The 67,563-nt window shown below is 48.1% G+C and overlaps 1 protein-coding gene across 3 annotated transcripts; it reads right to left on the bottom strand.

Annotated features, from left to right (window-relative positions):
- Positions 1-19,778: 19,778 nt before the first annotated feature.
- On the bottom strand, positions 19,779-60,938 carry LOC101101650 (non-compact myelin associated protein). 3 transcript variants are annotated; one of them, XM_045035308.1, is made up of 4 exons: positions 60,892-60,938; positions 28,628-28,716; positions 25,605-25,689; positions 19,779-22,575 (listed from the first exon to the last, which is right to left on the bottom strand). In XM_045035308.1, the coding sequence occupies exons 2-4, from the start codon at positions 28,707-28,709 to the stop codon at positions 22,434-22,436; spliced, it is 309 nt and encodes a 102-aa protein (XP_044891243.1). In that variant the 5' UTR covers positions 28,710-28,716; positions 60,892-60,938; the 3' UTR covers positions 19,779-22,433. The 3 variants fall into 3 exon arrangements, with proteins under 3 accessions (XP_044891243.1, XP_044891242.1, XP_003989713.1); XM_045035307.1 differs by lacking the exon at positions 60,892-60,938 and adding an exon at positions 37,783-37,880; XM_003989664.6 differs by lacking the exon at positions 60,892-60,938 and adding an exon at positions 31,963-32,174.
- Positions 60,939-67,563: the final 6,625 nt, after the last annotated feature.

The following is a 67,563-nucleotide window of genomic DNA, read 5'->3' as shown; positions in this document are numbered from 1 at the left end:
CTGAAAGTTGTGATTGTGTTGGTTTTACGAGTCCACGGGTGACTAAGATCGGCTCTAACGTGGTGGAGCTGTGTAGTGTGAATGAAGTCCGCCCCGTGGCCCCGGTCTCCTGGGCTTCCTCCCCCGGTCGGCGCACAGCTGCCTCGTTTTGGGAGCTGGCCGAAAATGCAAACGCCCGTCGGAGGAGTTTCGGCTCCGGCCGCCCGGTAACCACGCCGACGGGCAGGAAGCGGACGAGAGCGCCCGGGCCCGGGGCTGCGGGTCGGGCAGGGCTCCGCCGGCTCGCCGCCCAGCGCGGGAAGGCGCGTGTCCCTCTGGCCATATTTTATAACGTTAGCTCTCCCTGCGCGCTCACGCTCTCCTTGCCCGCCCTGCCATGGCCCGCATCACGCCCCGCACCGTGTGGATGTCGTTCCCGCGGCTCTGAATACGAGTTCTGTGCTAACAAGGTCGAGCTCAGGCTCCTCTCCCGGTCTTCCAGCTGGTACAGGCAGCTTCCTGCTTGGCATTTCCACCTGGAGAGACATCCCCAACTTAACGTGTCCCGGAACCGAACCCCTGATGCCCACCCTTCTCTTCCCCCTCACTCCTCACGCACCCCAGAAGACCGACCTGCCCCTCCCAAGATCCCCCGCCTCCGTCGATGGCAACATCTTTCCTGTGTTGAGGCCACGAGCCTTGGTGTTACTCCCGACTTCTCTTTCTCTTTCACCCCACTTCCAGACTGCCGGGAAACCCACTCAGCTGTGATCCTGGCTCGAGGTGCCGTCATCTTTTGCCCGAACCTCCGCACCGGCTTCCTAACTGGTCTCCCTTCTACCCTTGTCACTGAGCATCTTTTCTAAATGCAGCAGTCAGAGTGATCCTATTAGAAACCCTTAGTCATGTCGCTCTTAAGCCCCAAACCTCCCCAAAGTCCCTCATTTTTCTCAGAACATAGGTTAAAATCCTACCTGATGGCTCCCCTATTTCTGTGATCCTCTTCCTGGGGCCCTAACACTGCTCACTGCTTGAACTTTCTAAGCCTGCTATTGCCTCACAACCTTTGCACTGGTTGTAACTTCTGCCTAGAACGCTCTACCATCAGATATCTCCTTGGTAAATTTCAGGGTTTTACTCAAGTATCACCTAGTCAATGAGGTCTACCTTGACTATCCTCCTGGAAATTGCTTACACTCCAGAACCCTGATGCCTCTAATCTACTTTGCTTTTTCCCATAGCTTTTACCACCCTGTAATATTTAGTTACCTATCTCTAATGTTTATTGTGTGTTCCCCACACTAGAACGTAAACTCCTTAAAGTCAGGGCATTTGTCTTTCTTGCTCACTGATGCGTCCCTAGCACCTAGGACAATGTCTGGCAGGTCGTAGAGGCTCAATAAGATTTACTTTTTAAACTTTTTGTTAATGTTTATTTATTTTTGAGAAAAGGAGACAGACCACGAGCAGAATAGGGCAGAGAGAGACAGAGACAGAATCGGATGCAGGCTCTGAGCTCTCAGCACAGAGCCGGATGTGGGGGCTGGAACCCATGAGTCATTAAATCATGACCTGAGCCAAAGTCAGACGTTTAACCCACTGAGCCACCCAGGCACCCCTGCATAAAATTTATTGAATGAATGACAGCATTGTCAAAGCATCAAAGATGGGGAGCTAACTGGCTTCCACAGAACAAGCCAGTTGACCAGCTGGAACTATGAAATCTCACTGTGATCTGTGGTTCTGATCAGTCATTGTGTTTTATCTTTACTATCTCTGCTCTTGTGCTGCCAATCCCATAAATGTTGCTTTCTTACAGTCCTGCCATTGACCCTTTTTACTTTTTACTCAGCAAAGATGACCTATCTGTCTTCTCTTGGTTCCATGACCATTTCATCTTCCAAGCCTATATATTTGAGACAAATTTCTGCCCCAGACCCATATGTGCAACTTCTTGTTGACATTCACTTGGGACGTCCTATAGGTACCTCACACTCAACATGTCCCAAAATGTCTTCATCTTCTTTCACTTGCCTCAACCCTTTTTTTTCCCATTTTTCAATGAATGAGCCTACCTTTCTATCTGTCATCATTCATACTCTTCAGACTCCTGCCTTTTCATTTCTGTTGCTTTCCTTCTTGCCCCATTGCCTCTTTAATTTGGTTTACTGTCTGGGCCATTGCAGCCACAACCTATTAAGATTTCCCCTCCCTTCAGAGTTGATGTCTCCACCCTATATTGAGAGTGATTTTCTAAGGTAATAGTCTTAATCCTTTCACCCTTCAATTTGAAAACCTTTCTGTGGCTCCCTATTGTCCTCTAGATAAAGCCCAGCTAGTTATTGTGGCCTACAAAACCCTTTATGATTTGTTTATTGCTCCCTTCTTCAGACTCATCACATGGACCAATCCTCTTCCTGGCCACATCCTTCACTTCTAAGCTGCAGCCACACCGAACTACAGATGTGGTCTAATTACGAACAGGTTAGGTTTCAAAAGTCAGTTTCTTGTCTGTATGTTGCTAAATCTAAAGTTACTAGGAGGTGACTCATATCACTTCCTCAAACGAGCCTTTTCTCACCAGCCTTCTGAAAATAGCTGAACCCTCTCCCCGCTCACTCTATCATATCTGGCTTTATTTTTTCTTCATAGCAATTAATAGTATCTGACATTGTTATCTATTTTGTTCACATGCTTACCGTTTTGCCCCCATTAAAAAAAAAAAGAAGAAGAAGAAACTATGAGTTTCTTGTTCACCATCAAAGCCTTAGTGTCTAGAAGAGTATCTGCTACATTCTTAGAGCTCAGTAAATATTTGGTGAATAAATGCGTGAGTAAGAGTCAGGACCAGTAACGACAGGCATTTCTACCAATGAGTGAGTCTCTTCTTTGAAATAGTAACCTTTGATTCTATAAGGGGAGTCCACATTGAAAACTCTGCTGAGGCAAATAAGCCTTCTCCCAGCAGGTGCAGTGTAGAAGTACTTGGCAGTGAAGGTATTTGCAGATGCTATCTCCTGCTCACTTTGATGCTGTGCAGATCAAAATGGGTCTTAAAGCCAAGAAGCCATCCCCAGTGAGCCTCTGGTGGTTCTTTGCTAGGTCTGGTCTTTAAGTCCTCAAATATGTTCTGAGCCTCTAAAAGCTAATGGGCAGCCAACCTGAGTGTTGATCCTCTAGGCCCAGAGTCCAAGACTTCTTCATTTCATCAACCACTTTTCCTCATTGTTCATTGATTGCTATTCCTGATAGAAGTGTTTCACCTGGTCCCTATTCCCTCTGTCCTTTAAAGCCACTGGTCCTGAAGATAACCATCCCTCCAGGAGGTGCATCTTGTGTGATTTTCTCACCCCTTTCAGCTTTTGTTCTCGTCTCTACATCTGTCTCTATCATTTGCTTCTTTCTTTCAGCTCTGCATTTGTGTTTCCTAGATAAAACAGATGAACAGTCTTCACAAAATATCTCAAAAACCAAGTGCAAATTTAGCAAACAAGCCACGGACTAAAATAATCCCATAACTGAAATGAAAATGCCTGATGGATAAAAGCTGATGCATTTTGCTCTGGAAGGTGTCTTTGAGCACATCAGTGAGTGTATTAGTTATCTATTGCCGAATAACCCCCCACATTTAGCAACTTGAAACATTAAATATTTGTTATCTATCATGCACTATTTCTGTGAATCAGGAATCCGGAGTGGCTTCTTTGGATGGTTCTGGCTCAAGGCCTTTTAAGAGAATGTAGTCAAGATATTGGCCTAGGTTACAGTCAACTGGGCCTGGAAAATGTGTTTCCAAGAAGGTTCACTCATATGGCTATTGGCATGAGGCCCCGGTTCCTTGCCACAATGACTTCTCCATAGGCTGTCATTGGGTGTCTTCATGACCTGGTAGCATCCCCCAGAGCAAATGATCCAAAAGAGAGCAAGACAGAAGCCATGGTGTCTTTTAATGCCTAACTTCAGAAGACACACACCATAGTTTCCACACTATCCTATTGGTGACACAGGTTACTCGTAATCAGTTTTGGAGGGGACAGCACAAGAGTGTGGATACTAGCAGCTGTGGATCATTGGGGGCCATCTTGGAGGCTGGCTACTGGGATAAGTATTTGTAAGTTGCAAATGTAGGGGCACCTGGGTGGCTCAGTCAGAAGAGCATGCGACTCTTGATCTCAGGGTTATGAGTTTGAGCCCCACGATGGGTGTAAAGATTACTTAAATAAATAAAATAAAAATAAAAAAGAATATGTAAGTACAAGAGTTTGTATACTTCTAGATTTAGAAAGGATTGCATTCTTTCTCTCTCCTCAGAAACCTTTGCACGTATTCTGTTCCCTTGATCCAGAACCACTGTTCCCTCCCTTCCAGGCTTTGCCTTGCCCTCCCCACCTTGTCCCTCTACCTTTAATCCTTTTTAACTAGCCAGCTCTAATTCTTCCTCTAGGGTTTAATTAATTAATTAATTAATTTTAATGTTTATTTTTGAGAGAGAGAGAGAGACAGCATGAGTGGGGGAGGGGCAGAGAGAGAGAGGGAGACCCAGAATCTGAAGCAGGCTCCAGGCTCTGAGCTGTCAGCACAGAGCCTGGCAGGGAGCTTGAACCCACAAACCACGAGATCATGACCTGAGCCAAAGTCAGATGCTTAACTGTCTGAGTCACCCAGGCGCCCTTCTAATTTAGATGTAATCTCTTCCAGGAAGCATTTCTGGTAGTGGGACTTAGTACTTGCCATCTGAGTTGTTTTGTTTTGTTTTTTTCCATCTGAGTATCTTTTAGGGGGTTGCTGAGCCCCCAAAACCCCAATGGTAGACCTTCCCAAACAGATTCCTCATATTCTACCTATTAGCATATTTTCCAGTATATTCTAATCATGTATGTGTTCATCTCTACTCCTACCCCATCGACCCCCTACCAATACACAAAACTCTTTGAAGGTAGGAACTATGTCTCCTCTCTTTATCATCAGTGCCCAAAACAGAGTTTGACAAATAATAGGTTCTAAGTATATGTGCATCAAATACACACTTTGGCCATATGCACAATAGTTGAGTATTAAAAACAATATTCTGCTAAAGCTGAAGATTGCCATCATAGAGCAAACTTTTGGATACAGAATAAACTTGTATCAAGAAAGTATAAAATTTTAACAACAGCTGTAATTACAACTTTATTGTTAAAGTCTTTAGTAGTCAAATTAAGTCTGGCATTATAGTACAGGCAGGAATAATAGCTTCTTGGCACTATAGTGTTCCCGCACTCACTATAATGCACATTAAAAAAAAAAACAAAAAACAACTCTACACCCAATGTGGGACTCAAACTCATGAACCTGAGAACAAGAGTTGAATGCTCCACTGACTGAGCCAGTCGGGTGCCCCTATGCTGCACATTTTTAATACTAAATGGACACTTTATGATTGCTGAATTTCTCATGGCCGTCTCCATGTTTATTTTATTGTCATTCATAGTTGCATGACACTTTTATTTATGGCATTTCCATTCTATAAATAATCAGATTCACTATGAGGTTAACTCTACGAAAGCCAGAAATCTCGGGCAATAAAGGAAAATAAAAGCTTACTTGAATTTGTCATTAATATATCAAGCTGTCAATAATAATATGAAAACAGGGAGGGGGACAAACCATAACAGACTCTTAAATACAGAGAACAAACTGAGGGTTGCTGGAGGGGTTGTGGGGGGGGGGGATGGGCTAAATGGCCACGGGGCATTCCAACACTTATTGGGATGAGCACTCGGTGTTAACGTGTGAGTGATGAATCACTAAATTCTATTCCTGAAATCATTATTGCACTATATGTTAACTAATTTGGATGTAAATTTTAGGAAACTAATAAATGAAAAAATATCAAGCTCAAACTATAAGAGATTTCTAGTTGCTTTTGCATATATAAATATCAGCTATGTAAGACATGGAACAACAGTCTGGGATTTTCTGAATCTCACTTTCTGAGTCTAATACAAGATTCACTAGATGGCGTTCTATCCTCTCAGAAGGAAGTAAACTATCATAAAGACAACTGTGGTTTGGTTGGTTTTTACTGAGCCCTGACTATGTGCTCACCATGTAGTTCGTGGGTATAACAAGGGAAGTTTTAAGATAGTCCTCGGGGAGCTTATAGTATAGCCAGAAAGATAACAGCAACAGGCACATGTAATAACAACAGTGTAACTGCCTGCTTTGCTTTCCATCCCGTAGAAAGTTCCCCCACAGATGTTATATTCAGGCGCTGTGTTGGCATATTAAAAAAAAAAAAAAATTGTTTAATGTTTATATATTTTTTGAGAGAGAGAGAGAGAGATAGAAGGAGAGAATGAGCGGGGGAGGTGCAGAAAGAGAGAGAGAGACACAGAATCCGAAGCAGGCTCCAGGCTCGGAGCTGTCTGCACAGAGCCCCAGGTGGGGCTCGAACTCACGAACTGTGAGATCATGACCTGCGCCGAAGCCGGACACTTAACCGACTGAGCCACCCAGGTGCCCCTGTGTTGGCATATTTTTTTAATTTTAATTTTAATTTTTACTTTTATTTTTTTATTTAAAAAATTTTTTTAATGTTTATTTTTGAGAGAGACAGAGACAGACATGAGTGGGCGAGGGTCAAAGAGGAAGACACAGAATCTGAAGCAGGCTCCAAGCTCCGAGCTGTCAGCACAGAGCCCGACTCGGGGCCTGAACTCATGAACCGTGAGGTCACGACCTGAGCCGAAGTCGGACTGAGCCACCCAGTGCCCCTGTGTTGGCATGTTTTTAAAAGAGTCAGTCAACCATTTACTTTCTTTCCTTTCCCCTGTCCTTGGGCAGCCAGGAGTGTCTGAGGAATATCACATGTATCCCACCTGGTGTTGGCGGGGAGGTGCTCTTAGCCTGTACTTTGCCCTCAGCTGGCCCCACGATCCCGCGTCAGAGATCACAGTCACGCAGGACGGAAGTCTCCTTCAGTTTACGGATAACTCAGTAAACGGCAAGAAAGGGACAATCTTATCCATAGCCTATTCTCCAGAAACCTGTAGACTCCGTTTCCTGGAGGCCTCATATCACCCTCATCAAGATGGAAGGGGGTTTAGGTGCTCGCCACGGTGATGGGAGAAACAAAGGCAAATGAAAAATTAAGTTCCCTTACTGCCTACAGCCCATCGAGGAGTCCTTGAAACAGGCAGAGTGGCCTCCCTCTAGGAGCTCAGCTGCCTGGATGATGACACCTTGCTAGGGGCAAAAGGGAATCTTGGCTTAACATTATCCTGACGCCCCCAGGATCCCGTGAGTGTCCCTAAATACATAAAAATTCCTTTGCAAGCTTCCTTTATCGTTAGCCCCCAAGTATATATTGGCAATTATACTCCAGGCATATGGCCCCTGATGTACATCTGAAGGGTCTCATGACTGAGGTTTCACTAAACAGTAATAAATGACATTTTCCTAACAACACCTACCCCCTCAAGGTCCTGGAAACCTTGTTTCCAAAATTCCTTTGAGACTTAGGCTATCCGTAACCGCCTCGCAACCTGAAGGTGTGTAATCAGTCACCCTTCACAGCCTCGGTGCAGCTCCTACTGTCCTGTCCCCCATGCTTTTTTTTAAAAACAATTTTTTTAATGTTTATTTTTGACAGAGAGAGAGAGAGAGAGAGAGAGACAGAGCATGAGCAGGGGAGGGGCAGAGAGAGAGGGAGACATAGAATCCAAAGCAGGCTCCGGGCTCTGAGCTGTCAGCACAAGGCCCGACGCGGGGCTCGAACTCAAAGACTGCGAAATCATGATCTGAGCCGAAGTCGGACGCTCAACGGACTGAGCCACCCAGGCGCCCCAATCCCCCGTGCTTTAATAAAATCACCCTTTTGCACCAAAGACGTCTTCAAGAATTCTTTCTTGGCCGTCAGCTCTGAACCCCCACCATCACCTCAAAAGTCCCATCATTAGCGCTTTAAATGCATTAGCTAATTCAGTCCTAACAATAATACCTCGTAGGCTGTTGCGGGCTGAATTGTGTCCCCCTACCCCACATTCACATGTTGAAGTCCTCACCCCTTGGTACATCATAATGTGACTGTATTTGGAGATAGAATCTTTAGAGAGGTAATTAAGTTAAAGTGAGGTCACTAGGTGGGGCTTCATCCAATACGACTGGGTCCTTACATGAGGAAATCAGGACACAGACACACGACAGGAACACCATGCAAAGGTGCGGGGAGAAGGCGGCCATCTACAAGCCAAGGAGACAGGCTTCGGAATAAACCAACCCTGCTAACACCTTGACCTTGTACTTCTAGCCTCCAGAATTGTGAGAAAATAAATTTCTGTGGTTCAAATCGCCCAGTCGGTGGTCATCTGTTACAGCAGCTCTTGAAAATTAATACATCGCTATCCCAATTGTCGAAATGAGCAGAAGGAGGCCCAGGAAGGAGAAGTGCGTTACCTAAAGTCACACAGTCCGCATACGACAGAACTCACATTTAGGGTTTGTTCTGTCTGCTGAGAGTTGGGACCACGACATCACTGATGGCTTCTCTGTAGGCGTTTAAGCAAATAGCTGGAGGAGGGAATGTAGCCGGTCATCAAATGCCTCCCAGTCTGCGCCCAAACCGGGTGAAAGAAAGGGAAAGCCAGAGGGGCTTGGGTGAATTTTCTTTGTGTCGGGCCCTGGACCATCAGGGCAGTAGTGGCCCTAAGCGATCAGTGATTCAACTCATTCTTGACGTCATTTAAAATGAGCAACAACTTGGGGTGCCTGGGTGGCTGACTCAGTTAAGTGTCCGACTTCGGCTCAGGTCATGATCTCATGGCCCGTGAGTTCAAGCCCCGCATCGGGCTCTGCGCTGACAGCCCAGACCCTGGAGCCCGCTTTGGATTCGGTGTCTCCCTCTCTCTCTCTGCTCCTCTCCCTCTCACGCTCTGTCTCTCTCTCTCTCTCTCTCTGAAAAATAAACAAGCATTTACAAAAAAATTAAAAGCCAACTTTTTGTTCTTAAATTCTTAAAATGCCCATTGACTTTAAAGCATGTTTGCTTGTCCAAAGATACCACAGAGTAAAAAAGACAAGTTGCAAACCGGGAGAAGACATTTGTGACAATGTCACTGTAACTGAAAAAAGGTTCGGAGGTAGAATACACTCTTTCAAAACGGTCACATGCCAGTAAGAAAAAAAGCCGACAACCCAATGGAAAGATGGGCAAAGTCTTGAACCGGCCAGCGTTCCACAGAAGAGTCTTTCAACCTCTTTAGCGATCTGGGAAAAGCAAATCAAGATCACACGATGCCAATTGATATGGACTGGACTACTTCCACGTTAAGAAGTCTGGTAATACGAAGTGTTACCGAAGATGCAGATTAACTGGAACTCTCATATTCTACAGGCAGGAGAGTAAATCGGTGCCCACACTGTGAAATACTATCCGTCATTTGGCATTATCGAATAAAATCAAAGATGTGCTGGGGCGCCTGGGTGGCGTAGTCGGTTAAGCGTCCGACTTCAGCCAGGTCACGATCTCGCGGTCCGGGAATTCGAGCCCCGCGTCGGGCTCTGTGCTGACGGCTCAGAGCCTGGAGCCTGCTTCCGATTCTGTGTCTCCCTCTCTCTCTGGCCCTCCCCTGCTCATGTTCTGTCTCTCTCTGTCGCAAAAATAAATAAAAACATTAAAAAAAAAAAGCTAGCAAAACTCAACAACGTATTGTTTCAGGGAAGCATGCCCTTACGACAAAATTATTTTTAAGGTGAAGAACGTTCAGGAAAGTGGTTCCCCCCGGGGTCAGAATGGAGGAGGAGATAGGGAAAGAACACAGAAGTAAATTATTAAACAGTATTGATAATGCTCCAACTCTGGAGTTGAGTGGAGTGTGTTCAGAGCCATTTTTTTTTTAAACGTTACATATTTTATTTGGTATTTTACAAGTATAACACAGTATGGCAGGGGTGGGGGAAACTCCTGGCAATATGGTTAGATTGTTGACAGAAGGACTTCTTAAGAGCTGGTATGCGAAAAGACAATGGAGTAATATTCCAAAGTAATGGAGGAAAAGAACTCTGAAACTAGAATTTTATCTCTAGTTATACTGTCATTTAAATACTCGAGGAAAATAAATATTTACTCAGGGCCTCAGAAATGTTGCCACATAAAAACCTCCTTTGAAATCACTCCTAAAGAAGAGAACTGAATGCAGAAGGAAGCAATGACATATGCGGGGGGTGGTAAAGGCGAATAAATGACTTAAACAATTTTATTAGTGTCTAAAAACTTGAACTCCTCCCCACCCCACCCCCCAAAAATCTAAAATATCACAGATTCTAGAACTAAAACTCTAAGTGCCCTTTCTTGGTAATCAGAGAAATCCAAACTAAAGCAGCAATTAGGTAATATTTTATAACCATAATATTGCCAAAAAATTAGAAACCCAAGATAATTCAAAGGGCCCATAAGGATATGGAGGAAACAGGGTGTTTTCCACTAATTGCTGATGGAGGTAGAAACTATGTGTGCTTTTTCCCTGTTTATACCTGGAGGTAGAAACTGTGTGCCTTTCTAGAAGGAAGGCCTTCTGGCTGTACTTAGTCAAATTAAATATAATGTGTGTTCTATGACTCAGCAATTCTACGCCAAGGCATAAAAATGTTCCCCCTTCTCCACCCCCATACCAAAAAGACCTCACATACAGGTGAGTAAGGGTGTATATTTGAGAATGTTTCTTTTATTTTGTGTGTGTAGTTGGATCTGGAGCCAAACTGTGTAGATGATGGATGAGAAGGGGCGCCTGGGTGGCTCAGTGGGTTAAGCGTCCGACTTCAGCTCAGGCCATGATCTCGCCGTCCGTGAGTTCGGCTTAGGTCACGATCTCACAGTCCGTGAGTTCGAGCCCTGTGTCAGAGTCTGTGCTGACAGCTCAGAGCCTGGAACCTGCTTCAGATCTTCTGTCCCCTGTCTCTCTGCCCTTCCCCTGCTCCTCTCTCTCTCTTAAAAAATAAATACATACGGGGCGCCTGGGTGGCGCAGTCGGTTAAACGTCTGACTTCAGCCAGGTCACGATCTCGCGGTCCGTGAGTTCGAGCCCCGCGTCGGGCTCTGGGCTGATGGCTCAGAGCCTGGAGCCTGTTTCCGATTCTGTGTCTCCCTCTCTCTCTGCCCCTTGCCCGTTCATGCTCTGTCTCTCTCTGTCCCAGAAATAAATAAACGTTGAAAAAAAAAATTAAAAATAAATAAATAAATAAATACATACAACTTAAAAAAAAAAGAACATTGTATTTTTTTTAAGGCACATTCATTCATTCAATTATGGATTCGTTAAGTATTTTTTCATTATTTGTTATGTGAGGCACCACCCTTGACATTGGGAATACAGCAGCAAACAACAAAATTCTGGTTTTTATGGAGCTTCTATTGCAAGAAGACAGATAATCAGGAAGAATTAATGAGGTGCACGAGACGGACACTGTTGATGAACAAGATGTACTGTTTTGACAAAGGGTGGCCGTGAAAGTCCTCTCTGATAAAGTGACCTTTGAGTCTGCTTTGAGAGGAGGAGCCACACTGTGGCTATGTGGAGGAGGAGAATTCCAGGCAAAGAGAACAGTAGGTGCAAAGGTCCTGAGACGGGCGTGTGTTTGACATGTTTTAATTTTTTTTTCCAACGTTTTTTTTTTTTCAACGTTTTTTGTTTTTTGTTTTGTTTTTTTTTTTTTTGGGACAGAGAGAGACAGAGCATGAACGGGGGAGGGGCAGAGAGAGAGGGAGACACAGAATCGGAAACAGGCTCCAGGCTCTGAGCCATCAGCCCAGAGCCCGACGCGGGGCTCGAACTCACGGACCGCGAGATCGTGACCTGGCTGAAGTCGGACGCTTAACCGACTGCGCCACCCAGGCGCCCCTGACATGTTTTAGAAGCATTAAGGAGATCAGTGTGTGGCTGGAGTGGAGAGAGAGAGGGAGCTACAGGAAGTGAGAGAGGTTACGGTGGCCGGGATTTTGCTTGGAATGAAATGAGAATCCCTTAGAGGCTTTTTAGCAGGGGACTGAAGCGATCCAGCTTAGATCATCGTGGTTACTGTGCAGAGGCAAGACTAGAGGCCAGAAGAGCAGGGAGGAGGCTATTACAGTGACCCAGGACAGAGGTGATGGTGATTTAGAGTAGGGTTATGGAAAAGAGGTCAAAGGTGAAAGGAAAAGAAAAGAGAAGAAAAGAAAAAAAAAAAAGAAGAAGAAAAGAAAGAGAAAAAAAAGAAGAGAAAAGAAAAAAAAGCTTCAGGAGAGTATCTTTAAGGACTAGGGATAAGGAATACCTCTTGAAACAAGATGGTTTTAAAAGTGCTAGCCATAAAAAAAAAAAGACATTGATAAATATGACTACAGTCTGTTCATCAAAAGAGACCACAAAGAGGAAAAAGACAAGTTGCAAGGTGGGAAAAGATACACAATTTAAAAATAGAGCAGATGATTTACTAATGGGTGGGTGTGAGAGAAAGAAAAGAATCAGGGATGTGGCTGAGGGTTTGGGCCTGAACAACTGGGAGAACCGAGTTGCTCTTCACAGGATGGGAAAGACTGGGGAGAAGTAGCTTTGGGTGGAAAAGCAAGAGTTTGCTTTGGGCTGTTTGGGATACGCGTTAGATATCCAAGTGGCGCTATTACGTGGTTTGTTGGCCATTTATGTCTAGAATCTGGGGAGAGGTCCGATGATGCTCAGTTGAGAGTTGCGGCATATAGATGGTACTTACATCACGGGATCAGAGGAAGTCACCAAGAGAGTGAGGACAGACGGCAAAGAAGTCTGAGACCAAGCCCTGAGGCGCTCGTCATTCAGAAGTTAGGAAGGTGGGGGCACCTGGGTGGCTCAGTCGGTTGGGCGCCTGACTTCAGATCAGGTCATGATCTCACGGTTTGTGGGTTCAAGCCCTGCATTGGGCTCTGTGCTAATGGCTCAGAGCCTGGGGCCTGCTCGGACTCTGTGTGTCCCTCTCTCTCTGCCCCTCCCCCACTTGTGCTGTCTCTATGTGTGTGTGTCTCTCTCTCTCAAGAATAAATAAACATAAGAAGAAGAAGAAGAAGAAGAAGAAGAAGAAGAAAAAGAAGGAAGGAAGGTGATGAGGAGCCAGCACGGGAGACGGGGAAGGAATGGTCGCTGAGGGCAGAACTAAGAGAGGGAAGGGCCCTGGGGGCCAAGTGAGAAAGTATTTCCAGCAGGAAGGAGTGATAGGCCATCCCTCATCCTGGTGTGAGTAGAGGAGATGAACAAGGAGTAGATCTGGCAAGGATAATTTCTGTTTTTATTAAAACATTTTTTTTAATGTTTATTTATTTTTGAGAGAGAGAGCACGGGCGGGGAAGGGGCAGATAAAGAGGGAGTCACAGAATCTGAAGTGGGCTTCAGGCTCTGTGCCGACAGCTCGGAGCCTGGAGCCTGCTTCGGATTCTGCGTCTCCCTCTCTCTCTCTGCCCCTCCCCTGCTTGTGCTCTGTCTCTCTCTGTCTCTGTCTGAAATAAATAAATGTGTAAAATAGTTTTTGTAAATCTCTCTTACTTTCAAGTGACTACCAAGGCAAGAACTGGAAAGCTGCAAAGAAGGAATAAGTTGGTAATTACATTTCTTGGAGATCCATCAAGGCATCACAGCATTCTTGAAGGGGCCCCACTAAAATTCATTCAAGAGGAGATTTTGAGCAGGGAGGGAAAGCTCTCTGACAGTACCTGGGCTGTCCCCAGACCGAGGGGTTCATATCACTAGAGATCTGAAGGTCAGTCATGTTTCTACCTGCTTCACCCGAACGTGGGCTGACTGTCAGGGTCCGGGACAGTACTATCTGCTCAACCACAGCAGTTTTCTTCTTTGCCAGGAAATTTTCTGTGCAGGGAATGGGTGTCTTGGGACAAAAGGCTACAGAGCTGACACAATGCCCCTGCTGTGTGCTCCCATCCAGTGGGCCCCAGGCAATTCCTGGAGACATTTTTGTTGGGTTACTGCACACCCACGAAGAGCTACTTGAAAAAGGGAAAAGCACAAAGCTTTACAATTAGAGGGCTATTTAGAAAAAGCATTTAAAAACTAACAGATACACAGATGCGCCTGTTACTTCTTGCAATGGACTGGAAATTGTTCTCCCGGCCTCCAGTCTCTCCCACGCCAACCCATTCTGCACACTATAGCAGGATTAGTCTCCCGAAAGCACACATCTGATCTTGTCACTCCAATGCTCGAGCACCTTCAGTGGCTCCCCACTGCCTTTAAAATAACCACGCATTGAAGATCCTTCATACTGGAGCCTCTCTTCTCTTCCCTGCCCATCTCCCACTGCTCGCTTGGACCTGTGCTAGGCTAAAGCTTCTCTGCAGCAGGGTTCTCGCTCTCTCTTTCTAAATTTCCACTCTTCCCTGGACTCACTCCAGTTCAATCTTTCGCTCTTAGTTTACATGTTATTTCTTCTGGGGAGCTCTGCTCCCTACCTATCAAACTCCGAGCTGAACTAGGTACTCCAGCGAGAGGCTTCTGTAAAACCCTGAAATTCCTCCTGTCGCAAAACTGGTGGTTCCAAATTGTATTCGTTTGCTTGTTTGTCTTCCCTGCTACACGGTAAGTTCTGGGAGGTCAGGGACCATATCCACCTTGCTTACCGCTGGATCTCCAGGCTCTGCTACGGACTCATGAATGCAAGCAATCAAGAAAGAGCAAGTGAACTGAACAGTCTTCCTTGACTCCCAAGTTTTTCTTTCCCCTACCTGACCATTCCTGTCCATAAAATTCCTACCCAAACCACATGTACTCAGTCCCTTGATTCATGAGAAAGTTCATGCTGCAGTAAAGCAAGGGAAGAATGGTGTTCTCAAAAAACATTTCTGGGTCAATAGGACGTCTATATGGAAGGAATGAATCTTGACTTTACCTTGCACACACACCAAAATCAATTTCAGGTGGACTGTATATTTAAATAGGAAAAGTAAAGCACTAAGACTTTTGGAAGAAAACGTATGGGGAAAAAAAATCTTCAAAACCTTTAGGTAGGCAACGATTTCTGAAACAGGATACAAAAAGTCCTTAAACAGGATACAAAAAAGGAAAACACTGGTAAATTATCATTCACGTTAAAAACTTATTTTCATTAGGGGCGCCTGGGTGGCACAGTTGTTTAGGCGACCGACTTCAGCTCAGGTCATGATCTCGCGGTTTGTGAGTTTGAGCCCCGGGTCGGGCTCTGTGCTGACAGCTCAGAGCCTGGAGCCTGCTTCAGTTCTGTGTCTCCCTGTCTCTCTACCCTTCCCCTGCTCATGCTCTGCGTCTCTCTGTCTCTCAATAATAAACGTTAAAAAAAATTTTTTTTAACTTATTTTCATTCAAACACACCAGTAAGGGAATTAGCAAGGCAGACACAATAGAGAAATAATAGACAATCAACAGAACCAAAAGTCAGTTCTTTATAACAATCAATAAAATTGACAAACCTTTAGATGAACTAAGAAAAAAAAAAGACTCAAATTACTAAAATCAGAAATGAAAGAGGAAACATCACTATTGATCTTTCAGAAATAAAAAGAATTAGAATACTATAAAAAATTGTATGCCAACAAACTAGCTAACCTGGAGGGAATGGACAAATTCCTAAAAAGACATGAATTACCAAACTGAAGAAGATATAGAAAATCTGAATAAATCTACAAGTAAAGTGATTGAATTAGTAATAGTAATTAACAAACGACAGCAACAACTTCCAACAAAGAAAAGCCCAGACCCAAATAATCAGATGTCCTCACTGGTAAATTCTACCAAATGTCTAAATAATTACCATCAACCCTTTCAAAAAACAGAAGAGGAAATACCTGCCAACTCACTCTATGAGGACAGTATTATTCTGGTCCCAAAACAGACAAAGACACCAGAAGAAAATTATAGACAACATCTCTGAGAATACAGATGCAAAAATTCTCAACAAAATACTGCAAAAAGGATCTAGCAACAAACATATAAAAAGGATCTTACACCACGATTGAAATTTATTCCAGGAATGGGAGTTTGGTTTAACATATGAAAATCCATCAATGTAGTATATATGCCATATCAATAAAGGACAAAAACAATATAGTCATCTTACAGATACAGAAAATCATTTGACAAAATTCAACTCCCTTTCCTGATAAAAATACGTAAGCTAGGAATACGAGTAAATTTCCTCAATGTAACGACGGCCATCTATGAACACAGCTAACATCATACTTAATGGTGAAAGACTGGCTGTTTTCCCCCTGAGACCAGGAAGAAGACAAAGATGTCTGCTCCCAATCCCTACATTCAAAATAGTACTGGAAGTTTTAACCAGAGCAGTTAGGCAAGAACAAGAGATGAAAAGCGTCCAAATTGTAAAGGAAGAAGTAAAATGATCTCTATTCACAATGGCATGATCTTATATGTAGAAACCCTAAAGATGTGACACGAAACACTATCAGAACTAATAAACAAATTCAGCAAAGTTGCAGGATATGAAATCAACACACAAAAAATCAGTTGGATTTCTACATACTGGCAATTAACAACCCAAAAAGGAGATTAAGAAAACAATTTCCTTTATAATAGCATCAAAAACAATAAAACACTAGGATAAATTTAACAAAATGAGTGCAAGACTTACACAACAAAAACTACAAATTTCATTGAAAAAATTTAAAGAAGACCAAAATAAATGGAAAAGCATCCCATATTTATGGATCAGAAGATTTAATAGTATTAAGATGGCAATACTCCCCAAAATGATCTACAAGCTCAATGCAGTCCCTATCAAAATCTCAGCTGCCATTTTTGGAAAATTGACAAGCTAATACTAAAATTCATGTAGACATGTAAGGGACCCAGAATAGCCAAAATATCTTGAGCAAGAAAAAAAAAATAGCCAAAATATCTTGAGCAAGAAAAAAAACTAGCCAAAATATCTTGGGCAGGAAAAAAAAAAAGTTGGAGGACTCACCCTTCCAGATTCCAAAACTTTCTACATATCAAGACAGTGTGGTACTGGCAGAAGAATGGAAATATAGATCAATGAAATAGAATTCAGAGTCCAGAAATAAACCCTTGTATTTATGGTCAATTAATTTTTGACAAGGATACCAAGTCAATTAAATGGGGCTAAAATAGTCTTTTCAACAAATAGCGTTGGAACAGTTGTATATCCATGTGCAAAAGATGAGATTGAATACCTGTCTCACACCATATACAAAACTTAATTCAAATTGGGTCATATCATTAATTTAAGAACTAAAACCATAAAACTCTTCTAAGAAAACATAGGAGTAAGTATTCATGACCTTGGATTAGGCAGTGGTTTCTTAAATACGATACCAAAAGCACAAGTGACAACAGGAAAAAAAGATAAATTGAGTTTTATCAAAATGAAAAACTTTTGTGCTACAAACATGAACGTTAAAGAAAGTGAAAAGGCAACCCACAAAATGGCAGAAAACGATCGCGGATCATATATCTGGTAAGGGATTTGTAACCAGAATATATAAAGATTTCTTAAAGGTCAACAATATTCACTTAAAAACCCCAAATAACCCAATTTAAAAATGGGCAAAGGATTTGAATAGGCATTTCTTCACAAGTGATATAAAATGGCCAATGTGCATATGAAAAGACACCATTAATCTAAACTAAGACATCATTAGTCATTAGGGAAATTCAGGTTGAAATCATAATGAGATACCATTCCACAACCACAAGTACGGCTGTGGTAAAATAAAAAAAAAAAAAGGACAATAAAATGTTGGCAAGGATGTGGAGCTGCTGGAACCCTCATAGTGCTGGTGGAAACGTACTTCAGAAACTAAGTTTGGCATTCTCTTAAAAGATTAAACAGGGTTATCCCATAATGCAGCGATTCCACCGCTAAGGTAAATGCCCGAGAGAAATGAAATGTCTACACCAAACTTGTAAATGAATGTTCACAGCAGCCTTATTCACAATAGCAAAAAAAGTAGAAACAATCCAAATGTCCATCAACTGGAGAATGGATAAACAAACTGTGGTATAGCCGTATAATGGCATAAAATTCATCCACCACAAGGAACGGAGTCCTGTTTCATGCCACAACATGGATGAACCTCGAAAACATTAAGCTGAGTGAAAGAAGCCAGTCATAAAAGGGCCCATATGATATGACTCCATTTATGCGAAATGTCCAGAATAGGAAAGTCCATCGGGACAAAATGTAGATTAGTGGTTGTCAGGGTCTGGGGAGAGGGGACAATGGGAAATATTTGCTAACGGGTATGGAGCTTGTGATGAAAATGTTCTGGAATGTGATTCGTGGTGATGGCGGCACAGCTCCGTGAATACACTCACAACCACCCACTTGTATATTTTTAAAGGGTAAGCCAGATGGCATGCAAATTACATCTCAATAAAGCTGTTATTTTAAAAATGGTAATGGGGGCACCTGGGTGGCTCAGGCAGGCCAGCGTCTAACTTTGGCTCAGGTCACCATCTCACGGCTCATGGGTTGGGCTCTGGGCTGACAGCCCAGAGCCTGGAGCCTGCTTCCGATTCTGTGTCTCTCTGCCTCTCCCCAGGCTCCAGCTCTCTCTCCCTCTCTCTCAACAATAAATAAACAGTAAAATTTTTTTTAAAAAAATCCTACCCATTCTTCCAGGTCCTTTTAAATACTTCCTCGTTGCCAGTCACAAAGTCTCCGAGATACATGTAATCGGAGGCAACTCTACCTTGTCTACATAGCCCTCTGTGGACCCCTTGATCACTTAGCCTCAGCCGGAAGCATGTGTGAGCAAAGAGCGACAGCTCTGAAGACCTGGGTCTTCGTGTCAGCCACTTCCGAGGTGGGTGGCCACGAGCAAGCCACACAGTACTTAGGTCCAAGCAGCCGGAAGTGAGTGCTGATGTAAGCAGAGGAGGGAAGGAGCAAGTTGCTGGAATTTCCAGAAGGCTAGAACCTTCACTGGTATGTCAGGTATGGTGCCTAAAGTCATACGAAAAGACCAGTTTGGTACAGACACCGTGGCTGCTGTGGTCAAACTAAGCTCACGTGGCCAACTCCGTGGACACCGGCCCGGACTCAAGAATGAGGCTGCCGTGGCCGCCAGAACCCCTGAGGTGGCGGCCTCTCGCAAGGCCGCGTGCCAACACATCAGCCCGGAGCATATGTCGCACGAAGCGTATCCCTGGATGTCACCAACTTCTCGATTCAAAGTCCACGGCGGGAGTGCCCCCGGTTGGCAAGGCCTGGGCGCTGTGCCCTCACCCTAGCAGCGGGGGACTCCAGGAAAATGAGTGTCTGTCCTCTTCAGCTTTAGCAGGAGGTGTTCTTGCCTCTTAAAGTAGCGGACTCTCCAAACGCAAGAATGGCCACCAAAAGAGGGACACACGTCCACGGCATCACCCAATGACAAGCTACCTCCCTGAGCCCGTTTCCTTATCCAAAAAAATAGAAATAATGATGGGTCCTACGCATGGGAGTTGTGTTTAGAGGAGCTGGTGGGTATAAAATGCCTATATATATATATATATATATATATATATATATCTCCCGCGGTCCCCAAACTTTGACATCTTAGTTCGTCTCGTGTTTAACAGCAGGCTTTCAAATGAGATTCCTTTTCTAATAGTTAATCAAATTAACGAGTTTCCTAACTCACGGAAGGCCTGGCAGCCCACCCTTTCCATCGGCCTTTAGAAGCGACGGCACAGTTTCAAAACAGCTCAGGCTTCCCTGCAGAACCCTATTTACAGTGTCAGGGAAAGGAAGTTCCTAGGAAAGGCATTTGTTAACTCTAAATGAAATTGAAGTCAACTCAAGGAATGTTTGGTTTGAACCTCTTTATTTTTAGACATTTTTCTTTAGATGTTTAGTATCTTTTATTGACTCAGTGGCCCAATAAGGCAGCATCTGCTCTGTTAGGAAATGCACCTGTCAGAAATGAAATAACTCTGCGGTGTTGCAAGATCCCTGTCTCGGGAGACCGGCTGCAGACTCTTTGAGAACGGGGACCGTGACTTAATGTGTTTAGTGGCACCTCGACTTCCACATAGGGGCCCATAAAGGATTACTGAGTTATCTCCATTAGTTAAAAACAAAACACTAAAGCCCTTTTCTTGGCCTTCCTCTTTCCTCTTTCCCTCTCCCCCTCCTTCACTTCCAAGCTTTCATTTAGCAGAACAACATAGACCAGAAGATAATTCCTCTGGTCGGAATTACTAGATTTCACTATGGGCAGAAGAGTTTGGTTTTCGGGCTGGAACATTCCCAGCGTCTTTTTTTTTTTTAAAGCAGAATATCTCTGGGAAACGTATCTATTTGGGGTTTGAGCCCTTAAGGAAATGGCTTTGCCCTGGTTGGATGCCATTCTATCCCTTGCTCCTTGGGGAAAATGTTAGGGGAAATGAGACGAGAATCCTTAGGGCTTCCATGGGCTTAGAAAGGGGTCCTTTGGCTCCAATCATGGAAGCCCAAAGGAGGCTACCAGAATGGCTTTGTCCCCACTGTCAGTTTGGAAGCTAGATTCCTGACTTCCGCTCAGACACATGGATCCCTGTCCTCCTCTTGTTTGGCTCACACTCTTGTGTTTTGAGCCAGGAGGTTAGGGAATAATTTGGTACAACAGAGAGAGAGGGACTTTGGAGTCGAAGAGACGTGAGTTTGAGTCTTGTCTTTGCAACTTAATAGCTGTGGGACTTTGGGCAAGTACCTTTCTCCTTGAGTTTGCAATTCTCACCTGCAAACAGGAAAAAATAATACCTCCCAGGATTATTGGGAAAAATAAATCCTATGGGACAATTTATGTGAAAGCATCTTGCCAAGGACCTGGCACTTGGTGGATATTTAAACACAGTAGGGACAAATGTTGTCTGGGGAGGACGAATTTGCAAGCATTTTTCCAGACATATTCAAGCGAGCATTTTTATCGTGGGATGGCAGGACTCTGTGACCCTGGGTCAGTCTTCTTACCTTCCTGACCCTCGATTTCCCCTCAAAGGAGATTTCTGACTCCAAGAGGGAGACATTCCTAGAATGTGAGGTTAAAGGGCAGCGTGTGTTACTTTCTAGAATGGGATAAGGATTTATTACCTTGCTTCCAAGATGCCTTCAACGGTAAGATGCACAACTGATTAAGAACCAGCTTTTTGAGAGAGAAAGAGTACAACTACGGTAACGGACCCATCGATTTTAAGACATATTCTGACTGCCATAAACAATGCTGGCTGTCATTTATTAAGCATCTGTTGGGTGCCGTGCACTACCCCAGGTGCTTTACTACGTCCGTGGCTGATTATCGTAACCCCCGGGGGGCAGATGTCATCATTCCCACTTTGGGGTTAGCAAACCGACTATGGAGCGCTCAAGTCACTCTTCCAAGGCCACACGACCAGGGGGCAGGTCTTGGGAGACAAGTCTTCTTAATCTCAAAAATGCTTTCCCCTCTCAACAGATTGTTCTCCAGGCTAAAGAGTCGGAAAGATCAGCTCTGTGCAGAGACATGGTGTGCGAATGTGGTGCTGAGAACGTGCCCTGAATCTCTGCAAGGTGACCGGGAAGGGCGCGGGTAACATACACGGGGCTGTAATCTTATCAGTCTCTAATTCTGGTCCTTGGAAGGAAGGTTTACCCGGACAGAGAGGATTGCTGGGAATCCAAATAGAGGAGAACCAGGAAATGAGGCTGAGTCAGGCTTAACGCAGCCCCAAAGGGAGAAGAGGGGCTCTGACTAGCCCCAGACTCATTCAAGGCCCAGCGACACAGCAATAAGCTTTTGCCCTAGAGGCCATCATTCCTCAAGGTCACCCTAGTCCCTCTCGGACTCTTTACAAATGAAGTAGAAACCTTTCAAGAAGAATTTAGTTTCTCCCAAAGCGTTTCTCAAAGAGGGAGAAACGTGCTGACCGGTTGTCATGAGCTAGCTAGCGGTCATCCAGTACTGGAACAAGTTCTAAATTAACAAGCTGGCTTTCTGGTTAGTTAGCCCAAGTTAGTTCCCCTGTGCCTGATTAATGGGACTGAATACTTTGCTCTGCAAAGCCGTGGATACAGATGGCACTCATTCTGATCTGACCCCAGTGGCAGACCCTGTTGTACACTCGGGGGCATGCCCTAACCCCTGCCTCCTGACCAGAAGACTCCTGGGCTTTCTGTCTGTCTGTCTGTCTGTCTGTCTAGCGACTGTGTTTGGGGAAGACAGCCACATCCATTTCAGTGGATTCCCAACCTGGGTCTACCTCATCAGATCACAAAAGAATGTTCCATAGCTTTTTGTAAGGGGGGGCAATAGGGATATGGACGTAGCCAGGGTGGTGCAGGGCGGGACAGGGTTAGGGGTTGCCTGAAGCATCAGGAATTGAATAAGAGACGCCCCTGTCGACCAGAAGGAACTCATAATGAAGCTGCCAGAGGAGAAATGTGCTTCTGGGTCTTGACGGGAGAAGGTTCTTTGGATGGTGGCCAACATAGCACCAGGGTGGGGGTCACCGAGTCTCCATGTGGACGTCAACAGGGCTGAAGGTCACAGTTGCAGGGTGTTGGCTGCTGTTGCTGTTTGGGCCCAAGGCAGAAGGGGAGGAAGGCCTGGGCCCCTTGGGTTCCAGTTCCCGCCTTGTCCTCATGTTCCTGGAACGAGATACGCATGCACGTTGGAGTCTTCTGCCCCATAGACTCAATGATTTTGGCTCTGACGGGATTGACGTGGATCATCGTTAAATCACATTGCTTGATGGCCAACTACAGAATTTTGCAAGTGGGAGGGACCTTAGACTTCAGCTAGTCTGACCCTTCCATTTTTTGGTAACCAGATTAGATATTTAATTGTGTTTTTTTTCCCCGTTAACGAGTGGTGTCAGATAGGTGACTATTATTAGAGACGAAATGAAGACGTTATGGTTTTTTTTCTGCCCAAAGTCGTAGCGTGAGTTACATTTTGCAGTTTCATTGTGCTTCCTAAGTTTATTGCTAGAAATATTTAAGAACTTTTTACGTAGTTGGAAAGAGAATGGACTCAAAACGTATATCCAGTCTTTCATTTTATATGCCAGAAAATGCAGTGACTGGCAACAATCGTTAATTCTAACGTCTGCATGAAATTTCATCTTGTTGACCTAACATAATTCTTTTTTTTTTTTAATTTCAAATGCTCAGAAAAGTTGCACAAACAGTACAATTAGTATCTGAATATCCTTCATGGAACAATTTTCTGGTGGCTGGCAGTTTGCCACATTTGCCTTCTCTCTCTCCTGCTCCCCTCTCTCCATTCACACACACACACACACACACACACACACACACACACACACACACGCACACAGTTGTTTTTTAAAATCATGAACCATTTGGGTTAGTTGCAAAGGTCATGCCACTTCACCCCTAAATATTCCTCAAAACAATGGCATTCTCGATGTAATCATCACTCAGTTATCACACTTGGAGAGCCTTCCACTTTAAAGATGACATAATCAGGGCGCCTGGATGGCTCAGTCGGTCAAGCACCAGACTCCTGATTTCGGCTCAGGTCATGATCTCACAGTTCATGAGATGGAGCCCCGCATCAGGATCCTCAATGAAAGTGCGGAGCCTGCTTGGGATTCTCTTTCTCTCCCTCTTTCTTCCCCTCCCCTGCTGCTTGTGCGTTCTCTCTCTCTCTCTCTCTCTCTCTCTCTCTCTCTCTCTCTCTCTTCCCCCTGCTCTCTCTCAGAATAAATAAATAAACTTAAAAAAATAAAGATGACAAAATTGAGGCACAGAGAGGTTAAATGCCTTGGCTGCCTTTAAGAGACCAAAGACTGAACCCTGGTCTCTCCATTTCAGCCCAGGCATCACTGTAAACTGGTGAGTAGAGTCTCCATCCAAATTACACTCCAGAAAACAGACTCAGAGCGCAGGAATGATGGACAGGAATGAAGGGCAGACATTGTGGTTTGATGCCACTTCCTGGTCTGGGATGGATCCAAATTGCAATACCCCCCCCCCCAAATATTAATAATAACTCATTAAGTGTTATTATTATTACAAGTAGTGGTGGGAGCATTTTCTTTGAAACCACATGTACTGGCTTTGAATCCCAACTCTGTCACGGAGGGCTGAGTAGTTAGCTCATTTCCTGGTGCCTGTTTCACACCTACAAAATTGGGGGGGTATAAAATTACCCCCTTGTGGGGTTGTTGTGGGGGATTAAATGAGTTAATACATACAAGGAGCTTGGAATCATGCCTGGCACATATTAAGAGATCAATATATGTTATATAATATATATGAGATATATATATATATAAAATATATACATAATATATAATATAAAACATATAATACATGTTTTATAAATAACATTAACGTTATTATAAAAACAATGCATCTTGGGCCACCTGGGTGGCTCAGTCGGTTAAGTGACTGACTTCCGCTCAGGTCATGATCTCGCAGTTCGTGGGTTCAAGCCCCACATCAGGCTCTGCGCTGATAGCTCAGAGCCTGAAGCCTGCTTCGGATTCTGTGTCTCCCTCTCTCTCTGCCCCTCCCCTGCTCACGCTCTCTCTTTCCTTCAAAAATAAGTAAACATTTAAAAATAAATAAATAAAAACAATGCAGGTTTACACCTCCTCGAAAATAAATAAATATATGCACCTCTGCAAAAACCAACCAACGAACCAAATAGCAATCCCATTGTGCAGACACACTGGTTGTCAATACTTTGCTGTGTATCGTTTGAATGTTTCTTCAGTGTGTGTGTGTAATCCACATGTATAGTCATAACGTATACATTATTTTTGTAAACTGACAATATACTGTAAATGGTTGTCCTCATCAATAAAACCCTTCTATAATATCTTTTTCTTTTTTAACAGCTTCCAAGTCTGCTATGATGTGGTTGTGTTTATAGTCTCTTTATTTTAATTTCTTGTCTAGAAAGAATACCTTCTAGCGAAGTTGTGACTTAGAGGTGCTAACACATAAGGTGATAACACAACATTTATTCTTTATTTAAAAACATTTTTTTAATGTTTGTTTGTTCTTAAGAGAGAGAATGACAGAGCCTGAGCAGGGGAGGGGCAGAGAGAGAGGGAGACACAGAATCTGAAACAGGCTCCAGGCTCCGAGCTGTCAGCACAGAGCCCGACGCGGGGCTTGAACCCATGAACCGTGAGATCATGACCTGAGCTAAAGTTGGATGCGTAACCGACAGAGCCACCCGGGGGCCCCAACATTTATTCTTTATGAAATCAAATTATATTTTGTCTTATTTGGTCCCAGAAAGTGGAGCTGGGGGTACAGGCATTCCAGTATTTGAAACCTCAACTACTTACGTAGTCTGCTCAACACAACCTAGCAGAAGGCTCCCTGAGAGAAAAGGATTGAAATATTCCTCTATTACTGTAAGTTACATACAAGGGCTTCCCACGGTGCTCAAGGCCATTATCATTGTCATTATGATTATTATATGTAAAAAATATTTCTCCAGATGCAAAAATATTACCATGAGGTTCCTACAGCAGAACAGATGTCAAAAAAGGGCACCCAAAGGGTAAGAGCGCTTGACGACGGACTTAGGGATACCGCTGGGCACGCGACTGGCACTCACAGTGTCAGTTCCCACCATTCATTCTGACATCACCGACGGGACAAGACCATCTAGAGCCCAGGGCGTCCCATACCTGTTGTACATCTTCAGCAGGATCAGAATCACGGCGAAGATGATAATGACAACCACGACAATGGCAGCAACGATGGCTCCGGAACCTACGAGGAGAGGGGTGGAAATGGCAAACGTGTGAACTGAAATAAAGAGAAGTGTTCAGAGACTGGCCGGGGGGGCTGACACAGGGCATCCTGCATCCTCATTGGATCAAGGGGGGGCAGAGAATGTGAGGTCCTGGGACCCTGACTGCTGACCCCAGGACAGAGACATGCATATCTACAGTGGCAGAGTACCCCTACCCCCAATGGGGCTTGAGGGCAGAGTCCTCAGCACATCACCTGCCAAAATTCTGTCTCAGGCCATCCTGTTGTAATCAGTCCTAACATAGCATCAAGCTTCCTGTGTCAACAGGCAAGCAACGCGCCTGTCCCTCTTCTTGATGACACAAAAGAAATCTGTGATTTTTGTAGTTATATTTTGAAAATATAAATGCAAGCAAAAAAAAGGTGGGGGAGGATAAAGAACTCTTGGCCCCAGGAACTGTTGATCATCTACACATACAGACGTTCTCCAGTGTGATCATGGATATGCATATATGCATATTAAATACCTACCTACCTGGTCTTTTTTGAATAAAGGTATTAATCTTATGTCTGAAAATCCACCTCAAGGAAGTAGTCATAAAAGTGGGAAAATGTGCACTTGATAAAAATGGAACAATGTTCCATACACAGTTTTTCAACACTATCCTAATCATCTTTCCCTGCAGTTGCATTTTTTTCCATGACTTTTGATGGTTGTGTAGCACTCCATTGTTTGGACTCGTTTACCAATTCTCTATTAAGCATATTTATGTTGTTTTCAATTTTACCCTATTAAAAACAAAGCTATGGTGAATGTCCTTGGAGCTTAATATCTCAGATTCTAATTTCAATATCAATGCCCACTCCCAATGTCCACCTCTAAGTCCATGTTCAAGATCAACATGCTTGTCAGAATTGATACTGAAAATACAAAAAAAAAAAACAACCCACAAAGGGGGAGTCATACTTTAAGCCAATCTATTTGATTCTGGGGAGTTTATCTTAGGGGATAATCCTAAATACAGAAAAAGCTATATGAATGACGATGTTAGTTACGATAACTATTTATATTCCAGATATAGGAATGGTTTACTAAGGTGTGGCATGCCTCTCATGAAATATCACACCATAATTTGAATGATGTGTGAAAAATAGAATATGAGATTATGTCCACACCCGCATATACACCTTGTGTTGCAACCATTAAAATATGTGCATGCAAACATAATGTTGAGTAAAAGAAGCCAGACCCAAGCCTATGTATGATATGTTTCTATTTACATAAAGCTCAAAACCAGGTAGAACCAAGGTCTGGTGTGAGAGGTCAGAACAGCAGATTCCCTTGAGCAGGTGGGGATCGTGTGGCAAGGGGTGCTGGGACTTCTGGGAAACTGGTAGTGGTTCGTTTCTTGATCTGGGGGCTGGTTACACAAGCGTGTTCACTTTGTGAAAATTCATCCAGCTGTGCACTTAGGATTCATGCATTTTTTGGAAGGTGTGCAATGCTCTTATAAAAGGTTTACCAAACAAAAACAAAAACAAAACTACGTGCAAATATTGACAGGAAGTAAGACTGGAAGGAAAGAAAGAGGGGGTGGGGTGGGGGATCCATCATAGAATAACTTGGTTTTTTTTCCTTCCTGTGGAGCCCAGTGATAATACTTTTAGTTCATGGTTTTTCAACCTTGTCTGGATAATCCTTTGTTGTGCGGACTGTCCTGTGCATGGTAGGATATTTAGCACCATCTCTGCCCTCACTAGATGTCAATGACACTTCTCCCTCCCCACCAGCTGTGACAGGCAAGTGTCCAAACATCGTCAAATGTCCCCTGGTAGTCGAGTGGCCAGATGAAGTATGGAATACCTATTTAAAATGAGAATTTCTGACAAATCATGAATTATTTTTTTGGCGTGTCTCAAATATTGCTTGGCTCATCCTTATACTCAACAAATATTGGTTATCTTAAATTCAAATTTAACTGGGTGTCCTGTATTTTATTTTCTAAACCTGGCAATTTTGTCTAGGGGGCAAAATTGCCTAGCTGAGAGTCATCACTTTTAGTTAAATGAAAGCAGAATTATTCCCGTCTTGCTGACAAAAATTCTAGCTACCCTACGTTTCCCTTGAGAACTGTTGTGAAATACCTCAGCAGGTTTCTGAAGGTGCCCCCACCTGGCAGGAAGCAGGCTAATGTGGGACCGTGTCCCGAGAGTGATGTTTTCTGGGTCTCCATGGAAGAGACACATCCTGCCACTAACATGGTCTGGAGCTGTTCTTACCGGGGAAACACTTCAGTGTCGGGAGGCCTGTTCCATGTGCAGAGACATCGACAGAAATGACAGAAATGGGCCCAACTTCCCCTGATACAATTCAGTGGTTTTCTGAAGAGCGGTCATCAAGTTTTTCTTTCTGGGGACCTCTTGTTCCTGGCAGGTGTCTCCCCAGACTACTCCCAGCTTTGCTCATTTACTCCTTTGTGAACTGACGGGATGTTTTCGCCTTACAAACGTGGGATGAAAGTATTTACATTTTAAGGTGACTCATTTAAAGACATCTCACGTGAGAGTCAAATGTCCATTGCCCTCTAGACCCCCAAACTCCCTGATGACAATAACAGTAATAGCAGTAACGATAATAATAATACTCATCAGGTACTTTGTGTGCCTCGAGACTATTCTAAGCTCTTGACATGGATCATATTGTTTCGTCTTCCCATCTACCTCATGCGGTAGCTTCCGTGATATCCCCATCTTACTGACAAAAAGTCAGACACAAAGCGGTGAGGTCATGTGCTCAGGGTCACGCAGTGGTCATGTCGGGCATCTGGTCGAACGGAGACTGAGACCCAGGCAGTCCATCTCCAGAGCCCATGCTCTTGACCTCTACACCATGAGCTTGCCCCTGGTCCTCTTCCCGCCATTCCCTCCCCCGGTCGCCAAGCCAAGTTGACCTTACTCTTGTACAGAAAGTCCTGTTCTCTGGTGGTCACGTTCAGTGAGAAGAAGGTAGTCCCCCCCAACGGGGTGGCCGTGGTCATCTCGACCCTGGTAAGAACAAAGATGACATTTTGTTTAAAACCAGAGTGAGCTTGGGGCGCCTGGGTGGCTCAGTCGGTTAAGCGTCCGACTTCAGTTCAGGTCACGATCTCGCGGTCCGTGAGTTTGAGCCCCACGTCGGGCTCTGGGCTGATGGCTCAGAGCCTGGAGCCTGCTTCCGATTCTGTGTCTCCCTCTCTCTCTACCCCTCCCCCGTTCATGCTGTGTCTCTCTCTGTCTCAAAAATAAATAAATGTTAAAACAAAACAAAACAAAACAAAACCAGAGTGAGCTTTATAATCCCTGTACAACGCCTCTTTCGTTCTTCACCTGGATGACGGGAGAATATTCAAGCACGAGGTTTCTCCTCACAGCAAGTAAATAAAAGGCCTTTCGCTATCTCCTAGGGAGAATTAAAACTAATGCCTGACATTTGTGAAGAACTTTATGTTTCGAAGCAGTTTAAATTAATTCAACAATATTTATTAAATGTCTCCTGGGTTTCACACAGAACGTCTAAATTGGTCTTCTAGAAACTCTGTGAGGGAGGCTATTATTGCCATCTTCCGGATGAAAGTGAAGCCCCCAAAGCTTCATGGAGCCCCAAGTTAGAACGTAACCCAGGGCGCCCGCCTCCCATGCCGGTGGGACTGTCAGAAACCCCCTACGACGCTCGAAATGATGTTCCTGTTTTCAGAAGTTTCCAATCTAAGGAGGCGGACATAAACAAGTAAATAAGCAGAGGGAAACCTTGACTACTATTGTTAAGCAGTCGGTGACATGAGCCATCATTGGGTTGTGACTGACGATTTCGAGGAAAAGCTAAATTGAAATGGGCCTTGAGTGACGGGCCCGGTTTGGGAGGAGAGGAGAGAGGACAAAGGCCAAGTGGCACAAAGCCCTCGGCAGGAGGACAGATAATGCGTGTTGAGCGACCACCAGGCTCTGTCACAGGCACCTTCACACGCTCTATCAGCTCACTCATTAATCTTCTCAAGCATCATCGCATTTTGCTGCTGAGCAAACTGAGGCTCAGGGTGGTTGAGTGACTCGACAAAAGTCCCACAGAGAGGAAGACGTGGAGCTTGGACTCAAACATACTCGCCGAGTGCACGGTCTTATCCCCTTGCCCCGAAAGCGACAGGAATCCAAACTCACACCCCCATGGTCTTACCCTTGAGGAGTGAGCCAGGAGGTACGCAGCTAGTACCTCACACCCCCCAGAAACAAGCGTCCAGACCCTCCCGCCAGATCCCTCCGGAATCGAACACCTACTCAGTGACCGACGCTGTGCTAGGCACTGGGAACAACACTAGGAGATACGAGACAGACTCCCTGCTTCCAGAAGCTCACATTCTAGTGAGAGGCCGTAGGTTTGATCACGGCATTCTTGGGCTCAAACACAATTGTCTCTCAGCGCCCACACTTGCGTATCTGGCAGGACAAACCCTTCCCTGGCTGTTTCCATGCCCTCTTCCTAGCCTCTTGCCTCCTCACACCAAGCTCTGCCCAACCTCTGTGACAACGGACCACTCCATCCTCCCCCGTCGTTCTTGGTCTTTGCGGTCGGCGGACTGGCTGCCCCAGGCTTTGGCCTCCCCAGGTCCCCCCAGTGGGCCTCTCCTGAGAGCAGCTCCCCAGGCCCCCAGCTCCTGATGGAAAAGGGTCAGTGTCCCTCCATTTGGGAGGGGGGGGACAGGTCACTGCACCCAGGCTGGGGCTCTGGAGTCTGTGGCTTGCCCCGCCCCGTGGGGGCCTCAGACTCAGAAAGACCCCCTCTGCCTTCACTTTCTCTGCCCTCCTTTAAGCCATGGGGCCCTGCCTAAAACCCCCAGTTCTTGTCTGTCTCTTCCTACCAAAGACCCTAGGGCCTTAGGACCCACGCAACTCGGGCTCTCCCGAGGAGCCCTGCAGGGCTCTGCCTGACCTCCCCGCAAGGGCCAACCTTTCTTCCTGGCTGGGCTTCCTGTCTCCTGACTGTCTGAAACAGGCCCGCGGGCCATGTTCCACTGCCTGCTCCCCCTCCAAAATGAACACATCCTTCAAGATTGAGCCCAGCCACCCCTAGGCGGACTCCCCGTCCCCCAGCCGGAATCAGCCATCTGTCCTCTGCCCCCACGGCAGCACCCTGCCAAGAAGCCACCACGGCACGTGTCTCAGTCGCTGTGTCTGCTAGTTAACCTTCCGTGTTCACTGTCGGGGCCCTGAAGGTAGAGGCTACTCGGGGTCTTTTTCATATCCTTCTACCTCTCCCAGATACAGCGCCTGGCTCTTCTCACCGCTGCCAGTTAGAAGTTCTGGAGCGAGTGACTGGACTTCTCCCAGCTTGGTTTGCTGCACGTTTGTAAAATGAGGTAGCTTTTCCCAAGGGAGCTGAGGGTTCGAGGTTAAGTACGGAAAGTGCTTTCAGTGCTCAATAAATGGTAGTTCTCAGGGATGTAGTGGGTATTAGCAAACATTTGCCGAACTCAATGAGAAACAGGTGGATCTGGAGGTCAAAGCAAGAAAAAATTCTTTTTCCAAAAATACACAGGGACCCGTAGGGGAACATGGGATGAAAGTCTTCCCCCACCCCCTGCCCCCCCACTCCCACTCCCAGTGAGAGGCACCTGCCCCCGCCTCCCCCACTCCCCGCCCCATCGGAAAGAGTTTTATTATGCTTTGCCTAAACCTTCTGCTTCTATCCCTACCAATATCAAGCTGAGAAGATTCACCAATAATCCTTTCTTCCAATTCCTTTTAAAAACAGAAAAGAGAAGCAAATAGGTGGCCACAGATCAAGGATCGCTTAGTGACAGAGACATGGCGTAATCCCCGGACAAGCTAACCCCTGCCTGTGGACACATCTGCCGTTGAAACAACGTGCGCAAAAATGACAGAAGCCTCTATCCAAGTGCCTGCTGTGTGCCAAGACCTTTTGCCAGGTTTTTGTTTGTTTGTTTTTTAATCCATGCCTTGATTCAATTAGCAAATGCATTGCAAAACAGGTTTTCCTCTTGCCTCGACCAAATGAGGGCCCCGAGGCTTGGGGATATCAAGCTCTCTCTCCCTGCCTTATACAGCCTGGAAGATACAGACCTGGCATTTGCACCTGGCCCTGCAAACTTCAAAGCCTGTGTAATTCCCACGGCATCAACCTGCTCTTGGCACCTGGGCATCGAGAGGGGGTCATGACAGGTAACTACAGAAATATGCACACGTGCACATGTACACACACACACATACACACACACACACACATACACACACACTGACCAGTAGTGCAGCTGCCTAAGGCCACCAGGACACAGATTCCTCTGCAGGCCCTTCAAGGTGACCTCGGGGGTGCCCAGTGCTGGGTGCAGACCTCCTTACGGATGGGCCGGCTACTCTTCCTTCTGAGGGAACAGTGAGTAATCTCAGGGCATTTCTTGCCTTATGTCCGGACCCGAGGCTCTGAATGACATCTCTGTTTCTGCCACATCAGAGAAGGTGGGAGGGAGGGTGGTGGAACACTGATGGCCAAGGATGTGGGTGTTTTCATGTGTGGGACCCAGTGATTCTTGTTAACCAAGTGAGGTCCAGCAGGGGGATTTCAGTGTCAAATGTGTCTGTGACCAGGTTCACGGCCATAGAAAAGCAAAGAGGGTGCAGGGAGGGGGAGAATGGTTTTCACAGACAGAGGTTAATTTAAAAATAATAGTAATAATGACAATAATAATAATAAATCGTGTGCCAGGCATGGTGCTCAGTGCCTTATGAAGGGAGGTCTCATTCAGTCCCCATACCTATCAGGTAAGGAGGGCACAATCACTGCCCTTTCTACAGATGAAGAAACTGAGACTCACAGTAGAGAAGCAATTAGCCTAAACCCACAAGGCTAATATGTAGCCAGGCTCAGAGTCAAGCCAGGAGCTGTCCTATTCTGCAGCCTCTTCTCCATAAACCCACACTGGACTGCCTCCGAGGGAACGCACAGGACACAAATGGCCCAATACCCAGGGCCTAAATCAGCGTAACGCTTTGATGAGAAAACTCACACAGGCTGCAGCTCAGCCCTTGCCCCAGACCCCAGACCCCTGACTGGTCCTATCTCCTGGCCCCTACCCTTGGGCACACTCTGAACCTCTGTCTTCAGCAGAACCTTAATCACATTTACAGAATCTACAAGGAACTGTTGTTCCCTTGGGTTGTTTACAAATGGTCCTGTGTGGGAGGTTGGTTTGGGAAGTGACAGAAGGTCAGGACCATTTACTCTCTGAGTCATTCCTCTCTCCCTAGCCCTTGGTCAAGTGTTAGAGCCATATCTGGAAGATAAACATTGCCAGATCCCACCGGTCCCAAATATTTCCCCTACTCCTCTGCCTCAGTGGTACCCTCTTTCCCTCTGGCCTGGCCTAAAAGCTCCCTCCTGGATAAGACGACAAAGACACGACCAACACTGGCAGACCGCTATGCAACTGGCCAATGGTAACTCAGAGTAGGTCACCCATGAATGTCCTACACCCACCAAAACACTGGGATCGATTTCTCCCCACCTCCTGAACCATGGAAAACTCGGCATAACGTGGTTTCTTCCACACACTTGAGCCCCACTACTCCCAAGTAGCCTCTTGAGTTTGGGGGATGTTTTTTTCAGAAAATTAACCTTCATGTTGAAACCAAAATATCCCACCTTGTAATTTTCACCCATCAGTCCTAATTCTCTTCCCACAAAGGTAAATGTGCTACCTCTTACACATGACACCCTGATGGGTTTAAAAGCACTTCTATGGGGGTTCCTGGTGGCTCAGTCAGTTCAGCATCCAACTTTAGCTCAGGTCATGATCTCACGGTTTGTGAGTTTGAACCCCACGTCAGGCTCTGTGCTGACGGCTCGGAGCCTGCTTCAGATTCTGTGTCTCCCTCTCTCTCTCCCCCCACCTTGGCTCGCGCTCTGTCTGTCTCTATCTCTCTCTTAAAAATAAATAAACATTTAAAAAATAAAAAAATAATAAAAGCACCTCTACGTATGAAAGGTGAAACGCAAAACTTCAAGGATAGAACAATGACAGCGGCCGGTATCAGCACAGCAATTTTACCTCCCACCAATAGGTGGCGATAGCAGTTGGCTACAGTATACCCCGTTTAACCCCACCCCAAAACGGTTGGTAAAAGTCCTGCGAACCCAATCTGCTTTTAAAGGAGCTTTCTGCCCTTGGACACAGCAGTGATATATTCTCTGGTTATTTTTTTCCAGGATAAATATTCTAAGCTCCTTCAAACAATCTTTATAATGACAGTTTCCTTCATGGTTTCCTCATTTCGCTGTGTGTCAATGTCTCCCTTAGACAAAGCACCCCAAACGGGACACATAACTCCAGAGGGGGCCTGAAATGTCCAGAATGACATTTGTCTTGATACTTATCAGACCTGAGCGTGAATTCTAGCTATGTGGCCTTGGTCGACTTTCTTTACCTCTTGGTCTTCTGATCTGTAAAACAGGAGTTGCAAGCTCCACGGGGTCCGTTGTGAGAATCAACAGAGATAAAGCATGTAATATATTTGGCACAGTGGCTGTGCACAAAGTCTGTTGAGATTACCCTGGGTTAATGCAAACAAATAGCTCATTATCGGCAATCACAGCATACTGTTCACACCCCCCCCCCACTGATACAACCCCAAACTTTTTCGGACTTAGTCTTATGCTCGTCTCCAGTCAGTCAAAGCCCTGAGGTTGGTAAATGGAAAGGCTTTCTAAACTGCAAAGTGCTTTGGAAATAGAAGGCAAGAGCAGCTGCGTTGCGATGCGGACAATATTACGATCCGCGGCTGCCCAATAACCAGGTCTCCACGACGCTCTTGTGCAAATGTCATTTTGAGCTCAAATACGAGACTTTGCATTGGCCCCTGGTAACCTTGATCTTGTTGATGTGGGCCCTCAGCTCCTTCTGGGTGGCTCTTGAGAACTTTTGGTGCTGTCATAACAGCGCACGTTGTCTAGGAGCTCATGACCCGGCGAGGGCTTTGGGGTCAGGTAGACCTGGGTTTTGATCTTGGCCTCATCGCTGACCAGCTCTATAAGCCGAGGCAGTTTTGTGGGCCTTGGTGTTTCCACTTGTAAGACAGGGATGACACCCTTTATCCCATAAGGTTGTGAGAATCAGTGAGATATAATTACCCAGCAGGGTGCCTGGTGGATGGTGGATGAGCAGTAAGTGTCAGTTCCTGGCCCCCCTTCTTTTTTTTCTTCTGACATCAGTCTGTGCTCTCCCTGCTCTCCTTGGCCCTGGAGCCCCGAGTCCTCCACCTGGTCAAGTGTTTGCTGCATTTGGCCAAACTGAAGTATGAACAGGGAGGTCAGAGAATCAAACCATGAAGATGGTGTCCCAGGGAGGGGAATGGAAGAGGGATTTACTAGACTTCTGGAGGGTTTGACCTGCTCTTGCATTTCCACTGAGGAACAGTAAAAAAGCCTCTGCCAGGAAGGCCAAATCCTAAAGGGACTGGTAGAGCATGAGGGTTGCCGGATGGGGTGGGGAAGCGTGTGCCGCAGACTCGTAACTTGGGGTGAGAACCAGGAGACCAGGGTTCCCATTGCCACCGACTGGCCATGTGACTCTGGAAAGTCCTCTCCCTTCTCTGGACCTTGGTTTTCCTGTCTATAAAATGACCCAGTGATCATTGGGTCCTTTTCCTGTCTATAAAATGACCCCCCTTAGTGATCACTAAGGGATTTTCAAATCTGTGGTTCTATTTACTACACTGCAGCCATTCATAGCTTATCTTAAGAACCAGTGTTTTCCAAAAGTCCATTCTTCTTTGCAGATATTGACTCTGGAGATGTTGGGAGAGAGAGGAGAGTGCGTGCACTTTAGGCTGGAAGGCAGGAATCCTTCCTCGAAGGCAGCTGAGACTGGGAACAAACCGAGGAGAACACAGAGGCGTTCTGACTTGTCAGCAGCATCGCATACAGGACGCTTAGGAATGAGCCTTCAAACGTTCTGTTGACCCAAGTCTAGCTGAACCCTAAATGGCCACCACCTAGACTCTCCATTCCTGTTAGGTTTTGCATCGTCTCCCCCACCCCGCCTGCCCTATCTGCGTGACTCTGTCCCATTGTGTGTCACAGCTCCCAAAGGTGGGGTCTGAATTGGCTTAAAGCTCTCCTGAATTTGGGGTCATACACAATTACATGCTGAATCCTTCTGGTTGGTTCCCTGAAACTAGGAAGCAGATTTCTTATGTCGTGTATTTATCCGTTCTTTTGCCCACCCATCCACTCATATACCCGGCCACCCACCCTCTACTGTAAACACGTTCATCCTTCCACCTGTTCGTCTGTCCATCTTCCCTGTCATTCATCCAACCAGGCCCACCGTGTACATCGCGCTAAGAGGATTCAAAGAAAAACCATGGGGATCACGTCTCCAGAGCTCAGACACAGAGTTTGAGAATGGAATTGTTTCCTTTAAGAATCTTTCCTCCAATCGGTATTTAGTGGGGATCACCCCCCTCATGCCTCGCCCAGCACTGATCAGTGGGGTGTCTGATCAATATCATACGAAAGTCCTAAGGAAAAAGTGGTGAGTAGCCTTTGGATCTGGAAGTCTGGGTTTCAAGCCCACCATATCTTTTAAGTCTTTTTTACCCATCCTGCCAAATTCTGGCTCGAACACCCTTCCTTTTTGATTTTTGTGGCCCACACCAGAAAGAAAGGTGTCCCAAGAGCTTCCAACCAAGACCTACAAGCCTGGGAAGTTCCATGTACGAAAAGTTATAAATAGAAATCCCAGAGGAAAGGGGTCACAAGGCGGATTTTTGCCTAGGGCCAGAAGGGCAGCACGGGCCGTGCCAGGAGTCAGCAGGAGGGAGACCTGTGGGCGTTGTGGTTGAGACCGACCTAGAGGTGGAATGTGACCCGTGGCTTCCATTTGCCCCTCGGTCTTGGGGCCCAAGCCAAGGGCCAGCTCCCAAAAGTCCTCAAACCACATCCGGGCCCTCATGTAAGTCTCCGTGTGTCCCACTGTCCCGAAGGGGGAAGAAGTTTAAAAGGTTAGAAAGTTGATGCCCCTACGTGAATATGTCAGAGGGAAGTAATTAATTCCCCCTTGACCTTCTAGTCAGGAAGGGAAGGGAACGACCATTTAAGGGGACACCGACAAAGCACGAGGCACCGGGCTTCCACGCATTTTCTCATCTGATCAGTACAAGGCAGGCCTTCTCGTCTCCACTTTGCTGACAGGAAACAGAGGCTCAGAGACATGAAGCGACTCGCCCGAAGTCTTACAGCGAGCGAGTGGAGAAGCTGCGTCTCAAACCCACACCTTCCACCTTGAGGCTGCCCGTGGCCGCCAAGCGTCGCGGGAGGTAAGCAATATTCCTGGGGACACTCTGAGGGGCACCTGCCCTGTGCTCACTCTTCTTTCTACTCGTTAATAGTTGAGCCCAAGAGCCACAACGAACCTTCAGCGGATGGCAGGGCTCCTCCACCGTGGCACGGTTTACATTTGACAACTCTTTGTTGCAGGGGCTGCCCGGGGCTTTGGCCGGCATCCCCGGCCTCTACCCACTAGATGCCAGCAGCACCCTTGGGATGTGAGAGCCAAAAATGTCTCTAGGGGCACCTGGGTGGCTCAGTCGGTTGAGCGTCCGACTTCAGCTCAGGTCATGATCTCGAGGTTTGTGAGTTCGAGCCCCGCGTCGGGCTCTGTGCCGACAGCTCAGAGCCTGGAGCCTGCTTCGGATTCTGTCTCCCTCTCTCTGACCCTCCCCCACTCATGCTCTGTCTCTCTCTCTGTCAAAAATAAATAAACATTAAAAAAAAAAATATCTCTAGACTTTCCAAGCATCTTCTGGGAGGCAGATCGCCCAGGTCGAGAACTACTGGAGTCGAGCGATCGGCCCACGTCTTGACAGTTCCCTGTCCTTGCGACCCGAAAAAGTCCAGGCAACAAGGGAAATGTCCCGTCTGTACTTACGTCTGCGGACAGACACTCAGTGGTGACGACGACGGTGACGATGACCACAAACACAACAGCTGCCCGTTCATCCAGGGCTTGCTGTATACCCACTCCCACGCCAAGGACTTCCCATGTACTTCCTCATGTATATTACCTCTGTCTTCCAGACGAGGGACCTGAGGCTCAGAGAAGTTAGGCGACCAGCCCACGGTCTCAGTGCTAACATATGGCCGATCTAGGTGTTCGTTTCCTAGGGCTGCTGTAAAGAATTACCACAAAGGAAGTGACTCAAAACAACACAGATTAATTTTCTGAAAGTTCTAGACGTCAGCAGTCTAGATCAGTCTCACTGGGCTAAAAACAAGGTGAGGGCAGGGCCGTGGTCCTTTTGGAGGCTCTAGAGGAGAATCTTGTTTCCTGGTCTTTTCCAGCTCAGGCAGGTCACTGGCATTCCTTGGCCCTCCAGCTCCACCCTCGGTGGAGTTCCCTCAAGTTCAATGTGTAGCATCTCCCTGTCTCCCTGTCCCTGACCTCTGCTTCCATCATCTTGCCTCCTTCTCTCTGGCTCTCCTGCCTGGCTCTTCTAAAGACTTTTGATTATATCGGCCCCACCCAGGCAATCCAGGATAATTTCCCCACCTCATAACCATTAATTTATTTAAAATTTATTTTATTTTATTTATTTAAAAAAATTTTTTTAGGTTTATTTATTTCTGAGACAGAGAGAGACAGAGCATGAGTGGGGGAGGGGCAGAGAGAGAGGGAGACACAGAATCAGAAGTAGGCTCCAGGCTCCGAGCTGTCAGCGCAGAGCCTGACGCGGGGCTCGAACTCACCTCGAACTCACAAACCATGAGATCGTGACCTGAGCCGAAGTCGGTCGCTCAACCGACTGAGCTACCCAGGCGCCCCTAAAAAATTTTTTTAATGTTTCTTTCTTTCTTTTTTGACAGAAGAGACAGAGTGCAAGCAGGGGAGGGGCAGAGAGAGAGGGAAACACAGAATCTGAAGCATGAGATGAATCATGAATCATGACCTGAGCCGAAGTTCGATGCTTAACCGGCTGAGCCACCACAGTGCTCCTCATAACCGTTAATTTAAACTCCTCTTTGTCATGTAAGGGAACGTGATCCCACATTTTGGGGGGTAGGATGTGGATCCCACTGGGGGCCATCACTCAGCCCAATACATAGAACTTAGATTCTCATCTCTCTGGCCCCAAGGTTTGTACTCATTCTACTCCTGCCTCCCCTCCTGTGCCTGAAGAGACGTACCTAGCCGCTGTGGGGGATGTGGGGTGGGTCACATAGCCAGAGATTGGTGGGCACCAGCACGCATCGGGAGGGAGTATGTGAGAAATGCTTTGGAGAGGAGCAGAGAGAGTCCTGGGGACCCTGGGTCAGCGGGGGCACGGGTGCGGATGTGGGCTCAGGTGGGCAACTCCCGCCACGCAAGCTGATTTCCCATAAGCCTCAGCACCTACCTCCAACCTAAGCTTCAAATACATCCATCTGTAGTTCGTCTGTCCCGAAGGACCACCCCAGCCCAGCCCCTGCCAGCCAGGATTTGGCCCCATCTGCATGATTTGTTTGCCCAGTCAACTGGCAACCATTCTCAATCTGTCCTTTCCAAATCTCCCCCCTGCCAAGGGCTTAGACAGCCTTCAGTCTTGAAAATCCACTGCCTGCCCTGCTCTGATGTGTGAGGATGCCTTCAGCTGTCTGGTCCCTCCATGGGCTCCCCAGTCCCTTCACAGAATAGAGAAACCACCCTGAGTGGGTGAGCCAGGCTCTCTCGCCCCAGACAGGCAGAGTCTTTGACTTTGTCCAGCAGCTCTCAGGCTCTGCAGTGACTTAGGGATGGTTTCTCCAGGCTACCGAGCGTGACAAATCTCTTGGCCCAAATCTCTTGTTTGGGAACAGCCAAATTCAGCTTTGCATCATCCCGGGAGGAACAAAGTCTGGGATCTATTTTTATCTTTCAAAAACTGCGGAGAGGGGGTGCCTGGCCAGCTCTGTTGGTAGAGCACGTGACTCTTGATCTCAGGATTGTGAGTTTGAGCCCCACGTTGGGTGTAGAGATTACTTAAAAAAATAAAATCTTAAAAAACAAAACAAAACTGCAGAGGGCCTTCTGGTTACACATAGCAGATGGAGGGAGAACAAACCTTCATCTCTGCGTCCTCCCCACACCCCCATGGAGGACAGTAAAGGAATCAAATGTGTATCCACACGGCCAAAGGGAAAGGCGAGAAGAAGCCACGTTGGGGAGAGGCCGACCCAGGTTTGAAAGCTGGACAAGCTGATGACTCTGCAGCGGGGGAACCGACAAAAGAAGCTAAAGAAGCTCAGGAAAGCTCACGGACAGGTGGCAACGAGTGCCACCAAAAGGCAGGGCGCCCAATGGGGCTCAAAAGAGGAAGGTGAAAGTTTCTAAGAGGCTCAGCTCCAGGCCCGCTCCCCCATCCTCCCTGCCACTGGCCTCTCTGTCCTGCACAGTACGGTGAGACCTGCACTGCCCTAGGTGACAGCCCCCTGTGGACACCCAAATTTCAATGAAAACCAAGTAAAGTTCAATAAAATCACAGTTCAGTGCCTTGGTCGCACCAGCCACGTTTCAAGTGCTGAATGTGCACTGTGGCCCCCTACTGGTGGGTGCAGGGCCCACTGGTGCACACAGTTGTATGGGGCAGCACTGCCCTAGACCCTGGCTTCCCAAAACATGGCTGGTGGGTCAGCAGCATCGGCAACTCTGAGGACCTTGGTAGGACTGCAGAATCTCGGGCCACGTCAGGAATACTGGATAAGAACCTGGACGTGAAACCACCTTTTACAAGATCCCTAGGTGATTCAATGCACATCTGACTTTGGGACTCAGAGGAGAGAAACCTAGGGCTGGTGGTGGTCAATTCCTGGCTGAAAAGGGGGCTAGGGGAAAGTCTAAATCCTGAAGCGTGGGGCTCACCCAGTCCCCTTAGCTCCTTGGGCCAGAACTCTGGACAATCAGGCTTAACCTCCAGACAGGAAATTAGAGAGGGGCTGGGGAGCCTGACCAGCCAAAGAGAACAGACACAGATACTGCCTCAAGTTACAGGATCCTCCAATGAAATGACCAGGTTCCTGCCAATCAGCCAATGGCGTTATGAGTTGAAAAGCCCACCCCCACACCCAGAGCTTCTCATGATTTTTTTTTTTTAATGAATTTTTTAGGGACACCTGGGTGGCTCAGCTGGTAAAGCATCCAAGACTTGGTTTCGGCTCAGGTCATGATCTCACCGTTGGTGGGATCGAGCCCCGCTTTGGGCTCTGGATTGCCAGCTCTGAGCCTGCTCGGGATTCTCTCTTTCCGTCCCCCCTCTCAAAATAAATAAACTTAGAAAAAAATAAATGAGCTTTCTAATGCTTTCTTCTTAAACAAAAACAGATAGTTAAGGGTCTATAGACCTTTGGGGGGAAAAGCCTCAAACGTGATTGAACAGACAGTAAACAAAACAAATGAACAGCTGGAGGCATTTAAAACAAGCAGACAGGGGCGCCTGGGTGGCTCAGTCGGGTAAGCCTCTGACTTCGGCTCAGGTCATGATCTTACGGTTTTTGAGTTGGAGCCCTGCGTCCGGCTCTGTGCTGACAGCTCAGAGCCTGAAGCCTGCTTCAGATTCTGTGTCTCCCTCTCTCCCTCTGCCCCTCCTCCGCTCATGCTCTGTCTCTCTCTCAAAAATAAATAAACATAAAAAAAAAAAAACAAGCAGGCAATACAAAGGGCAGAAGAAAACTTCCTTGTCTTCAGAGAGATAAGACACTGCATCTATAAAACAAGAACAGGGTGCTATAAGAAAAGAATATTCTGAGAACAAGAAAGGGTGCCAAGAAATAAAAATATGACAAAACAAAAACTTGAATAGAAGGGTTGAAAGAGGGGAAAATCTCTCAAAAAGTTTAACAAAAAAGATAAAGAAAATAGGTGAGAACAGATGCTCCTGGAGGCCCAACATCATGTTGGTAAGAATTCCAGAAATATTTAAAAAAAAGAAAATCGAGAAGAGGAAATTATCAAAGAACACCCGAAAGCCTCCCAGAAATGAAGGCCATGAGTTTTCAGAAGGAGAGGCCCCTCTGAGTCCCCAGAACAACGAGTAAGTAAAGCAGACCCGCCACCATAGGGCTCATCGTTGTGACCTTTCAGAACACAGGGCCTAGAGACAATATCTCATACATGTCTGTGGGTTAAAAAAACAATAATAATAAGGTCGAATACAAATAAAAGGCCCAATAATCAGACGAAATCAGAGTCTGACAGCAGCAATACCAGAGCTCTGAGACAAGGCTCCCAAGTCCTGAGGGAAAATAATTTCCAGCCTGGAAGGGTACAGCAAGCCAAACTAAATATTGAGTGGAAGGTAGAAGAATGACATTTTCTGCCGTGCAAAGCTTCAGAAAAAACCCACCCCACCCCAGTCACCTTTCCCCAGGAGCTCCTGGAGGACAGGCCCCGCCGACCGGGAGGAACAAACAAGGTGTGAGAAGGACACGGGATCTGGGGACCCGGGGGAGCCCAGCGCGGTGCCCTGCAGCAGCCTGGCGGTCACCTGTCCTACTCGGGGGAGGACGGAGGTGTAGGGGGTTCCGCCAGCCAGAGAAAGGGCAACTGGCCGCTTTTCTGGTGTGTGGGTCCAGACTGAAAGGAAATCCACTCTTCTCTGGGAGAGTTTGGGGAATGAATTTATGATAGAAAAGCTTCCCCAAAGGGCTTGGGGAACCAAACGCCTCCCTTCCAACCCCCGCCTCTATTTCTCGTCCTGGGGGGGCAACTCCTTGCTGTCGCAGGACCCCACGGAAGCCAGCCTGAATACGACTGGGTCCACGGCCCTCTCCTCACAAATGAAGAAACTGCGGGCCGGTGAGGCACCAGGGGCACGGAGACAGGAAAGTCCGTGGGTAGTTCATGTGGTATGTTTTCGTACAATCTGCACTTGTCCCTAATACCAACCTTTCAATGGTCTTGCTTTTTTTTTTTTTTTCTTTTTAGAGTGTTTCTTTTTGAGAGTGTGCAAGCGGGGGAGGGGCAGAGAGGGGGGACAGAGGATCCGAAGCAGGCTCTGTGCTAACAGCAGCGAGCCCGATGTGGGGCTTGAACTCGCCTGAGTTCTCACTGATCTCACGAACCATGAGATCACGACCTGAGCACAAGTCGGACGCTCAACCGACTGGGCCACCCAGGTGCCCCTCAGTGGTCTTGCTTTTGGTTCTCTGCCTCTTCCTCTGCCTTTTCCAAGGGCTGGGCTAACCTCAAAGTGTTTGTAACTAATGAGTGTAGGATGTAAACTGCGTCTGGAGTATCAGTACGTTCACACGGAATTCTAGGAAACTCAGTACTTTGTCATTTTAACATGTGACACTCTCGCCTGGTCCGTGGAGCTCACCACCTTACCTATTTAACAAAGCCACGGCCGCCTCCCTGACAGGGACGCCTGCTGCGGCGGGTGGGGACCCTGGGCTGGAAGTCACGAGTTCCTCTGTTACGCACTTGCTGCGTGACCTTGGGCAAGTCGCTTGTTCTGTCTGGGCTTTGACTTGTTCTGTCTGGGCTTTAACTTGTTCTCCCGCAAGACGCAGAGCGGGGACTCAGTGACCTCCCTCTCACTCGCCTTCCGTCTTGTGACCCGCGCAGTCTCCCAGTTGGGTTCAGGACATGGCCCCTCGGCCTCTCCAACTCTTGTTTGCCTCCCACACCCTCCATTCCAGAGGGAACACCCCTGCCCTTTCCTGCCCAAGCTCGGGCCTGGCAGGCACTGGCCTGCAGAGGACAGGAGGTGAGGAAACCACCCCGGCCGTTTAAGCCGCCTGCGGTGAGAGCTGGCCCCTGGCCTGTCACAACAGGCCTTGAGATACAGAGGGGCATTTGTCCGGGGGACCCATGGTTTCGTTCAAACCTTCACTCTGGCCTTTGGCCCAGGGCCTCTCTTTCCTCCCCACCCTCTCGGGTGGCAGTACCAGCCCCCACCTTTGCTAGGAGCGGGGATGTGGACACAGCACAGACCCGAGCGTCCCCTCCGTAGGTGGGAACACGGGCAGACGGAGGTTGGGACGGAGGGCAGGGGAGCCACACGCGCGCGCCGGGTGGCCGAGGTGAGGGTGGCACAGTGGGGGCGAGGGTGGAGGCAACGGGGCCGTAGGCAGGGTTCAGGAGGAGAGGGCTAGTCCCCGACTCCCTCACCGACAAGGCGAGTGACTGCGAGCAAGGCACTTCCTTCTCCTTCCCAGGCCTCAGTTTCCACAGCTTTCAAATGGGAGGGACTGTCCCCCCCCCCTTCTGCCGTGGGGACCAAATTAAGTAAAATGACGAACTTGCAAATAGTGTGTTGTCACAAAGTAAAAGCGTGTGGACTCAGATGGACCCAAGCCCACATCCCACCGCTGTGGTCTCTAAGCTCCCTGTCCCCGGCAACTCAGTGACCCTTTGTGCGTCTCATTTGCCTCATCTGAGGTAACAGAGAGAGGTATGTGGCTGGACCAGGGTGTAAGGCTTGAACAAGAACTGACAGAAAGTACCCTGCCCAACAAAAGCATCTGAACAAAGAATCAGTCAGAGCCGCGTCATGGCTTTTGTGGGCTCCCCCCACCTCAGAATAAATCTTCATGGGCTCTAAATATTTTCTAAATCTTCCTTACCTGATGTGAGGAAAAAAATTGGAAACATTTTCTTCTGCACTCAAAGTTGGTTTTCTTTGCCCCCCACCCCGATTTAAAAAAAAAATTGTTTTTAACGTTTATTTATTTTGGAGAGACAGAGAGAGACAGAGCATGAGCACGGGAGGGGCAGAGGGAGAGGGAGACGCAGAACTCGAGGCAGGCTCCAGGCTCTGAGCTGTCAGCATGGAGCCCGATGCAGGGCTCGAACCCCCGACCCGTGAGATCATGACCTGAGCCAAAGTCAGACACCTAACTGACTGAGCCACCCAGGCGCCCCAGCCCCCCACCCCGATTTTAAAAGAAATTAAAATATTTTGGGAGTCCTTACAAGTTTCATGAGCCTTGTGTCTGTCGTGCCCAGTGGGTAAGCCAGCCCGATATTGTTTCAGGGTTCTCTGGGTGCTGACCTGTCCCGGGTGCTGTCTCTAAGGCCTGAGGGCCCCCGGTGTCCTCTCTGAAGAGTCGCCCGTGGAACTCAGAGTCCTGGAATACCAACACCTCATACCTCACACCCACAGAGCTGAGCACAGGGACCCCCGTCTTTGCAGGACCCCCTAGCTTCAATGCCGGGTAAGCCCTGTCCTGAGGCTGACAACCTGGGAAGACCACAGGCGTGCAGGCTGGAAGAATCCAGGGCCTTGGGTGTGTGCGGGGGGCCTGGGTCCCCAGGAGGGGGGTGGCGGATGGTGGCCACTTAGCAGGCAGTCATGACTGCTTCTGTTGGGCCCCTCCCCTGTGCCCAGCTCTGTACTTAGGCCTTCACACTCACAGTCTCATCTAATCCGTATGGCACCCATTCTGCTTCTCACCCAAGGAAACTGAGGCTCAGAGAGGCCGTAACCCACCCGGAGTCGCAGAGCTACCAGGGCAGGGTTGGGGCCTGGTCTTCTGCTTCCCAAACCAGACACCTCCCAGCACCTGCTCTGCCCTCCTTGAAGTTGGAGGGAACGTGGAAGAGACCTTTAGGGCGTGCAGAAGAGGCAAGGCAGTGTGAGTCTGGGGTCCAGGGAAGGATGTAAGGGGTATACAGGGGCACCTGCAACACTCCTGGGGGTACTGAGCTGCACGGGGCAGGGAGGCGAGTATGTGAGCATGTGCCTCCGTGGGCCAGTGTGTCCCCAGGAGACCCCGAGGGAGCTAGGCCAGGTGGGGCTGTTGCTAAACACGCTAATAGGTGCTTCATTTCCTTGCCCAGCTGCCCAGAGCCACATCTGTTTACCTACAAATTACACAGATGCCGTGCTCGGCCAAAGCCTGCCCTGTTCAGGGACCACTGATGGCCTCAGGAGAGACAGGCTGAGTCACAGAAGTGGCTGATTGTGGTGGGGGCGGGAGCCTTGGGCTCTGGAGTTCAGCAAGGGAGGGGGGATTCCTAGTTGGGGAGAGTGCCCGATCCTCCCCTCCCTGGTCACACCACAGCCTGGTGGAGTGAGATACGCCCTGAGTGTGACCCTCCTTCCCACGGCGGAGAGGACAGAATGGGCCTGTCCACTCGCAAAACGGTCTGCTGCACAGCCACCCGAGGCAACAGATCTGACCCGGCTCTCCCCTGCCTAGACCTTCAGCAGGCCTCTCATCAGCTAAGATGAGTGAAGTCCGAACTCCTCAGCAGCTTTTTTTACTACCTGGCAGCATTTAGACATGTGCTTTCCAATATGGCAGCCACATGTGGCTACTGACTTCTGGAAATGTGGCTGGTCTGAATCGAGATGTGTGGTGCCTGTAAAATACCCACGGGACCCCCAGGACTTAGCACAAAGTAAAAAGAATTGAAAATATCTCAGTAGGAATTTTTAAACTTTGATTACCTGTTTGATGCTATTTGGAATATGCTGAGTTAAATAAAATATATTCTCAAAATGTATTTAGCCTGTTTTTTCTTCTTTTTTTTAATTCTTTTTTTTTTTTAAGTAATGTTTATTTATTTTTGAGAGAGAGAGAGAGAGAGGCAGAGAGAGAGGGAGACACAGAATCTGAAGCAGGCTCCAGGCTCTGAGCGGTCAGCACAGAGCCCAACGCGGGGCTCGAACTCACACACTGTGAGATCATGACCTGAAGTTGGACGCTCCACCAACCGAGCCACCCAGGCGCCCCTTCTTCTTTTTTTAATGTTTATTCATTTTTGAGAGACAGACGCACGCGGGGGAAGGGCAGAGAGAGAGGAAGGCACAGAATCAGAAACAGGCTCCAGGCTCCAAGCTGTCAGCACAGAGCCCGACGCGGGGGCTCGAACCCGTGAACTGCAAGATCACGACCTGAGCTGGAGTCGGACACTTAACCGGCTGGGCCACCCAGGTGCCCCTTAACCTGTTTCTTTTTACCTTTCATCTTTTTTACTTTTTAAATGTGGCTACTAGAAAATTTAAAACTACGTGAGTGCTTCACATAACATTGCACTGGACAACCCGTTCTCTTTGCTGCCTCCCCTACCGACACTCACTCACTCATTCCTTTGGTCGTGCACGCATCCACTCCGTAAACACTCATCGTGTGCTATGTGCTAGAGATGGCCCTCAACAGTGGAGACGAAGAGGAAACGATACAGGCCCTGCATGTGAGCCCACATGGAGCTGAAGGACCACACTTTAAAAATGCCAAAGCCGGGGCGCCTGGGTGGCGCAGTCGGTTAAGCGTCCGACTTCAGCTCAGGTCACGATCTCGCGGTCCGTGAGTTCGAGCCCCGCGTCGGGCTCTGGGCTGACCGCTCAGAGCCTGGAGCCTGCTTCCGATTCCGTGTCTCCCTCTCTCTCTGCCCCTCTCCCGTTCATGCTCTGTCTCTCTCTGTCTCAGAAATGAATAAACGTTAAAAAAATTAAAAAATAAAATAAAAATGCCAAAGCCTTTGTGCTGTACATGCCTCATAACGTTACTTGTCTCTTTCGTATTTGTGCTTCTCTCTAGGGTGACCTCCTAACCCCGTCTGCCTGGTGAACTCCTACTTATACTTCAAAACCAAACCTTCAAATACCTCAAAAACTTATGTCCCATGCTCCCCCCACCCCCAAAAAAAGGCTGCTTCATGAGTTTGTTACGCCCGCCCCTCTTCCCCGCTGGAGTTCTAAACTACCACGTGGTTATGCAATTTTATGACTGTGTCAGTTTCCATGTCACTTCTGTCTGAGATGTTCCCTTTACGCCACCCCCAGAAATCATCTCACTTACCCCCGTGAATTTCCTTCACCAGCTCTGTCTTGTTTGTGACCCATCCATCTCTCCAGACCCTAAGCTCTGCAAGAGTGGGGAGCTTGTCTTTTTCACCCAGAGGTGACATCCCAGTGCCTGGCACAGTTCTTGGCACCCTAGGAAGCACTTAGGAAATGAAGATGATGCCATATGGGCAGCGGTGCAGGATGCTACAACGGAGGCTCTGGCACCAGACTTCCCAACGGGTCCCACCTGCTTCTGCCCTGAGCCCCTGCAACCCTTCATCATGCAGCCACAGCCATCTCCAAACACCTCAAGGCTACCCCAATCTAGAACTTACAGTGGTCAACAAGTCTTCTGTACAGTATCTGGATCCTGTAGACCTTTCTACTCTCCTATTAGGCCCTCCCATCCCTGCCACAGGGTCTTTGCATGTGCCGAGCACTCTTTCCTCACCTACTGACACATCTGATACTTTACCCCAAGCATCACTTCAAATCCCCGTGTTGTGCACTCTGACAACGCCACGTCCCTCTCTCCCCACTGGTTAGTTAGCATCTTCCGTCTGATGGCTGTTCGTGTCCCATGCCAGATTCAGCTCCACGAGTGCAGGGGCCGTGTCTGGGTTTTGATTTTTACCTTTTGAATCCTTAGAGCCTTGAAAACTGCTTGGCACACCGCAGGTGTGAACACATAGTTGCTGAATGAAATAAACCACTGGCTTAGTGAAGGGGCTGAGGGTGTTCAGTAATTGCTGGCTGAATGGCCCTATCGAGCCAGGATCAAGCACAGATCATCTGGCTTGTGCTTTCCTGCCACATGTGGCTGCCACGGTGATGCAGACGAGACACGAAGACACAAGACAGGCTGTGAGTGCTGCGGAGCTCAGAGAAAGGGCACTGAGGAGGGTGCCGGGGGGTGGGGTGGGGGGGAAGGCAGGCTGCCCGGGAGGGTGGAGTTTGAGTGGTACTATGTGGTCACTAAGTTCTTGGGTTGGGGCAGGGGGTACAGAGTGACCAGTGTCTGAATCCCCGTAATGTAATAGTAGCTGACATTGGTTCTAAGTGCTAGGCTCTCTACTAAGTACTTTATGTTTCTTTGACTGTCTCATCCACCAGAAGTGGAAAGCATATTACCATCTAAATTTTGTATATGAAGAAACCGAGGCCAGGGTGCCTGGGTGACTCCGTGACTCGGTTGCCCAGGTTGAGCATCCGACCCTTGATTTTGGCTCAGGTCACGATCTTGCAGTGGTGGGATCAAGGCCCATGTCGGCCTCCACGCCAAGCGTGGAGCTTGCTAAGGATTCTCTCTCTCTCTCTCTCTCTCTCTCTCTCTCTCTCTCCCCTTTGCTCCCACCCTCCTTCTCTCTCTCAAAATAAATAAATAAACATTAAAAAGAAAAAAAGCTGAAGTATGTTCTTTAAAAAAAAGAAAGAAAGAAAGACACCAAAGCCCAAGGAGGTTAAATAATTTGTCCAAGGTCACCAACTGAGATGGGGCACGAACCCAGGCAATCTGACTTAGCGTCTGTTCCATATTTTGAGGGTTCAGTGTTAAGAATAAGCATGTAATGATCGCTTAGTATGTGCCAAGCAGTTTTCTAAAAACTTTATAAGTTTTATTATTATTGGTATTGCTATTATATTTTACTGGGATTTTTAAAAAATGTTTATTTTTGAGAGAGACAGAGCACGAGTGGGGGAGGGGCAGACAGAAAAGGAGACAGAATCTGTCAGCACAGAGTCTGACGTGGGGCTCGAACCCATGAACTGTGGGGCCATGACTTGAGCCAAAGTTGGATGCTTGACCGACTGAGCCACCCAGTCGCCCCTACTGGATTTTTTTTTTTTTTTATGTTTGTTTATTTTGACTGAGAGAGGTAGAGAGAGGCAGTACGCACGCAAGAAGGTCAGGGGCAGAGAGAGGGAGAGAGAGAATCACAAGCAGGCTTCTTGCTGTCAGCACAGAGCCTGACGTGGGGCTCGAACCTACGAACTGTGAGATCATGACCTGAGCTAAAACAAGAGTCAGATGCTTAACCAATTAAGCCACCCAGGCGCCCCTTTTACTGGGATTGGGAGAAGCCAGCACCCTGCTCTCTCAAGAATCCCTGTTACATATCCGTGTGAGAGGTTTGAACCCCAGATTGACCTGGCTCTACTGGGTGCCCTTTGGGAAGTTACTTAACCTCTCTGTACCTCCGTTCCTTTCTGTAAGATCAAGGTAATGAATGGGACCTTCTGGATGGGGTTGCTGTTTTGGGGGGAAATGAGATCGTGACTACAGAGCCCCTGGGGTAGGGTTTGGCACAAAGCAGAACTTGAATACATTCACTTCTCTCCCCTCCGCCCCATGTAGGAAGATCTCCCCAAACCCCCCGTCTCACCAGAATCGAGGCTAAAATCAACAACTGATCTAGAACCACCAAGATCCTGGAAATCCGAGGCCAATAAGATGAGGGAGGGAGAAGAAGAGAGGAAAATGTTAAGCTAGTCAGTTTCAAAATGTGTCCAGGATTGAGAAAAATGAGTAATTATAATGTATTTCCTTCTTCCTGCTGTGTCAACTTGGGGTTATATAACTGAACCTCTCTGTGAGGTACCCCTTGGGGGCCTCCAGGAGGCAGGGTTGGCCGTGACATAAATAAATATTTCTGTGCTCTCTGCCCTGGGCTCAGGTTCTGAGCAAACACCACAGCCTGCAAGGGAGGCCGAGACAGGGAGGAAACTGGGTGTGGAGTGAGTTCTGGGCTGGGAGTCAGGAGACCCGTGTTCAGGGCCTGGCTCCGCGTCAGAGGACGTGGACATTAGCTTTCAAGGGAGAGTGACCTGGGAGGAGAGACTCCAGTATGGGCCGGGAGCCACAAATCCCTCGGTCAGTTCTCTTTCGCAGATAGAAATAAAGGCCCCGCCCCTCCCCTGGCCTGGCATTCAAGGCCCTTCACATCTTCTCCTGCCCCTTCTCCCATTCCACCTTGGCACCCACACAGCCCGCAGCTTGGCTCTTTGGGACTCTCGAGTTTTCCTTCCCACAAGGTTTTTCCCCTCTCTTGGCAGGTACTCTGCTCCCTGTGAACTGGCAGTGTGCTACAGTGGGCAGACTTATGGGTTTTAGAGTTAGGACAGACGTAGGGGTTTCAGAGATCCCCCGGGCTTGGAATCTGGCTGAATGGAGTCACCTTGGGCTTGTGACTGAACCTCTTTGGAGCCTGTTTCCTCCTATGCAAGCTGGGCTTTGTGATTTCTATCTAATTCCTGGTTGCAACAGTCAAGTGAGATAATAGCTGTTCATAACAAGTGCCAATGACTTCGCCTTGCTGTATAAACCGGGCATGTGTAAGGGTTTTGCCTACAAGAGTCATTTAGTCCCGAGTGCCAAACCCCCGGCAGAGTGCCTGCACAGTGGGCACCAGAAATACTGGTTTCCTTTTCCTCCAAGACCTGCCCAGAGCCTCCCCACCAACCTCAAGGAGGTCAATCTCCTCTGAGAATCTTCACAGCATCTCATAGGGACCCCGGCTAGAACACTCGGCACATGAAAGCGTAATTAGTAGACTGGCCTGTCTTCCCTTCTATGCTAGGAGCCCCCTGGGGGACAGATCCTGCCTGAGAGCCGTATTGCCAGCCTTCGGCGCGGGGCCTGCCATCTAAGAAGACACCTGAATGAATCAATGAATGGATGCACACTTCGTGGAAGAGACGGGCAGATGCCAAGGAAAGGTCAGCTTCGAACGTGCACTGAACTCTCCAGACTCGGGCTCCCTGAGCTCTACTGCACCCCCGCCCCACTTTACACAAGCCTTGTAATGCAAAGGGCATATGTCTTCCTTGACTTCTCTAGAAGAGGTAACACCTAAGGAAGGACCGGGTGAGAATGACCACAGAAAGCTATTACACGTGTATTCTATTCTAGACCACGGCAGCATAGACATCTGGACGCCAAGACCCCCTGGATCCCAGGAACGACACCCGAACCCTCTTCTTTGTTCTGACTGGTTCCTGGGTGCCTGAGAGGACACATACACTAGACCACTGTCTTCAGTAAAAACCCCAGGCCCCGAACACACACGAGACTCCCTCCCTTCTTTCCTGAGTCTCCCAGTCTGTCTGTATCTGCTCTCTCTACATCTTCAATAACCTGTTTTCACCTCCTGCTGGCTCGCGTTTAATTTCTTTTTAAATGTTTATTTTGAGAGAGAGGAAGAGCGTGAGCAGGGGAGGGGCAGCGAGAGAGTGAGAGAGAATCCCAAGCAGGCTCCACGCTATCGGCACAAAGCCCGACGCAGGGCTCGATCCCATGAACCATGAGATTATAACCTGAGCTGAAATCAAGAGTCAGACACCTAACCAACTGAGCCATCCAGGCGCCCCTCGAGTTTAATTTCTATAGTTTATGAAGGACCCTCTAGGCTGGTCCTGTGGGACCCCCTCTGGGTCCCCAGACCCAGCCTGCCAGCATCAGAATGAAGGTAGAAATAGTGGAATTTCCAGGATAGCCAGCGGTTCATGAGTCGGACTTACTTGCATAGTACCTGGCCTGGCCTGGCCAAGCACCCAGCATACGATAACCATCCAACAACTGCCCAGTGGATTGAGGGCAGAGTGTTTTTCACTCTGTCATGGGGCTGGGATATGCCACTGCGAAGGAACAGAAGCCACCAGCCTCTTCCCTGGGGACCTACTTGTTGCAAAAGGAATTCAAAGTGTAGAACGGCCAAGACCTTAGTCTTCTGCACGGGGTCTCCCTGCCGCTCCAATACCATCGGTCCCTTCTGACTTAGTCTTGGCACCCGACATCTTCCATGAACTTTTCTCAGTCTGATCCGCCAGCACGCATCTCTTTCTTTCCTCCTGCCCCAGGCAGAATGAGCCACTTCCGTTCTCCCAAACTCACCGGTGCTTCCCAGGATTCCCGGATGCTGGCTGCGCAGAGTTTTCCACCCCACAAGGTCTCCAGCAATGTCTCCTGGCCACTCGTCCCACCAAGAGGCAGAGTCTCCTTGTCCACTCCCTGGAATCTAGGCGGGCCCTGTGACAGCTAGCAGCACTGGAATATGGTGGGAGTGACACTGGCAGTTCTGGGTACAGCCCTTAGGTGCCATGGTTTGCTTCCTGAGTGTTTGCTCCTGGGAACCTCCCTCTTGGAACCCAGCTGCCATGCCGCAAGAAGCCCAAGGTACACGGGGAGGCCACAGGTAGATGCTCGAGGTGACAGCCCCAACTATGTTCCCAACTGGCAGCCAGGGTCAACAGGTGGCCATGCACATGAGCCACCTCGGATACCCAGGCCAGTCGCCTGAATATCTGACCGAAACCTGGTGAGACATCCTGAGCGAGAACCTCCCAGCTGAACCTGGTCAACCTACAGCGCCAGGAGACACAAAATAATAAATTGTTGATTTAAGCCACTAAGTTTTGGAGCAGTTGGCTCCCCAGGAACACGTCTTCCCAACTCCAGCCCGCTAAACCTGCCTGGATCATGAGACCTAACCGCCCCCTCCTCCCCAGGTCACCTTTGCCACCTCTGACGTCTTTTAATAAGTGTTTACACTAATCATGATGACTTTGTATTGAGATTCCGGGACCTACGTTTCCTTTGAAATATGTTACCAGTTTATTTGAAACAGAAATTTCCCATCACTTCTGAAAACAGAAAAAAAAAAAAAAAGTCCACTGCCATCAACAGAAAGTAACAAAATAAATTAGACGAAGCAGATCAATGTCGTTAAGTTCCAGCTTTCTAGCTGGACAGTTACCTCCCAGTGTCTGAGCCCGGGGCTGACCCTCTCTTTGTTGAAAAGATGAGCAAGTTTTGTCGGTAACACTGGAGCCGGACTCTGAGTTCCAGGATCCGGGCAGTTACAGCAGAGCAGCTTCCAGACCCTGGATCGCACAGCTCTGGCCACTGTGTCCTTAACTTCAACAGTTAGGGGCGGCTTTGGGATTCTCTCACTTTCCCGATTAGAGCAGGCACTGTATATAGCTCCCTGGTCTGGCCAGTCCGTCGTGTCGTGGCATTCTCCAGTCTTCCCAATATGTCTAAAGACCCTCTTCCCACCTAAAATGCTGAGCACCACCACCCCTGCTGCTGGCACTCAGCCTGACCTGAAGCACCGACTTGCCTTCGTTGTTGTAGGATTCTCCCGGATTTGCTTCCTTCATTACTGAAGTATTTCCTCTAAGAAGATTTTCAGTGTGGGTCTGTGTACTTCCCCTTCGGCAGTCTTATTTACCTAGGAATATTTTTATTGTGACCTCATGTGCGAGTGACAGTTTGGCTGGCTTTAAAACGCTGGATGGAAAGTCCTTCTCTTTCAGTTGTTAATAACTTTGTGACCTCCTTTATCAAGAGTCCATAGTGAGGAACAGAATGGCCATCAGATTCTTGGTTCCTTCGTGAGGGTCATCATCTCTCTCTCTCTCTCTGCTCTTTCTCTTTGTCTTTCATAGTCTCAATTTCACCCCCATCAGTGTGGATTTTCCCTTATTTCTACCGTTGGCTCCTCTAGGAACCCCTTTAATCTGAGTTCATCCATGTTTCTTTAATTCTGGAATGTTTACGCTCCATCATCTGATTCCTTATTTCCCCTCTCCATTTCTGTTTTCCTCTCCTTTGGGGACTCCTGCTCCTACTTTCCATCTCTCTCTGCTTTTCGTTTTTATTTGTTACCTCGTTATCTTTTCCTGCTTTGGGGGGATAATTCTCAATCCGAATTGGCTCTTGACTAGTGAATTCTTCAATGGGATCCATCCTGATATTTACACAGGTCTATTCGGTCCTTTATTTTAAATAGCTCATGTTACCACTTGGTTCTCACCTATGACTTCTTATTCTTGTATCGTTTTACAAATGTCTGCTCTTATCTCCTTAAGTATTATGATCAGGTTTTACTTTAAAATCTTGGTCCCAGGGCACCTGGGTGGCTCAGTCGGCTAAGCATCCGACTTCGGCTCAGGCCATGATTTCATGATTCATGAGTTTGAGCCCGCATCGGGCTCTGTGTTGACAGCTCGGAGCCTGGAGCCTGCTTCGGATTCTGTGTCTCCCTCTCTCTCTGCCCCTCCCCCGCTTGCGCTCTTTCTCTCAAAATAATAAACATAAATTTTTTTTTTTTTCAAATCTTGGTCCCTCTGCTTCAATAATTCTGCTTCAGATGGAACGTGTAGCTTGGTTTATTGTCCTTCTTTTATAGTAGCTGTATTTCTTAGCTGTCTAATTACTTTGTCAGGTGAGTTCAAGTTCCCCTGGGGGTACCAGCTATCTGGCTGTAAATGAACCCCGGGGAAGGGCCAAAGGCCTAACAGGAGAGGAAAAAAGATGGGCCCCAGGGTGGAGAGCCACACAGACACCCTCGGCCATCCCCTTCCTGCCGCACTCTGCCTGCGTGACTGTCAGGCTGCACCTTTGAGTTCCTAGCTGGGCAGCGGCCTGGGCGAGGGGTAGACTCTCCCAGTGGGATTCCATAGGCTGGGGGTGGGGGTGGTAGGAGGGGTGTTGATGGGGCAGTGAATGCCTCCACCTTTGCCTGTTCTGTTCAAGTCTGCCCCCAGCTTTGACCCGTCCCAGACCACCCCTGGGCTGTAGCTACCAATTTTTGCCCCGTAAGGGCAGGACCAGAAGCAGGCAAGCTGCCCTAAAGAGCAGGACAGAGGAGAGGTTAGGAGGTCAGGCTCTGGGGTCAAACATTCATTCTGTATTGAAGGCTCGTGTGTACCAAGACATCGTGCCGGGTGATGGGGAGACAGTGGGAAACAGTCCCTGCCCTCGTGGAGGTTATGCTTTGACAATCAACCCGCAGACCCCCTGCCACTTGGGCCACTCAGTCTCCCTAAGCCTCAGTTTCTTCATCTGCAAAATGGAGATAATCACAGTATCTATCCGTAGGGTTACCAAGGCTTTTAGGAAACAATGCGCACCCAGGGATTGGCACAGCACCCCGCACTCGGAGAGCGCGCAAATGTGTTAATTATTGTTGCTGTTATTATTATGACCAACGATATTGATTTCGGGGCTTAGGCAGGAACTTGGAGCTATTTCTAAAAAATAAATGAATCCCCTTTGTCCTCTGGGCAAACCAGTTCTCCTTAACGTCCGTGACTGGAGAAAAGCCCCAGGTAGGGCATCTGGAGTTTTTGAGAAAGAGGATTCAGCGGGCTTGACCTTTAAAAAGTTTTGGTCAAGGGGCACCCAGGTGACTCAGTCGGCTTAGCATCCAACTTCGGCTCAGGTCATGATCTCACAGTTTGTGGGTTCGAGCCCCAGGGAGGGCTCTGTGCTGACAGCTCGGAGCCTGGAGCCTGCTTCGGATTCTGTGTCTCCCTCTCTCTCTCTCTCTCTCTGCTCTTCTCCCACTAGTGCGCTCTCTCTCTCTCTCTCTCTCTCTCTCTCTCAAAAATAAATAAATAAATAAATAAATAAATAAATAAATAAACAAACAAACAAATATTTTTTTAAATGTTTTTAAAGTTTTGGTCCAAAACCAGCAAGGCAGGGAAGGGGTTGAAGGGTGGGGGGTGGGGGGGTGGGATATACAAATCAAGTTTCCTTTTCCAGAGAGAACTATTAATACCACTCCAGGTGGTACGGTTTCAGATAACCAGTCCTTTCCCCCAGTTCTTTGTTCATTTTTTTTTTTTAACTGCTAAAGAGCAGTGCAGGGAGGAGTTGGAACTTCACAGCGACCCCACGGGCGACGGCTGGATTTCCAGGCCTATTAGCTCTGGGCCAACGTTGCCACTGGGCACAGGAGACAAAGCCCCGGGGCGCACAAAAATGTTTCCATTTCTTTCAAAACAGAAGAAAAGAGGAACTTCTAGGTTGAAGAAAATGTTTTAATATACCAATGCAGTGGGGCATTGGGGAGACATGGGGAGACAGTGGGCTCCCCACTAACCAACAGGTGGCTCAGTCGGTTAAGTGTCATCTTGGTTTTGGCTCAAGTCATGGTCTCGCACCTTCGTGGGTTTGAACCCCGGGTCAGGCTCCACACTGTGCGGAGCCTGCTTGGGATTCTGTGTCTCCCTCTCTCCACCCCTCTCCCACTCACGCTGTTTCTGTCTCTCTCAACATAAATAAACTTCAAAACTGTATACTAAATACATATATTACTTAAATATAGATTCAATTAAATATTAAATATATTAAATTTAAAAATTAAAAGTGTGAATTTAAAAATTAAATATTAATTATTTAATTAATTATTAATTAATTATTCAACGCAGTCGTAAATAACACTTTTGACATTTTTATGGAGGAAGGGGCCCTTGAAGGCAGAACTGCCTAGTTTCCTAGTCAGGATGCATCACTGGTTACCTCTGTGACAACCAGAAGGTTGCACATGTCTCCGAACCTTGGTACGGAACTAGGGAATCCTCCTAACTCGCTTCCTGGGATGCTGTGGGTGTTACAGGGAGGGAGGCATGCGGGGAGCATTTAGCACCGTGTGGGCGCGCCTTTGTTTCCCTCTGTGACCTGCAGGCTGAAACCTTAGAGAATCTGGGGGAGGGGGATGATGGGATGAGGTACAGCAGTGGGGGAACTAGTTACACAATTGCTTTTGACGGCACAAGAAAGAGACTGAGGAGATACCCCAGGTGCAGGAATATACAGAAGCTTCCGAGCAAAGCCAGGGTGCTGTGCTGGGGGGTCTGCAAGAAACTGGGGGTGTGTCTGAATCCCCAGTGCAGGCCGGGGGCGTTGGTAGCCCTGGAGAAGTGGGATGAGTGAATAGTGTGTAAACTGTGGAGGAATTCAAAAATTCAGAGGCTCTTTGCCCTCCAGGTTGGCTCCACAGTTCCCAAGACACAAGTTTCTTAAAAGGGGAAGAGAGGGGCTCCTGGGTGGCTCCGGGGGTCAGGCGTCTGACTTCCGGCTCAGGTCATGATCTCAGGGTCTGTGAGTTCGAGCCCCACATCCGGCTCTCTGCTGTCAGCACAGAGCCTGCTTCAGATCCTCTCTCTCTCTCTCTCTCTGCCCCTCCCCGCCCCCCTCCCAAAAATAAATATTTTAAATAAATAAATAAAGGGGAAGGGAAGCTAATATCTATTGAGTGACTGCTGTGGATAGTTTTCTCTCTAATAAATTAGGGAACTGAGGCTCAGAGAGGTGCCATGGCTTAAACAAGACCCCACAACTCCAAAGCAGAGGTCCAAGCCCTTGCTCCTCGCCCAGGCCTGCTGCTGACTTCTGCCCAAGGCTGGCCTGGAGCAGGGCGCACCGGCTCTCCGGGGTCTGCACCACCTGCCCCGCTTCCTCAAGGCCCCCAGCAGCCACCATAGGATGTGGCAGTCCCACCAAGGGCCCCAGCGGCTCAGGAGTGGCGGCCCAGGCAGGAGGCCACTCACAGCAGGCCCTGAAGCTGGCCGAATTACAGGCCTCTCTGTCTTAGAGACTGGCACACCCTCTTTTCCTTCCTCAGGCCAGCCTGCAGCCACCACTCCCGGGAGTTCAAACCACAGGAGAGGTTCCCGCCTCCCCTGCCACACCTCCCTCAGCCTTACCTACACCTCAGCCCTGCTCAGGAATCCACAGCCGCTCTCTGCCTTGGCTCAGTCCCCCTTCTTCCTACCTACCTCCTCCTGCCTGCCTAGGATCTCTGGTTCCCATAAGGAATTTGTTTGAGGGAAAACAAAGAGGGACCCCTCCTGCCAGATCCCAAAGCAAAGAGTGGGATGCCAGAAGCCAAGATGCCAATGACTGCATCAGCAGGCTGGATGGAGGTGGGGAAGGTGATGGGGCAGCACGCACAGGGCTTGGACATTGTCCAGGAGAAATAAACAGGCTGCGGCTTCGAGGCCGCCTTCAGGGGCTCTTCGATGGCAGCCTGCAAAGTGTGCATCTGCCCAGGTCCATCTGGCAGCAAGAGTTCAGCCTAGGGGGTTGCCTGGGTGGCCTCTGCTTCCACACCTTTAAATGGAGGGTGCCCTCTTGGGGCGCCTGGGTGGCTCGGTCGGTTGAGCGTCTGACTTCGGCTCAGGTCTGATCTCACAGTTGGTGAATTCGAGCCCCGCATCGGGCTCTGTGCTGACAGCTGGGAGTCTGGAGCCTGCTTCAGAATGTGTGTCTCCCTCTCTCTCTCTCTCTCAAAAATAAGTAAACATTAAAAAAAAACAAATTTAAATGGAGGGTGCCCTCTCTTACTGCCAAGGGTCCCCGTAGCCCTCACACACTGTGACCCTGTGTCCCAGGAGCAGTGGGGAGGGGATCAGTGTGGGTGTTGTTTTCCTTCTCTTCGGACCCCCGCGGGTCTCTGGGGCACTGATTTGTCCAGGGCAAATTGCAAATTGAACAAATGATTGTGGAAATTATGGAAAGCGCTATGAGGAGAAGTTATGAACCCGGCTCTTTCGAGGGGTACAGTGCCTCTGATCTCCTGTGGATGTGTTCCCCCCCAAACTCTCCCCTCCACCTCCGACCTTTGCTTCTTACATCTTCCTGGTCACCCCGGGGAGGTGGAAACCCAACATCTGCCTTCCGGGACTTCAGAAAAGAGAAAGGCTCTTCACTTCACTTCGAGTGGTTCTATTCCCAAAGACACAGCTCCTCCCGGCCTGAGGCTGGATTGGCCACAGTCCATAGAGCGACAGGGAGCACAGGAACCGGCCTCTAGGATTAGCCGTTGATATAAAACTACTACAGCAGATTCCCCTAAAGTCGCAGCACATTCCTCTAACCCAGCTCAGTGCGCGCCTGGCTCGTCACACACACACCCAGCGGTTGGCCTGTTTGGCACCACACTGCCCCCTCTGACCACCTCACCATCGGCCGCACAGACACCAGCAGGGTCAAGGTGAGGAACGCCCCACCCCCATGGAGGGGTCCCGGGGGCTCCTTTCCCTTTTCATCTTCTGCTCCCATCAGGTACCCATGGTCCTTTGCTGTCTCTTGGCCCCCTTCCTTCCTTTCCCCCCATAACTTTGAGATGGTCACTGAGAGGACATGAGAAAGGTATTTGACCTACCCAGACTTCCAGCTCCTTCACCTATGACCATGTGGCTCCTTCACCAAATCCGTGTGGGATTTGGGATTCCAGGTGCCCTTCCCTACCTCTATGCTCTGGATATGCTAATCATGTTACCCCTCCTCCCCATAGGAAGCAGGGATCCCGGATCTGTTATTTTGGGCTTTGGTTCACACTATTCCGTCCGCTTAAACCATTGTCTTCTATATCCATACCCTCCTGTTGGGATCTGGCCATTTCTAAATTCACTACTATTGGCTGACTACTCACCAGGGGTCAGTTACTACATACCGATTCATCATTCGTTCATTCAAAAAAAGATGTAGTGAGACCTACTCTATGCCGATATAATGGCAAACCGAACGGACATTGTGACATTGTCCCTGTCCCCCAGGAGCTTCAGTCTAGTGGAAATTATAGCTTATGTTTGTGGAGCGCCTACGATATACAGACTCTGTACTGAGTACTTTATATGGATTATAGTACTTAATCTTTCAGAGAGACAGCTTCTTTTAACGAGTACATCAAACTGAACCACAGAGGAATGAAGGCTTTGGCCCAAGGCTAAGTTAGCCTCCGGCTAAGGGGCGCTGCAGGGATTCTGACACCCAGGTTGACTGATTCCGAAGCACCGGCCCCCAAGCACAGTGCTTTCAATCCCATCTCCTCCGGGAAGCCTTCTGGATCCTCCTCCCAGACTAGAGGGCTTCCTTGGTCCCCCTAAACCAGCCCTAGTATTTGTGACACACCCATCTCCTCCTCCCACCCAGGTCCCCAGGCGGTTGAACAGCAGCCCTGCCTGCCTCTTTCCTCTGGAGCAGCTTGTCCAGCGAGCCACCCAGCAGCTGCTGCAACGTGTCTACTGAACTTGCTGATCCGAACCCTAACGTGGCTTTTCATCTCCTAGAATCGCAGATCCTCCTCCCGGAGGGGTGGGGGCCTCCGCATAGGGCCCACCCACCAAGACGCCCATTTCACAGATGAAGCAAACACTGGTCCTGAGCGGTTCAAAGCCCCTTCCACCTCCGGGCGGGCCAGGTCAGCTCCCCTTTCTTCCGGGGAGTCTCAGGCTCTCCGCAGAGGCGTGCTGGGGGGCGGGACAAAGGACCGACTTGCTTCCTCCATGCCGAAGTGTCAACCCCCCAAACGCAGTCCAAGGGCGCTTCTCTGCTCTCAGTTGAGCTTGTCTGGCACTCCGGGCCCCTTGACGCCTGCCCCATCCCCATCTCCAAGCCCCGCGGGAGATGATCAACTTTCCTCCCGCCAGCCCTGACCGCTGCCCCCGCGCGCACACTCCTGGCCCTCCCTCTAACGAAAGTGGGGCGACACCCGGGACCCCTCACTCCCCCCACCCCCTCCGGGCTCTCCTTCGCCCAGGGCGGCCGGCAGGTGGACCGCGAGCCGCCGCGCCGGAGCCCGGCCGCCCGTGTGCCCCCCGCAGACCCGGGTGCGTCCCGGTGCCCCTTACCTGCCCGACGAGCCGCCCGCCCCGCGCCGCCGCCGCCCGCTCGCCTGCCAGCCGGCGCCGCCGCGGCCGCCCGGGCTCTTCCCGCCGGGAATCCCGCCCCCGGCCCCGCCCCGCCCGGCGCAGGTGATCCTGGGGAGGGGCCGAGCTCGCCCCTCGGTCCCACCGCCTTGGGGACCGCCCCGGGGGCGCCAGGGTAGGGACGCTGGAGTGGCGGCGCCTCCCCGTGGTGTCCTCGCGCCTCTCCCGGGCCTGGGTCCTTTTTGGGATTCCGGTTCTGGCTCCTCGTCCGGGGCGCGCAGCCCAGCCGGCCACCTCTTCCAGGTCCGTTTTCTCCAAGGGCGAAAGCGGGGAGAAGGCACCTGACAGATACCGCAGGCCGGATGGAGGTATCTTTATAAAGTGGGGCTGTGTTCATCTGATTGGAAGGTTTGGGGGCAGGTTGGGGTTTAGACAGCCGCCAGGTGTTACAGCAGGTTTGATAACTAGCAAGGGTCAAAAACTCTGCCCTGGGGAACCTGCCCCATTTCCTCGATCAGACCGGCTCGCTGCCGTACCCCCGGCACTCTAACCCTGGCACACCACAGGCCTTCAACCAATATGTACAGAAAGAGGGAAGAGGTCTTAGGAGAATCCCAAGCCCTCTCCTTTTCTAAACAGGGAAACTGAGGCCTGGGAAGCGGAGGCGAGTGGCCCAAAGTCACATCGAAGGTTAGTGACCGAACCAGGAGTATTTACAGAGAGTGTTGGGTTATGGGCCTGCTGGCTTTGCCACGGGGGCCTGTGGGGGGAGTGAGGGGTTCCGGGTGTTCCGGGGCCCCCCAAGCCTTGCCCACTTGTTTTCACAGGAAACTCCAGGTAGTATTTATTAACAAAGATTGAGAAGTGTACATTCTGAGGGGCACCTGGGTGGCTCCGCCAGTTGAGCGTCGGACTTCGGCTCAGGTCAGGATCTTGTGAGTTCGAGCCCCACGCGGGCTCTGTGCTGACAGCTGAGAGCCTGGAGCCTGCTTCCGATTCTGTGTCTCCCTCTCTCTCTGCCCCTCCCGTGCTTGTGTTCTGTTTCTCTCTCTGTCTCTCTCTGTCTCTCTCTCAAAAATAAATAAATGTTTAAAAATTTTTTTTTGTAAAGAAGTATAATTCTGAGATTCTGCTTCACCAAAGACCTGAGACACAACCCTTGACTTCAAAGAACTTCACTGTGGCGGGAGAGGGGGACCTGTTCACAAAGCAGGGGCCATGAAGAAGGGAGGGGCACCCAGTGACAGTCTGCTCAGGCCCTGGGATCTGAGATCTCTACGGCCACTTCCAGATGCTACCAGAAGCTCTTGCTGGGATGTGCATGGGTCAAGGGCTCGAAAGTCAGTGGTCTCAGGTTCTGATCCTAACTTCATTGCAAGACAGGATTTTTAATTTTTTTTAAAATTTTTATTTAAAAATGTTTTTAGTTTATTTTGAGAGAGAGAGAGAGCAAGCAGGGGAGAGCAGAGACAGAGAGAGGGAGGGAGAGAATCCCAAGAAGGCTCTGTGCTGTCGGCCCAGAGCCAAATGCGTGGCTCAAACTCATGACCTAGCCCAGAGACCAGTCCAAGAGACACTTAACAAAGCCACGCAGGTGCCACAATAGGATGTTTTTTTAAACCTTTCTGAGACTCAGTCTCTTTTGGTTCGATGAAGATAATATCCTTACCCCAGTATAGTTCTGATGAGGATTAAAACTGAGATGATGTTGGGGCGCCTGGGTGGCTCAGTCAGTTAAATGCCTGACTTTGGCTCAGGTCATGGTCTCATGGTTCATGGGTTCGAGCCCCACGTTGGGCTCTGTGCTGACAGCTCAGAGTCTGGAGCCTGCTTCGGATTCTGCGTCTACCTCCGTCTCTCTGCCCCTCCCCTATTTGTGCTCTGTCTCTGTCTCTCTCTCTCTCAAAAATAAACATTAAAAACAATGAAAATAAAATAAAAAGTGAGATAATATTTATAAAATGCTGGAAAAATGGGAGAATTACTATGCTAAGCGATAGGGGCTGGGGATGGGGATGTGCTAACACAAAGGGGACCTTGACATCTCTGGGTAGGTACCCCCTGCATGGGATTTGGTGGTCTTCAGCCATCTGCCATCCATGGCTTGACAACCCGCCCCCCCCCCCCCCCCCGCCTTCTGCTTTCTCCCTTAACCCAGACCAACCAAGTCATAGGACACCTGCTATATCAGAATGACTTTGCACATACTTCTGTTCCTAGATTTAGGAACAGAACCCCTCCCTTCACCAGCCTCCTCCATAAAGAGCGGACCAGGGTCAGACACCTGAGCCAAGCCCAGAGAGGCAGAAGCATGGAAAGGCTCTAGGTAACCTTCATCTTTCTGGGGATGCATTCATTAAGTCCTCCTGAATGTTCACTACAGGCCAGGCACTCTGCAAGGTGGAGAAGAGTCAGCAGAGGTCCTGCCCCACCCTGTAGACCTCACTTTCCAGCGGAGGTGGGGGAAACAGCTGATACTCAAGCACAAAAAGATGGCAACGTGAGAGAGAAAGACAATCTATGAAAAGTCCTTTGAAAGAAATAATAACATGCTGTCGTTGATCGCTATAAGCAGGAGGCAGGGGTCCCTTCAGGGGAGGAAGGGTAAGGAGTACCTACCAGGAGAAGACAGGTGAGCTGAGCCTGAAGGATGTTAAGAAGAAAACCACAGGCCCAAGATGGAGTCACTTATGCTAGGCCAAGTCACAAAACTCAGGATTAAACCTAATCTAATTGCAGTTTCAACCTCCCCCAGAAATGTAGCCTTCAAGGATCAGTCAGGAATTTTCTGGTCAGCACCAGTGAGGTAATCTGTCACAAGGGCCCTCTCCGTTCCCCAAAGAAAGATGAGGTAATCTGCATGATAAAACGCCCTGTTCTTCCCTTCCCCTACAGGGAAAATGACCTTGCCTGAAACAATACCTTTTCTTTTTTGCTAATAACTTCATTTCCCCACCCTCCTTCCTATAGAAACCTTCTGTTTTGTGTGACTCCTTAGAGCTCCCCTCTACTTACTAGGAGGGATGCTGTCTGACTCGTGAATCCCTTAAGAAAGCCAATTAGATCTTCAAATTTACTGTGTTGATTTTTTTTTTTTTTTTTTAACTAGGACAAGCAAGAAAGTACAGGGAACACTAGAGCAGGAGAGCATTCCGGAAGGAGGGAAAGTCCAGAAGGCCAATGTGGTTGACCAGAGTAGGGGTTGAAGGCCGAGTAGACAGGATAAGGATAAGGTCAGAGGCAGGCAGAGATCAGATCTCATGAGGTGGTCAGATTTGGGAGATATTCTGGAAGACGGGCAGACTGGAATTGCTAACGGGGAGGAAGATGCAGAGAAGGCCACGGGATGGTTGCTGATGAGTCAGTTCATGTCCTGAGCAGTGGAGGCTTCCACAACCAGAATCACTGACCCTCCTTTTGACTGAGCTGGACACAACTCAGACACCTTCCAGTCTCCCTGGGGTTTTACACGCATAGAGCCTGAGCCCGGGGCGGGCAAGGAAACATGCCCCTGTCCTGGGTGGCTCCCAGTACAGAGCTGGCCTGACCACGGGCTTTCACTTACTTGTTGGGCAAATCAGTGGTGAACTGGAATAAAGGAAACCTCATTTGAAATGGAGTCGGAAGGCCGGAAGGGGCAGCTCTTACCCTCTACCACTCCTTATCGACTGCAGAATCAAGAGAAAGGCAATACCTTATATTCCCCACAGAAAGAAGCCTGCACTTTAGTACCCCAGCATTAGGAAGGAAGATATTCTCCTTGCCTGGCAACAGCCCAGCCAATGAGAGACTGGCACAACTCAGCCAATGAAAAGCCATTACATTTGAACTCCTAGTTTCCTCCAATGAAATTGTCTATAACAGCCCCTCCCAACTACCCCCTTCCCTCTATAAAAGGAAGATCTTCTCTGTTCACTGGAGTTGCTTATGGTTTTGCCATAACTTGCATGTCCTGAATTGTAATTCTCTGCTATTCCTGAATAAGCCTATTTTGGTGGTGAAATAACTGGCAGTTTTATGTGTAAGGTTAACACCAGGAACAGGGCATCTAAGGTGCTACATCAGGCAACAGGAACAAAATTACCAAGTGATATTCCACACGTTGTAAAAACTAGAAATGACTACAATTCCAAGTGATGGAGAACGGCCAAGCCAATTGTGCTTCATAACAGAGGCACCAGGCATACAAATACTATTTGCAATTTGTGGAGATGTGTGGATGTGACGTTGTGATCTATAGTAAATATATATTTTGGTTTTTGTCCATGGTTCCTGGCTCACAGCTCCCCAGACCCTTATAATTTCCCGATGAGAGCAATAGTGACATCTTTCGTTATAATAGTTGGCTTTTGCCCTCATTCCTGAAATCGCTTCAGAATAATAGGGGTGAAATGGGTGTCTTCCGTTATTCATAACAAGCCCCTTCCAACCACGCCTGAGTTTATTTTAATGAAATTATTTTTGGGGGCGCCTGGGTGGCGCAGTCGGTTAAGCGTCCGACTTCAGCCAGGTCACGATCTCGCGGTCCGTGAGTTCGAGCCCCGCGTCGGGCTCTGTGCTGACCGCTCAGAGCCTGGAGCCTGTTTCCGATTCTGTGTCTCCCTCTCTCTCTGCCCCTCCCCCGTTCATGCTCTGTCTCTCTCTGTCCCAAAAATAAATAAACGTTGAAAAAAAAAATTAATGAAATTATTTTTGGAAAGTCTCTAGTTCACCCAAGGGTGGAAACTGGTTGCCAGAACCAGCCAAGTGATTACAGAGTTGGCATTTTATTGTCCTTCCCCATCCAAGGGGGGGAAGAGGCCTGGAGGTTGAATCAATCACCAATGGCCAATGGTTTAATCAACCATGCCTGTGTAATGAAGCCTCCATTAACATCCAAAAGGATATGGGGCATGTGGGTGGCTCAGTCAGTTGGCCTCTGACTTCAGCTCAGGTCATGAAGGTTCATGGTTTGTGAGTTCGAGTCCCACATCAGGCTCTCTGCTGTTAGTCTAGGGCGCGCTTGGGATCTTCCGTCTCCCTCTTTCTCTGCCCCTCCCGCACACGTGCTCTGTCTCTTTCAAAAATAAATAAACATCTAAAAATTTAGAAAATAATAATCCAAAAGGATAGAGTTTGGAGAACTTCCAATTTGGTAAACACAAATATGTCCCTGTTCCAGGAAGTGTCACACCCCAAACTCCATGGGGACAGATGCATCTGTGCTCAGGACCCTTCTAGACCTCACCCTATATATTTCTTCACCTGGCTGTTCATTTGTATCCTTTAATATCCTTTGTAATAAACAGGTAAATCTAGTAAGTAAACTGTTTGCTCGAGTTCTGTGTGCTGCTTTAGCAAATTAATTGAGCCCGAGGAGGGGACCATGGGAACCTCTGATTTATACCAGTTGGAAGCAGAGGTAACAACCTGGACCTATGATTCACAACTGAAGGTGGGGAGAAGGAAATAGTTTTGGGGGACTGAGTCCTTAACCTGGGGGATTTGATGCTAACTCCTGGTAGATAGTGTGAGAATTGAGTTACATTAGAGGACACCTAGTGCGTGTGGCAGAATTGCTTGATGTGGGGACCCCACCTCCCCCCAGCACACATTCGGTAACCAGAAGTGTCAGAAGTAAAGCAATTTCTTGAGAGTAGAGGAGACACAAGAGTGTGTTTATCCATTAGAGTATAGAGGTAGAGAGTGAAAATGGCACACACAAACTCTGACGATATAAAATATAAGTCCATATGCTGATTAAGATGTGAAGGGAGGGGCATCTGGCTGGCTCAGTCAGTGGAGCATACAACTCTTGATCCTAGGGTCCTGAGTTCAAGCTCCACATGGGGTACAGAGTAGAGATTACTTTAAAAAAAAAACCACTTAAAGGGAATTTGGTGGGATATAAATGTGGCCATCTTCCATGTTCTTTTCCCTGTAAAGACGATAATGTTGATATAAAACAGTTTCATAAGTCAATGAAAATTGCTTACAAAATTACCCAACAAACCACCCCTGTTTCAGATGTACCATATGGATTCTTAGCTGCTTGGAGATTTAAAAATAACAAAAAAACCCTGCTCTTTCCACATGGAAAATACTCAAATGCTCCAACTCATCCTTTCTTTGTCAGCAGAGGGTATTTTGCCACAAACTAGCCTCCTGAGCACCTGAGATTTTTTTTATTTTGTATTTTTTTTGTTTATTTTTTAAATAGGCTTTTTAAAACCTTTTTTTAAAAGTCTATTTATTTCTTTTGAGAGAGAGAGAGAGACACGGAGAGACAGAGCTCGAGCCGGGGAGTGGCAGAGAGAGAAAGGGAGACACAGAATCTGAAGCAGGTTCCAGGCTCTGAGCTGTCAGCACAGAGCCTGACGTGGGGCTTGAACTCACAAACCGGGAGATCATGACCTGAACTGAAGCCAGATGCTTAACTGACTGAGCCACCCAGGTGCCCCTAAAATTTATTTATTTATTTTGAGAGAGAGAGAGAGAGAGAGAAAGAGAGAGAGCACATGCAAGTTTATGAGAGTGGAGGAGGGGCAGAGAGAGAGAGAGAGAGAGAGAGAGAGAGAGAGAGAGAGAGAATCCCAAGCAGGTTCTGCACTGTCAGCACAGAACCCAAACTGGGGCTCAATCCCATGAACCGTAAGATCGTGACCTGAGCTGAAA

Source organism: Felis catus, chromosome C1 (assembly GCF_018350175.1).
Source record: "Felis catus isolate Fca126 chromosome C1, F.catus_Fca126_mat1.0, whole genome shotgun sequence".
NCBI classification, from domain to species: Eukaryota; Metazoa; Chordata; class Mammalia; order Carnivora; family Felidae; genus Felis; species Felis catus.
Note: the sequence above shows the minus strand (reverse complement) of the source record. Positions and strands in the feature narration are given on the sequence as shown.

Excerpts from the sequence above, each read along its gene's own strand:
- LOC101101650 (XM_045035308.1), bottom strand. The coding sequence starts at position 28,709 with ATGACCACGGCCACCCCGTTGGGGGGGACTACCTTCTTCTCACTGAAC. Across the intron at positions 25,690-28,627 it reads ACAGGACTTTCTGTACAAGA|GTTCCGGAGCCATCGTTGCT; the intron begins GTAAGGTCAACT and ends CTCTCCTCGTAG. Across the intron at positions 22,576-25,604 it reads CTGCTGAAGATGTACAACAG|GAACATGAGGACAAGGCGGG; the intron begins GTATGGGACGCC and ends ATCTCGTTCCAG.